This window comes from Myotis yumanensis, unplaced genomic scaffold (assembly GCF_028538775.1).
Source record: "Myotis yumanensis isolate MYYU_CA2020_CCGP unplaced genomic scaffold, mMyoYum1.0.hap1 SCAF_10, whole genome shotgun sequence".
Taxonomy (NCBI): Eukaryota; Metazoa; Chordata; class Mammalia; order Chiroptera; family Vespertilionidae; genus Myotis; species Myotis yumanensis.
In genome coordinates, this window is record NW_027223761.1 from 13,903,206 (window position 1) to 13,975,294 (window position 72,089).

General features: G+C 39.9%; 1 pseudogene; it reads right to left on the reverse strand.

Moving 5' to 3' along the window:
• Positions 1–49,585: 49,585 nt before the first annotated feature.
• On the reverse strand, positions 49,586–50,158 carry LOC139017682 (ADP-ribosylation factor-like protein 1 pseudogene; annotated as a pseudogene).
• Between the last annotated feature and the right edge of the window lie 21,931 nt (positions 50,159–72,089).

A 72,089-nucleotide genomic window follows, 5' to 3' on the forward strand; every position in this document is an offset into this window, starting at 1 on the left:
AACTCTGGTGCTGTGTCACATATAGAAATTTTTTGATATTTGCAACCATAGTAAAACAAAGATTTATATTTTTGATATTTTTTTATATATTTAAATGCCATTTAACAAAAATCAACCAAAAACATGAGTTCACGTGTCACCTCTGACACGCGTGTCATAGGTTCGCCATCACTGATCTAGATGGATGCTGAAATGCCAGAGAAACCAAGCTAGATTTTTAGCCGTATATTTAGTGAGTCCCATGGGCAGATGAGAACTGAAAACAAACCAACAAAACCAAGATGCTATATTGGGCTGTGGCAGCATAGAAACCTATATAGTCTGTGTATCTGGCTACGTTACAGAATCCAACCAAAGCAATAATAGCAAAAATAAAACATGCATTTTGCTTTATATTGCACAAACCATTTTCACTTATATGATCTTATTCAAGGTCTTATTAAACACTGCCAAATATACTGCTAGGTAGGGATTATTGTGCCCATTTTAGAGATTATACAGTTGAGGCCAGAGAAATGAAATGGCGAATGCAACAAAATTAGATAGTAATAGATTCACAATGAGAGCCCGAGGTCTGCCTGACTGTAAGTAGCATGCTTGTTCAGAGCACCCCCTGGACCTCTGCTTTGACGTCTCCCTTTGAACAGTCTGAATGATAGTAATGGTAACTTCTCCACCCCTCCTCATTGGCTGAACCATAGAACTGTGCAGGAATAAGAGAAGGAGCCCAGCTGCCTGGGTGTAGATCCTCACTTTTGAAAGCTGTATGAATTTGGTTAAGTGGCTTGGTCATTTTATACCTACACTTCATATTATCTCAAGTAATAATTGCACCAACCTCACAAGATTTTTTGTATTAAACAGGATAATTCATATAAAGATTGTGGCACATGATACTGCTTTCCACACTGTTTTTATATTCCCACCAGCAATGCACAGGGATTCCATTTATTTTATCCCCATCCTTGTCAACACTTGTTATTTTTTAGGTTTGTTTGTTTGCTTTCTGAATTTGAAAAAAGAAATATTTTGTGCATGACCACATCAATGTTTTGAGGTGGTACATCAATGTGGTTTTTATTTTAATTTGTTTGATGCCTAATGATATGGAGCATCTTTTCATTTGCTTATTGTCCATTTGTATATCTTTGGAGAAATGTCTATTCAAGTCTTTCACAAATTATTTGCACCTATTTCTAAATAAGATTAGTTATTGAGTTTGGGAAGTTTTCTATATATTCTGGATATCAATCTCTTATCATATTTATAAATATTTCTCCTATTCTGTGAATCACCTTTTCACTATTTATAATGTCCTCTGATGTATAAGTTTTTAATTTTCATAAAGTCCAGTTTGTCTATTTTTTGTTGTTGTTGCCATGCCTTTGGTGTCCATTTGTGCCTATACTTTTTCAAGCGTCATTTTAATTGCTCAATATACTTCTCTTTCCTCAGAAAGGTTGAATGGTTAATTCTGATCTTAAGGGACTCATATAATGAGCTTCAACCATGTGAAGTTGGGTGGTTTTTTTTTTCGTGGACACAAAGAGGGTAGTTAGCATTGTGCTTAGAATACTGGCTCTGGCAGAGTTTCACTGTCTGCATTTGGACACCATCTCCCCCACCCAATAGCTATGTGATCTTGAATAGCTGGTTAACCCTCTGAATTTCCAATCCCTCATCTGTAAGTAGAATCATGATAGTTTCTAATCTACACAGATTTGGATATTGACTATGTGAATTGCTTGAGCCTAGAGAATGAGGTGGGGTTGACCCTGTGCCAGTTCCAGAGTGGGGCGGGGCTTCAAGAAGGCATGCCTGCTTCTGTTTGCTTTCCTACATTTCTGCCATCACCATGAGAATATCCCAGGGCTGGCATGTGGGAGGATGATAGGCACATGGAACAGAACTGAATCACCCTAGTCATTCCAGCAGAGACCAGCCAAGATCAGCAGAGCCATCTATTCAATCCAGGCTGGACACATATACATGTGCAATAAATACATTATGATATAAATCACCGAGCTCATGAGATTACCCATTGTATATCAAAAGCTAATTGATAGCCCAGCCAGCATGGTTCAGTGCTTGAACATTGACCTATGAACCAGGAAGTCACGGTTTGATTCCCTGTCAGGGCATATACCCAGGTTGTGGCCTCAATACCCAGTGTGGTGCATGCAGAAGGTAGCTAATCAATGACTCTCATCATTGATGTTTCTATCTCTCCCTCTCCCTTCCTCTCTGAAACCAATAAAAAGATATTTTCTTTAGAAAAAAAGATAACTGATAAACACATCCCTTTAAATCCCTCTAAAATGTCCTTCAAGCTCTTTTTTGTGACAAAGCAGAAAAAATAAAATTTCATAACATGAAAACCTCCCAGTTTACAGGAAATTCTATGATGAGCTGTTTTCACCCTATAGATACAGCTTCCCTACTATATTCCCTTGCCATTTGAAAAAATATCTGATTTTTTCTTCAACTGGCTCATGTATTATCAGGTACTACTATATGTTTTAAGGGAACTAAACAGTGCATATCATATCATGAAAATATATTTGTATAGAACACAACAGGTATAACAATTAGAAAATAGCCGAAACCGGTTTGGCTCAGTGGATAGAGCGTCGGCCTGCGGACTGAAAGGTCCCAGGTTCGATTCCGGTCAAGGGCATGTACCTGGGTTGCGGGCACATCCCCAGTGGGAGATGTGCAGGAGGCAGCTGATCGATGTTTCTCTCCCATCGATGTTTCTAACTATCTATCTCTCTCCCTTCCTCTCTGTAAAAAATCAATAAAATATATTTAAAAAAAAAAAAAGAAAATAAAGTGATTTTTCTACACAGCCTGAGATTTGCTATAATCAGACTTCTTAAAACACATACAATACCCATTTCATCAAAAACTTTTGTATTTGCAGATGTTTCCCACTAGTTAATAGGTATTCAGGGGAGCTCTGTTGTACACTAATAAAACATGATAATGATGCTTTTATACTCTTAACAATTTATCATCTTCTAAATTATGTCAAGAGGGTATCAGCCAGGGTTCTCTCATACAAACAACCAAAACTTCTTTTTACAAAACCAAAAGTGAAGGTTTAGGTAGGAATACTAGGGTGCTAGACAGCATAAATAATATAGATGAATGTGCTATAGGACAAGATTGGTCTGAACACTGCTAGTTGAACCCCACCCCACTGCTGCTGCTACCACAGCACACGGACCCTCAGTCCCTGCTGTGGATGGAATAAGTTCTCCTCTGACCTCATTAGGTCACTCACCACATCATTTAAGTCTAAGGTAATAACATAGAATTGGCCAAATATTGGAAACATGCAATAAACGTCCCACAACAGAAACCCTTTAGCCTCAATCAAAGCAGAACAGTGACTTCCCCATCTACGGGAGCTGGGAAAATGAATAGCTGATTCTTTTGCTTTCAAGAGCAGTAGGTAGATGCTCATACACCCCTGAGACATGTAAAGCAAAGATTTTCCCAAATATAGTAAGAGCATTTTTTAAAATGACAAATGTGTGCAACATAGATAACACATCATTTAACTCAGGAAAAATAAACATGAGATTTCCAGGGCAGGTATTATCATAAATAGCTGATGCCTATGGAGCTAGGAATCATTTAATAACTCATTAAACAAATATATTTTGAATGTGCCAGGCATTCTGTTAGTCACTTGGGATGTTTATGCAAAAGACAAAATTTAGAAGTGTGTATTATAGTCATGGTGCTTTAGGTAAATGAATTTATTATATCAGAGAGTAACATTAACTATGAGAAATGCCTAAATGGGGTAAGAAAACTGCAACCAGGTGGGGAAATGAAAAGCTACCTGTTTTTAAAATGGCAGTCAGGAAAGTACTCTTTAAAGAGGTGACAACTAACAAATCTTGAAGTGAGGATTCAGTATTACATGTTAAACAAGGACATTCCAGGCAGAGTGGAAGCAAAAATAAAGACCCAAATCTGAAGCAAACTTGCATGTTTTAAGAACAGCAAAAAGACAAATGCAACAGATGGAGCAAAATAATATGTATATGGGATATGAAGAAAAAGACACAGTCATAAACCAGATCATGAATGTTCTTAAAGGATATGATAGACCTACTTTATATAAATTCAGAGTGCTCAAAAAAGAGCATTTGAAAGTATGAAGCTGAACTGCAATTAAATTAAGCTGCTTGTCAAAACAAACTCCCACAATGTATAAGGGGAGCCAACAACATCCCAACTGTCAATGTCAAGTAGCTGTGCAGTATGTGCACAATGTCAAGTAGTCAATAAGAAATAATATGAAAAGAATCCGGAAAATGTGACCAATAAATAAAGAGAAATCAGTCATTAGAAACAAGCTCCAAAATGATAGAAATGATGGAAGTAGCAGACCAGGACTACAAAGCAGCTATTATAAATATGTTCAAGGCTGTAAAAAGTAAAAACATGAAACCTAACAGACTGCAAAAATACAAACTCTGAGAAAGAACCAAAAGGAACATGCAAAGCTAAAAGATGCAGTATATAAGATTGAAACTTCATCAGATGGGCTTAATGACAGATTAGGCTCTGCAGAAAAAAGAGCAGTAACCTTGAACACAAGGCAACATAAAGTATGTTTGAAATGAAGGACAAGAGATAAAATGCTGAAAAAATTTAACAATCTCAGTGACTCCTGGGACAATGCAAAGTGGTCTGAAATATGAGAGCCCAAGAACTAAAGGAGAAAAAGGACAAGAAAGGGCAAATAACATTTTATACTAATGTATCAAAATTTTCAATTTTTAATAAAATTTATAAAGATACCATATCAAGAAACTCAGTAAATTCTAATATGAACAAAAACTAAAAATATAAACCCACAGCATGATGAAATTTCTATAAAATGGTGATAAAACAACAGACTCAAGATACATTGTGAACCAAAAACAGTAGATATACACAACAAAAGAAATCTAGACACATCAGACTAAAATTACTAAAAAACAAAGAGAAAAATCTTACAAGCAATTAAGGCAGTGGGGAGGGTGAATATGTGAATAAAACTTCAACAATTTCAGAAAATTCCAAGCATTTTAAATAGCAGGCACATGCACACACACACCTACTTACATCATTGTCACACTACAAGATATTTTTAAATGTTAAAGGCACCCAGAAAAACACACACACATTAACTATAGAAGTAAAGTAATAAGAATTACAATAGACTTCTCATTAAAAACTATACAAGACAAAGGAATGATATGTTTAAAGTGTAGAAAGGAAAACACTGTCAGCTCAGAATTCTATACCCAGAGACAATATCTTTAAAAAAATATGGATAAAGTAGGACTTATTTAGGTAAACAAAAACTAAAGAAATTCATTGTTAGGAGACCTACTATGAAGTAAAGGGTTACGTGAGCAAGCTTGGGTGCTCATTGTGTAGTGAACAGTTAATTCAGTGGGCTTGGCTGGGTTCAAACTCAGCACATCCCAAAGAAAGATCTGGCTCCTGGGAGATCTGTCTTTGAAATAGTCTACCTTATTAGAATGTCTTTGTATACCCAGAGTCTTGAGCCAGTTTCTACATATTGATGTGAATGTTAGTTACATGTATGGTTGACTTTATAAAATTTTACTGAGCTGTAGATATAATGTGTTAGTGAACATTACAGTAGAAGATAGATAATTATTCCTATACAAATGTACAAAATATGTTATAGACACACAACTGGGAAGGTGCCTGTGAAGAAAGATATTCCTAAGAGAGCAAGATCATTATGCTGATGTCAAGAGGTTTTAGTCCCCAGATAATGTAGCATCATATAAGGATCATAAATTTATAAATCAAAAGGATCTCAGTTGGCTTTTTCATTGACAAGCTAGCTATGTATTGTTAGGTAAATTCATTTATCTCTCTCAAAGTCAGTTTATTAATCTGTAAAAAGGGGAAAATCGTATCTACCTATCAGTGTTATGATGAAGAATTAATGAAATACTATCTCTAGAAGGGCTCAAGAAAGACTTGTACAAATTAATGGTTTATGCAAACAATCCTTTTCACATTGCTATTAAGCTGATGTGGAGGAAGATGAAGAGAAGGAGAAGGAGGATTGTGAGGATATTTCAGTTCATCTCAGGTGAACTCTGTTACTAAAACAAAACAAAACATAAAAAACAATATTATCTGTACCCACATCCTCAGAAACTCTTTTTTAGTTTGTCATTAGTTTTGACTCAAGTTGGAAACATAGAATAATTACATAGATAATAAATGCAGTACAATATGAATATACCTATGCAGAGTTGAACAAAAATAATGTTCAAGAAACTGGAACTGTATCTAGAGGTTTTGACATTTTAAAAAAATCAATATATGTCTATACTCTATGGAATTTGGAGTTTCATCACGCTGATGGAATTCTACAGGAAATAATAATAAGGGGCAGAGTCTAAATATTAAGCAAAATTAAAATTTAATTGAAAAAGTATTGTGGTGCAGCAAGTACTGATATTTATGCCAGGATGAACTTGGGAAATTACTGTGTCCTGCTGTGAGTTAATGAACTTCCATTTCTGGCATTTCAATCACTTAATTTCTCGGTTGCAAGAAACATCAGAAAACCTGTTCTCTTCATCCATTCCCCTTAACAAATGAGAAAACAGGTTCAGAGATGGAAAATGACATGCCTGAACTCACACAGCTTGTCAGTACCTGGGACTAAAGCTAGTTTCCTTATTCCAGGCCAAAGGCATTTTCAAGAACTCAAACAAAACATGGACATGTGAAAGCACAGTCTTCATCATCAGATAACTGGATTTAAATCTTTTTTTGCCATTTTCCAGCAGGTACACCCTTGAACTAGTTATTGAACTGGTTAACGTAACTCTCAGTTATTTTGTTAGTAAATGGCAACCTATATTAAGGAATATCCTGTATAATAAAGAGATAATATGCTAATTAGACCAAACAGCAGAACAACCATCCAGACAACCTTCTGGAAGAAGCTGGGGCTGTGAGGGAAGCCCGGGTCCTGGGTGCCTGCTGACAGCCAGAGGGAATCCCGAGTCCTGGGTGCCAGAGGGAAGCTGGTACCAGCAGCCGGAGGAAGGAAGGCCTACTCTTGCACGAATTTTGTGCATTGGGCCTCTAGTGCTGACAATAAATATAAATAAAGACAAATGTACTACCTGGAACACTCAATGTTACCAATCAATATTAAATTTCAGAATATTCATTAGCAACCTCATATTCAAAAATGAAATCTTGATAAAGATGATGCCACTGAGCATCAGTCAGAAGTAAAAATAGCCATGTGTTTTCTTATCCTATATAATAAAAGGCTAATATGCAAATCAACCAAACAGCGGAAAAACGGGTCACTATGATGTGCACTGACCACCAGGGGCAGACGCTCAATGCAGGAGCTGCCCCTTGGTGGTCAGTGCACTCCCACAGGGGGAGCGCCACTCAGCCAAAAGCCAGCTCATGGCTGGCGAGTGCAGAGGTAGTGCCAGGAGCCTCTCCCGCCTCCACAGCAGTGCTAATGATGTCTGACTAATGGCTTAAGCCCTCTCCCCACAGGGAGCGGGCCTTAGCCGTCAATCAGACATCCCCCGAGTGGGCCTTAGCCATCAGTCGGGCTGTGAGAGGGTGGAGGCTGGGCTGAGGGACCGCCCCCTCCCCGCCCCACCCAGTGCACGAATCTCACACACCGGGCCTCTAGTTATAAATAATAAATCAAAAGGTTATTTCAAAATAAGTCATTAATTTCATTCTTCCAGTTTACCACATACTTCTCAGTCTGCTTTCTGTTATAAATATGAGTTCCTACTTGGATATGAACTTAAGGAATTAAGATTGTCTGAGGAGTTCTCAGAGCCTTTGTCTATACTCTAATACCAGAGATCTGTTTTCCAGACTTCCCCAATAAGCTATTTCCGCCATTTAGGAATTGTAGTTCATTTTTGTGTATACATGCGTGTATTCATTTTTGTGTGGTACTGTGTATCAGAACATATACAACCTTTGCTTAGATCATTCTTTAATGAGGGGACATGGTGGAGTACAAAGAGAATTGCTTTTGTATCTATCCATCTTGGATTCAATTCTACTTCTTCCATCTGCTAGCTAGCCAGACAAATCACTTAACTTTTACAAATCTTACTTTTGTCAGCTGGAAAAAAAATGGAGATAATGCTACTTGCCCCACTAGTTTGAAAAGCAGTAGAAAAGACCTAGAGTCTGTCTCTCAGTTGCTCCTTTCTCACATCTTGGAAAAGGATAAAAGGCTCAATGTTCAAAGGAGAGGGAAAATGAATCTAAAAAGATTACCAGTAAATGATGAGGTTTTTCTTAATCTAACTTCATCTAAGGCTGTTTACCTCAGTGGGAAAAGTAATCCTGCCACATTTCATAAGACCTGGACTACATATGAAAATGCTAAAACAAAAAGTCCATTGTTCTTAGAAGAAAATGGGGTTGGAATGACTAAAAGAACTTCTAATGAAATCATAATGACCACCATGGGATATCCATCAGTACCCTTTAAATTAAAAATAATTCTTTTTCAATATGTCCTTAGCAAAGGCCACTCTTTGTCATTCTCTCCTTTTATCTTGAGATATACAACCTTTGCTTAGATCATTCTTTAATGAGGGGATATGGTGGAGTAAAAAGAGAATTGCTTTTGTGTCTATCCATCTTGGATTCAATTCCACTTCCTCCATCTGCTAGCTGGCCAGACAGTTTTTGCAATGATCCCTTGGATTGATGTATAAACATGAAGTTAGATATGGAAGGCAGAAGGGAGGGAAGAAAAACAAGTGGGGCAAAGTAATTAACTGGTTTAAAGAGACTAAAATTAAATAATCCATAAATTATGAACCACATTCATTATTTTTAGAAGCATCTATTGAACCTGCTGCCAGGCATTAAACTGGATGTCAGAAATGCAGAGACTAATAACACTGTCCAGACCCTCAGGGAACTCACACCCTGGTGGGGCAAAGAGGTCATGAAGAAGACAATTCCAGCACAGCATGCTAAGTGCTATAGAAACAGACTGTGAGGTTAAGAGAAAATTATGGGCAGAGATGTACCCTAACTGGTTCCTAAAACACAGGAAGGAAGTTAGACAGAAGGTAGGAGACATAGATGAAGATATGGGAGAGCATGGCATTCTGGAACTAGCAAGTATTTTGATGTGGTTGTAGAATTAAGGGAAGGATGAAAGTTTGAAACTAGCAGAGGCTAAAGAAGTCAGGGACAAGTCACAAAAGTCCTCTATGCTAAGTAGATTGAATTTACTTTTTTCTCGAGTTCGTAGGAGAACATCTAAAATATGCATATGTATTTAAAGTGGAATTATGTGATCAGCTTTACTTGTTGATAAGAGAAAGGCTCAAAACAGTCTTTGCAATTGTCCACCTAAGTTCAAGACTGGATATGAGAATGAAAATGAGGTGTAAATACAAGTTAAGGTAAAATATCCAGAACGTGATGACCAATGAGACAAAAGAAAGAAAGCAATACTCAATCATAAAAATTATTCAGCTCACCTCCTCTTCTGATTAATTCAACGTACCTTTACGTCATGTCACAGAATATAGTATATATTATTTTATTTTGTTCTATAGAAATTTTTCTGTTTAAAAAAGGTATTATTTTTGCTGTTCCATAAACATACCAAACACTTTCCAACCTCAGGCTCATCACATTTGCTAGAGAGATGATTTTTCCCCAAATAATTGCAAAACTAAACCCATCATTTTTTATAAATATATGTTTTCATTGATTTGAGAGAGACAGAAAGTGAGAGGAATGGAGAGATGGAAACATTGATGAGGAGAAACATTGGTGGCCTCCTGTACACCCCCTACTGGGGATCAAGCCAGCAACCCTGTCCTGGCCAGAATTGATCCTGTGACCTCCTGGTTCATGGAATGACACTCAACCACTGAGCTACACTGGCCTGGCTAAACCCATAACTAATTCAAGTCCCCAGTGCTGTCTCCTCAAATAGAACTACCCTAATTACTTCAAATAAATTCTCCTTCCCAGTAACTCTCCCTTTAACCTGTTTTAATTTTTTTCACAGCATGTATTAATACTTAAATTTAATATATATACTGTTTACTTGTTATTGACTCTCTCCCACCAGATGGAAGCTGTCCATGGCCAGGGGCTTCTTCTCATCCTGATTCCATTCCCACCCCTGAGAGCAAAACTTACTGCAAGGTAGTAGACACTCACCGTATAATTACTGAATACATGAACTGTTCACCTGTTTTGTGTCTTTAAGTAGGAAACTCCTCAACATTCTGCAATGTTTGAGTCACAGTTGTCACTGAAGTCAATCGAGGTAAACTGTCTTATTTTCAAAGTAAAGAAATAACAACCTAGAAAGGCTGTATTATTCCTTCAAAGTCCAAAAGCTAATTAATAGTAAAATCCAGGATTTTTGATTCCAAGCACAAGTCTCTTCCCTTTTGTGCATAATCTCTCCATTGTGTTGAGAAATCAGACCTTGAGGTTCTTTTATTTTTCCCCTCCACAGTCCCTATAACCATATGAGGTACACCGCAATGTTTACTGTTATTGAGCAGACAAATGAATGTTTTCAACACTTTCATCCATAATAATAAAACCAACTCTTCACTTTCCATTCCACCTGACATTTGGAAGCTTTTTGTCTTAATAATCACATCTGCAGTTTCAATTATGTGAACAATATTGCAAAAATAATGTCAGAATCACCCCCACTGGCTTTCCGTGAGCTCAGGAGAGCATGGGAAAGTGTTGCTGGTAGGAAAATCAGGTTGCAGCTCTTCATGAGTAGCGATAACTTTTGAATGGAACGAATTTTAACTAATAGTCATGAGTAAAACCAGTAGGACATAATGTATCTATGAAGCTCCAATGCCTTGAACTGATGTACAATAAAAAGACTTTGATAGCTATTATTTCACACCTCGTCAAACCGCTGCATTTAGCTCCCCAAGCTGTCAGTGGTCACAGCCATATTTCACTCCAGAGTTGCATGTCTCTTTCAATGTTAGATTAAGATGTTTCACCGAGGCTTCATATATTGTTCCCCCAGATACACAAAGAGTATTGTGATGATAACATCCATGCCAGACAGTAATATGTAAAGATATTTCAACCAGGTTTCAAACGGTGGTAGAAGTAATACTATTTCATGGGTTTACCATTATACGGTGTCCATTACACTAACAAAACCTCCTAAATTTGACTTGTGACCCCTATGTTTTAATGACTGACAATGCTTTTCTAAGAATTTTGGAAAACAACAACAACAACAACAACAAAAACAATAAATAGTACAAGTCTGAATTTAGGACCCTTACTGTAGTTTCTTCAAAGTACCTCATGATAGTTTCCATTATTCAGAGACCATTCACTCCCTTCCTCCCACTGTGGGTCACATGTACTTCTCTAGTCCATTGATGCAGATCTGGACCACATATCTCACTTCAACCAATGGGATATGAGCAGACAGGATGCAAGCAGAGGGTTGAAATGTGCTTGCATGCGTGTACTTGCCTTCCGAAATTTCAGTGACCCGCAATGAAAAGAGCTCCCCTGGATAACTTATACTATTCTAGCCTGGGCTCAAGAATGCAACAGATGGAGTCAACTTAACTACATCCTCAACCCGAAGCAGAGATGCCCAGCTGACCAACAGACCATGAGGGCTGAAAATATTTATGTTGTAAACCTCAGACCTATAGTGGTTGTTTGTTAAATAGCAAAATGGATTAATATGGGCCATATCCCCCAGTCCCTTGCTAACACTCAAAATGATGATGATGACATTCAGATGACACTTGTCATGATGTCTGTGAGTGGATAAAACCAATCTTAAAGCAAAGCCCAATAGTCTTAAGTTTAGTTCCGGACTTGGTCAGTTGGAAAGATTCAGGCAAGCTGCTTTACCTTGCTTCACTCTGGCTCTTTACCTATAACATGGGGCTCATAATATTTGCACCCAACAGTTATGGTGGGTATTAAATGAGATAAATTCTGTAAATCCCTAGCACAAAGCCTACTCAAATAGTGCTGGATCCAGGAGCAGATTATCAGTATCCAAACCCTGCATCTCACACCATCTGACTGGGAGTAGGAGACTTTAAAATGTATCAATTTGAACTGCCCCATGCTTTCCCTCCCTCTCTTCCTTCCTCTGTGAACAGTCCTTGATTTCATGGGAAACATACTCCATGTAGTTTACATGAAGGTGATTCCTCCCTGGTTTTGTCCTACAGAGTGGGTAAGTAACTATGATCTGCGGAATCAAAATACTACACTACTTGAGTCTCAGTGATTGGATGGTGGATGGGCACATGACAAGAGTCTTCCCAGGACTTTTGCTGAAGCTACAGAGCTGAAGGTGCTGTCTTTTCCCATGATTGCATGCTGAAAGTGCAATATAAGCGTAGAGTCAAACTGGCCATTACTGACAATATATTGGGAAATCCTGCATTAAAATGGAGCCAACACAAACGACATTAGACCAAACATGGAGTGAAAGTAATTTCAGATTATATTATTTAAACCTCTGGATCCATCTCGGGCTCCAGACAAGAACAGACATTTCAGTAATGTGAGCCACCAAATTCCTTATTTGCTTAGGCCAATTTGAGATGGGCATCATTCCTTCAAAATAAGAAAGTGTGATCTTGGAAAATGTGGCTAACTTCTTTGAATCAAATTAGTTTGCTAATCTGTAAAATGGAAAAAAGAATAGTAGCACCGCATAGCATTTAAGTGTGTTGCTATTGTGGGTATTAAATGAGGATGTGTCTCACACATAATATGTAGCCAATAAGAATTATCTGTCATCATCATGATGATCATTGCCACCATTACCATAGCCTTCTTTTTTATACCTGCTTTGAAAACTGTCATAGAGTAATTAGCCAATAAGGAAGCATTTCTCCACTCTTCTCTCTATTGGTCACAGACAGATGGGGATTCTATAGCAATAGTCAGAAGTATGGAAAGAAAATGGGAACAAAGAGGTTTGATATTCCCAAAATCCTTTGTAGGTCAGGATAATTGAAAGAAGCAATAATTCTTAAGATGATGGGCTCAACCCACTGAAACTTAACATCAAGAGTCTACTTGTAGGAAAAAGGCAACAAGTATTAAAAGAGAAACCTGTTCAGGCAGGGTTCCTTTCTGGATCCTCTCAGCCTGTGAATGTTACAAAATGGTGCCTAATGAGAGAAATTGGCTTGGAAACCTGCCAAGTCCCAAATCCTGAAGATGCCTGCCAGCCCTGACTGACAGATGTCCAGGTTCCCTCAGCCCCGTGGAGGCAGCAGTAATCAGCAGTTGTCAGCCCCTGCACTAGAGGAAATTGGTAGATCTTTCTAGTAGGCTTTCCTACAGACCACTTAGTAAGAAAAAGGCAAAACCCAAATTATTTCTCTCTAAAAGACCCATGTATCACCCTAGATGGTTTGACTCAGTAGATAGAGTGTCAGCCCAGCAGACTGAAGGGTCCCATGTTCAATTTCCATCAAGGGCATATGTGGAAGGCAGCCAATCCTTGTGTCTCCCTCACATGGATGTTTCTTTCTGTCTCTCCCCCCTCACTTCCCTTCTCTCTAAAAATCAATGGGAAAATATCCTCTGGTGAAGATGAGCAATGACAAAATAAAAGACCCATGCGCCTATTGGCAGTTGAGTCTCCATCTGCACACACAGCCCAGTTAGAAAGTTTTATTTTCTGGTAATCAGAACCACTCACCCCTTGGCCTTTGAATACAATAATCCAGCCAGCATATCCCTGTAAAGTGCTTCTTCAAATAAGCTGAGGACTTCTGTCTAACCCAGCCACGGGCAAACTATGGCCCGCGGGCCGGATCCGGCCCGTTTGAAATGAATAAAACTAAAAAAAAAAAAAAAGACCGTACCCTTTTATGTAATGATGTTTACTTTGAATTTATATTAGTTCACACAAACACTCCATCCATGCTTTTGTTCCGGCCCTCCGGTCCAGTTTAAGAACCCATTGTGGCCCTAACAGGCTTGGCTCAGTGGATAGAGCATCAGCCTGTGGACTGGAAGGTCCCAGGTTCGATTCTGGTCAAGGGCATGTACCTTGGTTGTGGGCACATCCCCAGTAGGGGGTGTGCAGGAGGCAGCTGGTCTATGTTTCTCTCTCATCGATGTTTCTAACTCTCTATCCCTCTCCCTTCCTCTCTGTAATAAAAATCAATAAAATATATTTAAAACAAAAAAAAGAACCCATTGTGGCCCTCGAGTCAAAAAGTTTGCCCACCCCTGGTCACCACACCCATCCCTCCTCAGCCTCACCCCCTCAGGCACAGTATACCTAAGTAACAAGGCCAACCGTATTAAATACTTTCAACTCTTCTACATCTTTTCTTTTTAAAAAAATATATTTCTTTACTAATTTCAGAGAGGAAGGGAGAAGGAGAGGGAGATGGAGATGGAGAGGGAGAGGGAGAGGGAGAGGGAGAGGGAGAGGGAGAGGGAGAGGGAGAGGGAGAGGGAGATAGAAACATCAATGATAAGAGAGAATCATTGATTGGCTGCCTCCTGCACTGCACGCCCCACACTGGAGATCTAGCCCACAACCAGGGCATGTCCCCCCCGGAATCGAACCCAGGACCCTTCAGTCTACAGGCCGGCACTCTATCCACTGAGCCAAACCGGCTAGGGCCATCTTTTCATTTTTAGCCTAAGTCTACTCTTTCCCTCTAATCTCAGAGAAAGTGCTCTAAATATTTCTGTTTAGTTTCAAGGGAAATTCTTTTCCTATAAATCCAATATCAACTCCTCTCATCTTTCCAACATTTTCTCCTCATTTTCTTGTTTTCTCTTCCTTCTTTCTCCAGGCCCCATTCCGTGCTATTTCTCTTCAGATTTCAAACAGATTTACAAATGCCCTAACCTATAACCAGAATTTTAAAAAGGGGCAAAAGTAAAAAAAAAACAAAAAAACAAAAAACAAAAAACAAACCACTACTGATAACAGAAAATCTTTTTTGGCCTTTTATTATATTTGGCTACACTTCCTCTTTGTTCTCCTAATTACTACCAATGACCTTAAAAACAGTCTACTCTCTGTTATAGCTCTTACTACCCCCTCTCACTGCTCACTTTCTTGATATCTGAATTATATTACCTATTTAAAACAGTATAATGCAAGATATTAGTAATAAGAAATATTGGGAGTAGAGTTGAAGGGGTATATTGAAACTATTGGCTCAAAAAATACAGTCTATTAGTTTAAAGAAAAGGTAATGCCTTCATGCATAACCTTGAATTAAAGTTAACTAAGATTCTAAGGCATAAAACAACCAACGCAAATGAATACTTAAAAGTCACCAGTGACCTTTCTCAGCTCCCACACTAACGATCTTTCCCTTTGCACCTTCTTCTGCTACTTCTGCACTATTAGACATTACTAGCCTATTTTCAAACTGCCTGGGATGTAACCCCTGAACATCTTATTTCAATCCCATCTCTATAACAAAACTAATAGCAAAATTTTCATGTTGAGAAAATAGTGGTTCAAATACATTAATCACAATGCTAATAAGTGATAAATGACTGAATAAGTATGAAAACTCAAGTACTCTTTCTCAACCAAGTAGTACTCTTTTCTCTACCACTATTAACCCTGAAACTCATTCCTCCTCTGAACTGCTTCATATCTATTAAAGGCACTGTCATTCTTCTACTTACCCAATGGCAAAACCTCAAGGGTCTCTTCCTATAACCAAATGGGTCCCAGGAGACTAGAGCTTACTATTACTCTAGACTAACATTTCTTTTTATAGATGTGGAAACAAAGTTGGGTGAAGGAGAGTGATGGGAAGGAATGACTGCCCATGATGTTACTCTTTGTAACTACAAGTTTGGGACTGAAACTCAAGTCTCTTGATTTCTAGTCTACTCTGTCCCAACCTCATTAGGCTGTGACTCAAAGGGAGATGTAAATATTGAGTATATTGTGGGTGACACCCTCCTGGTACAGGTGAATTAGTCTATCAATAATCTTAGAAACTCTACTGACTTCTAAAAACTTGGCTCTCATCACTTTCGTATAATTAGCCTCTTGGTACTTCCTACTTCCTACATTTATAATGAATGATAGAATTTCTCCAGGTTTTAGCTAAATTTTCTACAATTGGGGTAGATCACCCTAAGGCTAATTTGTGGATATTGACTTTGATGCTCATTATTTTTCCCAAATAATGTCCGAGAATGCCCTCCATCCCATAGGAATCCTGAAGCCAAAATACATGTGAGCTTTAGGCTGAAGTCATGCATGTGGATTGAGCCTGAACAAAGCTAATTTCTGATAAAAAGTGGGATGATATAGAGAAGTCATAAGGGACACTCACTTGAAGAGTAAGAGTATCAGCAGAGAAAATTCAATTAATTTTTGAGTTATTCTCAAATGACTATGTGTTCCAAACCTTCCTTGCCATAAAACCACAACTCAAATGTTTATTAATGTACTTTTAAAAGTGAGAGGACTCATAAATTATATGTAATCCCCTCATTTTATAAATAAGAAAGCAGAAATTCTTATTTGATACAGGCCAATCCCAAGGCCAAACCACTGGAGGGAGGAAGGAGTAGATCCCCTAGCTTATTATGGCCAGTCCTGGTTTGCTTTTCCTCCACAAAATTCTGTGTGTTTAAACTTAAAAAGTGTAATAGAACAGGTATACACAGAAGCTCATACACATACACATGCACATAAGCACAGGGTAGTTTTAAATTACTTGGGACTTTATCTGGGGTGATTTTGTTCTCCTGGTTCTACCCACCCACATAGCTAAACTTCTTTAGTCCCTGTAGTGTCATTTCTCTCTCTTTACTGTAGTTTGCAACATTCCCAATTTAGTATCATCTGAGAGCATAATTAAAGTGTCATTTATTCCCTTTTATATAACATGAACTGATAAAAATGGAAAGGTGGAAAACTCCTAAATACAGTTGGCTTTGATTTCAGGTTCATTCCTCAGGCACCATGGAGACTACAAGTATAATGTCCCACCAAATTCCTGATACTCTTTTGAAAAAGATGATAATATAAACCCAAAGTAGGGGAATGTCTCATAAAATAGAAATCTTTTTTGGCAGAGGCAAGAGAGGAAATGTTGAAGATTCGGCACCTGAGGCACACAGAGGAAGGCACAGTCAAGTTTACACGTGGAGTCCAGGGCATGTGCGCAAATGAAGGAACATGAGCATATCCCCTTTTAAATTCAAATTGTTGAAACCTATGAGAGGGGACAGTGGGGAGCTGGGGGAACAGATCTTGTCCAAATCTTAATGCTGGGGGAGAAATAATGTCCCTAAGATAAAAATCATACCAAGATTAAAAAGAGAGAAGAGCTATGGGCTACTTTTTACATGGCCTGTGTGTTTTCACTTCCCCCCTTCAATTTGACTTTCACACCTAAAAGTTCATCCTTTGTCCTGTAGAATGCTAATGAAGCATTTAGCTGTGACCATTCTATTTGACAAACCTCTTTCAAGACTTTACAAATTAGTAAATCAGGTGAAAAAAATATAATTACATCTTCTCACAACTCATCTCTCAATGAGATTAAAATAGAATGACCTTTAGAAGTTACTGTGTTGACGGCCACTCCTATAATGAGCATGGATCTCACAGGGGATAAACGTAATCAGGAAGCCATCCTGAGAGTAAAATATTAGCCATTTATCTAATGAAATTTAAATAGGAGGAGGTACAGTTGTCACAGGGGCACTCCCTGAATGCTTAAGAATATCAGTAGAGGCAAAGGTAAACCAATGCAGTCACTCTGGGTTGTATGGTAACCTCTGTCCTGAACTTATATTTCAAGAAAGATGGTTCTAATAAAGGAAGGCTTCCTAGGAGTAGAAATTACCCGTTATCCATTTTACAAAATTAAAATTGTAGTTAACGTAAGATTATTAGATAACAATTGCCTAACATTTTAGAGTCCTAAAGATTTGCATGCATTTTTCTGAGAGATCAGCATTTCAAAAGAGAATGGCTTAAAGCAATATTCCTATCATGGAGCTTTAATTTGGGAAATGCAGTGATGTTGGGATAATGCTGGTAATCCTATGTTAGAAGAGGGTCTCAGTGGAATGTAACCAAAATTGAATGTAACCAGGCAGTCAATGGCTTCTTCAAAGATCATTATTCTTTTTGTTTCAAGTGGATAGATTTGTGCATGTCAACAGGCTTCTGGGTATTATGTAATATTTATATATTTAATATTTACATATTTAATGTTTAATTAAAATAAAAATTATGTAATATTTACATTTCTATCAGAGGTGAATTTTGATTGGAGATTCAATGAGAAATAAATCAAAGTGGTTAATTTTTCCATAACTGTAAAGAGGATCCAGGCTAATAGTTAAACATATATATGTTTACATATATATGTATATGTATGCTTGTTTAGTTATTTGTATTTAATTTTGTTTGATATTAGCATTGTACTTATTCCTTAAGTGTCCTTGGCCAGCCACATCCTGGAAAGAGCAAAAGGATTGAGAACCACGAAATAGTCACTATTTACTTCTTTCCATGATTGATGCTAAGTTTTAAACAGCATAACTATATTTACTCATAAATTATGATTATTGCTTTCCTTATTTGTTTTCTGTTGATGTTTAGTTTCTTGTTTTGAATAGCTGCCTCTTCTAGATTTAATGTTTTTTGCCCTTGGTCTAATGCCTTCCCAATCTTATGGTAACTGTGTGCCTTGTTTCACCTTGCTGCTGCAACTTATATCTCAATCTGAATACTTGGATTTCTTGAATTAGCATCTAAAGAACTTACCTAACCCACATGGTGGAATATTTTTACTCAATACACTCATTAAATTTTGCATACAACTATTAAATTCCATACCATCATGAACTAAACTAATCTTCCTACAAATATTTAGAGTATAGAATGAGTGATTCTTCATTTATGGTACCAAATATTCTCAGAGGTACAAGGAATTATCTGTACAATTCAGACTGATACCATTGTAATTAGTAGTTATTAATAATAGAAAGGGAACAAAGGGAAGCCAGACATTATAGGCTTGTCATTTGGGCAGCTTCATTAGGAAGCTGCAATTTCATATTCCCTAGGGAATCAGCAGCCCATTTTCTGCAGCTCACTGGGGAAAAGGACTGGACAAAGGGGAAGATGGGCACATGTGCAGTGAGTCACGGTGACATAGGGAAGGTTCTTCCTTGTCAGCCAAATCTGGGAACAAAGATCATTGGCCGGTGGGGCAGGGCCACTGCAAACCCATGAAAATGTTGGAATACATAATCTCTAAAGAAATATCACTCACCCTGACTGGTTTGGCTCAGTGGATAGAGCGTCGGCCTGCGGACTGAGGGGTCCCGGGTTCGATTCCAGTCAAGGGAATGTACCTGGGTTGCGGACACATCCCCAGTGAGGAGTGCGCAGGACGCAGCTGAATCGATGTTTCTCTCTCATCAATGTTTCTAAGTCTCTATCCCTCTCCCTTCCTCTCTGTAAAAAATCAATAAAATATATTTTTTAAAAAAAGAAATATCACTCTCTTGGCTCTCTGGTTCCTTTGGTTTTGCCTCTGCCCACGTTCCCTCCAGATGCAATGGACAGATGATCTGCAGCAGGAAACACAAGCTAAGTTAGCCTGGTGCTGGACTGGACCATGCCCTAGTAGGGAGTAAAAACTCTGGACACTGGCTTTGATCTTAACCCTGCAGAAGGCATAAATGGGACTTCTTCCTTGACAGAACAAAGGGAAATGGGACCTTGGAAACTCAGGGGTGTACTTCCAAGGAAATAAAGCTTTCTACAATATCTCATCCTCCTGTGGAGGCTTCTGGAAATTCTTATTCCAGTGGCACCCCAAGAACCCCTACTTCCACCAATAACAATATTATGATTAACATAGGTTTAAGAAACTTTTCACTGATAAATACCCTCTCCCCACCCCTCCACCCGCGAATTAGAACACAGCAAACTCAAAACCACTGTATAACGTTATATTATAGCCACAGCTACAAACAGAGCTGCAGCTAAAGGAATTTTCATTTGGGAAACACATGAGGACACCTGTTAAAAGTGAGAGCCTCCTGATGAAGAAAGTGCTGAAAAACAAAGGAAATAAAATGCATTTGTAAGAAGAAAAGAGGTATAAATTCGGTTTTAAGTCTCATAGAAAAAAGAAAGAATTAAAGATGGCTAATTACAAAATCCGTAAGTTACAAACAAATACATCCCTCGAGAAAAAGTAATGCTCCACTTACTTGTTTCTTCTTTTAGCTCTCCTAAGATTTCCATTCCTTGGAGTCTCAGATGGATATGTTGAATCATCCTATATTTTCAATAACATTCTTAGAGCAAAGAAAAAAATTATTGTGCTATTTTTTTTTTCAGTTTTATCTGTTAATGTGAAGGGGAACAGAATGTGTCACCCTAAAATAATGCCTTTGACACAAAGATCATTTTGAGCTAAAGGCAATCAAGACCCACTGGATTCAGGAAAAGCTCTTTGACTCCCTCTCAATTGCCTAAATTTACATAGAAAGGGGTCAAGTACCAGCAAGACAGCTATTCCTAGAGATAACTTTTAATCTAAGGAACTTATCTGCATAACAGGGCAACCCTTGTTTACCAAGCATCTCCTCTACCTTCCTATGAATGGCCTTCCTCCCCCTTGTATTCCCAGGCCCCTAAGCCTTTCTTAAACTCAGGATGTTATATAAGCCTCAATAGCCTAGCTATCTTTTGGGTCTCATGTTTTTATGGGGCCACCATATGTACAAACTTAAATTTGTGGGGGTTTTTTCCTGTTAATCTGTCTTATGTCAATTTGACTATGACACCAGCCAAAGTACCTAGAAGGGTAGAAGAAACGTTTTCTGTCCCTTCAGATGCAAGCTGAAGCATATTGCTGAAACATTATAAATTTCTTTTAAAAAGGGGGAACAAATTATTCTTAAGTTCTCAGCTCTCTGATGTCTAAGATAAAATGTCTACAACTGTGACCCTGTATAAACTTAATTTCTTTAATATGATCCTTTCTCCTTTTCTTCTTTTTGATTCCAACTGGCTTCCTCTGGCACTCTGGCTCACCCATCTCCCTGTCCCTCACACCATCACTCCCTTAATTATTGAGCTTTCAGGACAATGAGATTCTGATCAGCTTCAAATAATCTTAGGAACAAAGCCTGGGGTCAATTGACCACAGAGACAAGTTTCCATAAAATTAGAGATAACATCTAGGCTACAGTTATGTTTCAGCTCTAGATCCAGAAAAGCAGCAAAACCAGATGAAGTAATTGCCTGGCTGACCCAATGCAATGACTAATGACCCTCTACCTTAGCGCTGACCAATCAGTACAAACCAGGACCCTGACCATGACCCTAACTCCCTTAGACACCATAATTCATGATTTTCCCCCTATGTAACCCATTCTCTAGAAGCCACCCGGGAACCAGGTCTCAGACCAATAGCTCACCTGTGACTCTGGGTTTACTTTTGCCATTTCCTTAAATAAACATTTACTTTTTTTGCTCCAAACTCCTGTTCAGGTTTTATGGGCTTTGATGTGTGCAAGCAAATGAACCAACCCCCTTTAATTCAGTAACATACTCATAAAAATTCCTTGAGGTAGGTGTTTTTCAGAGAAGCTAAGCAATTTGCCCACAGTTACAAAGCTAGAAAGCATGGGTTAAAAAGAAAATTCAGGAACACAAAGTCCAGAGCCTGAACTCCAAAATAGTATACTATATTACTAGTAGCAGCAAGGCCCAAATAGCCACAGTCAAGGAAATGTATCAAACAGACATTCCTATGAGACATAAAAAATTACCGTAAAGCTTTAACATATATATTCATATAATAATATAAATCTTTCCTACATTGCATAGACTGACTTAAGCAATTTTAGTCAATGTGTAGTTTAAAGACATCTCATAATTAGCTCACCTGAATGCTTAATTCCTGGTGTCCCACCTTCCCCCTCCCCTTTGTCCCCCAGATCTATGAAATATTTTTGTACTGGTCCTTAGGAGTCTGCATAGTAGCAAGCTCTATATATCACTTATATGCACAATAAAATTTGAGAACCTCTGGCATAAAGAGCATTATACTAATGAAAAAGGCAAGGAAAGGCATATACGAAACGTGGATAGTTCAAGTTCTCCAAGAAGTAGACAGCAAGAAAGAATGAAGTGTGCAAAAATTTTTATTTTGGGGGAAAAGCCTGTGAGACAAAATACGGAAGAAGCCAAATGACAATGTTGGACTTTACCCGAGGTCCATGCTGGTAAAAAAACAGTGATGGTTAAGAACCTCCTCCACCCCATTTTGTGTCCTAAAAAATGACTTACTGCAAAGAACCACCTTTCCCCCTTGACTTAGGAAAGACTGGCAGATAAAACACTTGTCTATTTATGAGAATGCCAGGCACAGACTAGAAATTCCCATTTTATGTCTCATGAATTATTGGCAGAACTGTTTATCACCACTGTCCAACTGGATAGTATGTCCATGAACTCAACTTAACCAAACTTAAGTCACGCCTCACTATTTCCTCCAGGTCCTTGAACACTGGCCCCTGCCCTTGAGAACTGGAACATAGAATAACCACTTTTTAGAAAGCCCCTCCAAGAATCAACAGACCTCAGGGGAAAATATTCCCTGATTAATTGTCTAATCATACCACTCACTCATCCCACTGGCCCACAACTGGTTCTTTCTAGCCTTATTTAATCCTCCCTATAAAATAAAAACTATTTTCTGCCTGAGTTTGAAACTCTCATCGTTAGAGAGATCTCTTTCTTTCAACGGCCTCTTCCCCTTATTATAATAGTCTTTTTGAATAAGGCTCTCTCTGGCCTAACTCTGGATTTATTTCTTCTTTGACACAAGACTGGGAAGAAATCGGCCTCAAAGTGAAGAAGAGAGAAAAGGAAGAATGGGTGGAAGCATTCTAGTCTTGTCTACAGTCCAAGGAAACTTTACCATCAGAGGAGCCATGTGTCCCAGGAAGTCTGCTTCAGGACCCTGCTGTGCTCGGCCATTGGCTGGAAGCAGCCCACAGGAACCATGTTCAAACACAAATGGATTTCGGAGGGCACAGCTGGGGTCGTTAGGCGTCCACTATGCTTCCTGAAGTTGAAGTCTACAATACATGTTCATTGTCACTACAATGTGCTTCCAATTATAATTCCCCGTCTCTTTAGGACTCCTTCATCCACTGCCTCTGATTCAATAGCAGAAATGAGCCAGTACTAGAGATAGTTGTACCCTCAAATGTATAGTCAGTAAAAAGTGAAGGGTCCCTAGGTGTGGATACTTGCTTACAAGAGTCTGTGAATACACTGTGACTGGACTGCAGAATGAGCAATAAATTGTAAATTTCTAGTGGGGAAATATCAAACAGATGCTTCTAGTAATTTTAACTTATCTTCTGAGGCTGGGAATACCCATGGGAAAGACATTTGAATCTTTGTTGTCTCTCTTCAATGCGCTCACTCTGAGACTAGCATAAATGAGGAAACCAGCTAATACCGGTGAGTAGTGACATTGTTGGAACCCAGCCTTTGTAAACCTCGATAGCTCATTTTGCCTTGCTAATTTTCTTCATCTAAAAAAGAGTACATAGTCAGCTCTCACCGCACAGGGATATTGGAAAAAAACATGACATGCCAATAAAATACTTCAATATTCTTAAGAAAAAGAATCAGCCTAGATGTAGACTTAAAGTCAGTTTGAGCTTTTGCAGAGATAAGGAGAGAAACCATTTTGCATGGTTTTTGAGTTGTTGTTTTGCAATTCATAGAAATTGTAGGAACTTTTTGAGTTATGTTATGAAGTTGAAGCTTTTAATGTAGTATTTAGAGATGGAAGGAATAGACAAAGGAAAGAGGAAGGGAATGAGAGCTGAAAAAAGAATTAGATTTGTTCATTTCCTACTCTGCTGCCTAGAACTATGCAAAGTACAGACTTAACCACACATAATGACTTCTCAGCTAAACAATAAGCACCATCTTGAAAAGTGATAGTGCTTTTGGACACTAACTGCTTATTGACATTATGATAATTTTTTCTTCCCAAACACATTAAATAAATACAATACAGAAGGTAATATTTAAACATTATGACTTCAGGAAAAGACATATTTACATGATACCAAATTTTCCAGTAAGAGAATATCAAAAAGAATAAATCTGGCCCAGTTGGCATGGCTCAGTAGTTGAGCATCGACCTATGAATCAGGATGTCATGGTCCTATTCTCAGTCAGGGCACATGTCCAGGTTGTGGGCTCCATCCCCAGTGTGGGGCATGCAGGAGGCAGCCAATCAATGATTCTCTCTCATCATTGATGTTTCTACCTCTATCTCTCTTCCTCTCTGAAATCAATAAAAACATAGTTTAATAAAAAAGAAAGAACAAAATAAATCTGAATGGGTTACATTTTAGAATGAACTTAAATGGCTTTGCTTTGCATAGAGTAGTAGATGCCAAGCAAGTGTGATGATGAGGCAGCACTGTCCAAGATTCTTCAGTTTGCTTTGCATGTGCTTGTTCCCAAATGTTTCAAAGTACCATTGTTGTAGCTTTTGTTTATGTATGGAAGAGTCCTTTCCTTTGCTATACATTTATTAAATGTAGTTTAAGGACAAGATAATCATAAGCCAAAAGCAGCTGAAAGTTTTTGAAGAAAATAGTTTTAAAATAATGAACTTGGATATCCAGGGTGGGGTAAAAGTTGGTTTGCAGTTGCTCGAATGAAAAATAATACGATAATTTATAAATAATAATACAAGAATAAACTCTTTGTTTCATATATTCATAACTGTAAACCTACTTTTGTCCCACTCTGTGTGTATGTACCTGTACCTATACCTATACCTGTATGTGTGTGTGTGTGTGTGTGTGTGTGTGTGTGTATCCTTTGATAGCCTGTTTCTATGTCCTTTGAATACAAAGAGATATTTATACCCACATGTTCACTGCAGCATTACTCACAATAGCCAAAATATGGAAACAACAAGTGTCTATCAATGGATGAATGCATAAAGAAGATGTGGCAAATATGTACAATGGAATATTACTCTGCCATAAAAAAGAAAGAAATCTTGCCATTTCTGACACTGTAGATGGGAATGAAGGCATTATACCAAGTGCAATAAGCCAGACAGAGAAACGCAAATATTGCATGAATCACTTACATGTGGAATATAAATGTTTTTAATAATAGTCAAACTCACAGAAACAGAGAGTAGAAAAGTGGTTGCCAGGGGTTTGGGGAATAGAGGAAGAGGTTGGTAAAAACAGTACACAAACTTTCATCTAAGATAAATAAGGTTTGAGGATATAATGTAAGACATGGTGAGTATAGTTAATTCTGCATTGTATAATTGAAATTTGCTAAAGTAGTAGAACTTAAGTGTTCCCCCCCCCAAAAAAAATGTTATGTGAGGTGATGGATGTGTTAATTAACTACATAGGGGAATCCTTTCACAATGTATATGTATATATCAAATCATCACAATGGACACTTTAATATCTTACAATATTATATGTTAATTTTACCTCAATAAACCTGAGCTATAACTAAATAAAATAAAGATAATGCACGTCAACAAAACAACTATTTGCATCTTTGTTTACAACCATCCATTTATTCACCTTTTCCTTATTCCTTCAAGTAAGTAATCCTTTGTTACACTAAATATTACATATAAATCACATTATTTTAATTTCAAATACTTGTTTCTTATGTAAACTTCTTTTCACTATGCAATTCACATAGGTTTTTCAATCTTTGAAAACTGTCTGCCTTAGATTGGGATCAAAACTATCATAATTTTCCATTAAAATTAAAGAACTATATTTATATTTAATGTCTTTTCAGTCAGAGGCAAGGTTATCAGGAATGAATTTAGGTCATTCAGGAAATGACCTAACTGAGCACTCTCATTTAAATCTCAAAGCAATGCTGCAGGTTTGTATTTACATTGTTATTATTATTGGAATTATCATTATCCATGTAATTACTTTGATTTTTATCCATTCATTCCCAGATAAGGAAACAGAAGCATTAAGCAGTTCTGAAAATTGCCTAAGATTACACAGCTAATAAGTGGTAGAGCTATGATGCCATCCAAAATCTGAATCAATACTGAAAGCATTCAGATCAATGTGAGAAAACTTAATATGGAGTCAACCAAGACTTTATTTTCTTACTCTTTCATAAAAAAACTATATGACATAGTTCATCCTTCGAAAAGTCACTAACAGAACATTAAAATAATCACAATAGGAAATACAAAAATAATGGATTGTAAAGGAAATACAACTTTGGGTGTCTCTACCTGTGCCATGAGGAAAGTGCTGAGGAGGCTGACATCAACAATCAAGATCACAGACAACTTTGATCAGAGCAATTTATTTTGTGTGTATGTGCATGTTATGTATTGGGATTTCTGCATAATACTTTATTTGACAAACAGGTTGCATTGTAAATTATTTTTCAGAAAATGTATTTGGAAATCATTGCTTCTAAATGAACTCTAAGAAACAACTCTGAAAGTCTGTGCTTCTCTGGATCTGGGTAGCTTACTAGATCAGCAATTCTCAAATTTGGTGGTTACACGTGGGAGCTAACAATCAATTTTGAGGTCTTTTATTAGAAATAGTTCAAGCATCATAGCAATAAAAGATTTATAATTTATTCAAGTTTATCCCATTCATTATGTCAACTACCCTTTACTTGAATATTCAGATAGAGTATTAAGTGGGAGAAGAAAAAGGAAGAGTAATCACTCTTGACTTTATATGGGTGACAGCTCTTTGAGAATCTAATAGAAGCTATGACTCTTCTCACATGCACACACAAAAGCATATATTCCCATACATAATTTGTGTGTATGTATGTACTCTCATGCCCCTGCAGGTAACATCCACAGGAGTAGGTTGTATTCATGAATGCCATTACTGACTACCACTGGAATATAAATTTATTTTTGTGCATGAATCTGATGGGGAAGATGAAAGTGACTTTTCCTAAACAGGTGTACATTGCTAATGTCACCATGGTATATGGCACAACTCTGCCACCTTCAAAGATTTCATTCAACATCTCTCATCTAGCTTACATGTGGGGATTGCAAAGTGGAATCTTCTTGGAAGCTTTTAATATCCCCAAACTTTTCAACAGTTATCATTTCAGACTCCACCATCCACACAAAACTGAATGTCATTCTTCCCAGGAAGGGTAGCTACACTGTGCCTAGAGAGACGCAGAGCAGATTTTTTTTTGGTCAGATATTAAAAAATATCTCATTAGTGTCATTCCTAATTCCAGGGAAGAAAACCAGGTGGGAATCCTTTTGCTGTTGTTTCGTTCTAATTTGGCACAAATGTAGTATTTCACTGGTAAACAGATTTACTGATGAAAGAGAACAGAACTTTGCAATAATCAGTATGCAAAAATACATCCAGTGAGGAATTCCCAGTAGAAACAAAGGCTTGGATAGATAGGCGAAGGCATTGGAAAGAGGATATGTAGTTCCTTCATCGAGGCAGAAGAAGAAATATTAAAATTAAACAAGCTAACCATATGGAATTAATTGGTGTCATCAAAATCCAAAAGCTACCTTTTCTTTTAGTTGTATCTGCTGTTTGGGGAACTATATTATTACTAGAGGCCTGGTGCATGAATTTGTGCACAGGTGGGGTCCTTCTGGGTGGCCTGCAGGATCGGGCTGAAACCCGCAGTCCAATGTCGCCTGCAGCTCCTACCTGCCACTCCCGCTCATCCCGGTCCCACTGTGCCTGCCTTGGGTTCACGCCCAATCAGTCCCAATCCGGAGAGGCTCACACTGCCGCAGCAGCACTTGCCAGCCATGAGCCCTGCATCTGGCATCCTCCCAAGGGGAGTGGGATCGAGCTGAAACCGGCTTTCCAACATCCCCCAAGGGATCCTAGATTGAGAGGGGGCGCAGGCCAATTGTGTATCGGTGAGAGGCCACACCGATACACAATTGGGTCAGGGAGGGACCGAGGGAGGGCTTCAGGGTGTGTCTGGCCCATCTCGCTCAGTCCTGATGGGCCGGACCCCAGCAACAAGCTAACCTACTGGTCGGAGCATTTGCCCCCTGGCATCAACCACATCATAGCAAGTGGTTGAGCACCTTAGCATATCATTAGCATATTACGCTTTGATTGGTTGTTCGGCTGTTTTGCCATTTGGTCTATTTGCATATTATCCTTTTATTATGTAGGATACTTTTACTCCTCTACACATACATATTTCTTATATACCAGGTCAAAAAGCAACTACTTCTTTCCATTATTTTAGGTAAGCTCCTTATTTTTAGGTTTTCCATGTTCAATAAGTCTCCTTAAACTGTATAAGGCAAACTATTACTCCTCTCAACTCTTAGATCTTCATTTTCGTACCAATAGAGTGAGCATTAGGTCACATTCTATTAGGCCTATACAGAACATTCATCCTGTTTTCTTATTTTAATTTTACAACATCAATATGACATGTATTATTATTTCCTTTTCAAAGAGAAATAGAAGTTAAGTGACTTGCCAAGGCATCAGTGGCACTGCTTCCTATACAAGTCCTTTGTACCAATCATAAACTAGACTTTTTAATCCAAGCTGTTGGAAGACACTTAACTTTCAAGCTATTGGAAGACACTTAAATTCCATAGGAAGTCTCTATGATGTTGTGTGTGTGTGTGTGTGTGTGTGTGTGTGTGTGTGTGTGTGTTTCACTAAAATAAGATACTCTACTGCTGTCATGCCACAGAAATTATCTCTTTAGATATAAAGCAAATGTAATCATCTAACCCAGACATGAAAATAGAGAATTATTTTTCTCTTTATGCAATGCTTTTGTTGTTGTTGTTCTAGAATATTCTGAGATATGACAAGAGTTAAGCAAGTACACAAGGAAAATGACTCCATAACCTGAATCCATTCAAAACTAAAGGGAAGGCAAAAGGTCTAGGAAAACAACAAAAAGAGACCACATGCCTGGTAGGGCTAAAGAAGGAATCAAAACAAAAAGGTAAAGGATTCCCTTGCCATCCCCAAAAAGGAAGGGTTACTAACACACAAAAGCTGTTTCTAAGCTGTCTATTTTCTTTAAAGGCAAATTCTCAACAGGAAAAGAATACTGGTTCAGACATTTTGGAATCATAAACCTTCAAACAAAAGTGCTGGTGCTGATAAAAAGTAGTTAGGCTTGGATATATCAAGGTTAAACTGTATAGAATTTAGAAGCTACATGTCTGGAGGAGAAGATGCAATTAATTTCTAAATGGTATCTTGATACTTAGCAAAAGGGAAAAATGGGACATACTGACACCTACATAATTAGGGAATACAGTTCATGGGCTATTGATAAGAATATGATAAGCCATCAGCAGTGAAACAGTAGGATATAGAAAACATTGGACTGGGGAACACCATCGCATTTCATAATCATACGTACCTACAGATTTTTCCTGAGAGGAATGATACATTCTCTAAATATAAAATATTATGGATTCTTATGTCATAGCCATGACTTTTGTGTATCTTAAATTAGACTTAGATATTGCTGCTCTATAGACATGCAAAGATGAATAGATGGGATTTCATGTCAAATGTATGTCCCAAATGGCTTCATGAAAAATCCTGAGTTTACAATTTACCCATACCAATATTTTATATACTTTTAAGTAGAATCATGACTCTCTGTTCTTTATCACATTATCACCAAACCAATAAGACAAACCCTAAAACAATAAATGCTATAGAACTTATGGATATTAGAGCTGGGGAGAGTGCAGAGTACACTATTATATTGTTATTTTTCTTTAATGTATGAGAAGATTAAGTCCCAGAGATTCACTTACAAAAAAGAGCAAGGTAAAGAGAAGATATGAATCAGAAATCCCATTTTTATGAAAATTTCTCACTACTACACCATTTTTCCTATGGGGCTCTTAGAGTATGAACCACACCTTGAAATAATAGGACATCAATCAGGGCTTAAAAAGTAATTTTTGGAAATGAAAAACAAAAGCCTGCAAGATTAATGTGTTAGATAATGGGACTTGACCTGTACTCAGGTGAATTTAATATTGTCTCTTGGGATGACTTGCTTTCCTCCCTCCAGTTAGCTCGCCTTTTAAGCTAATTTTGTAACATCTGAGATTACTATTTTCATTTTCCAGTTTGTGAGCCCCTTTCCATTTTCCAGACCATTACCACCTAAGATGTTCTGATCATTCTTCTTGAGAGTTCCTGAAGGAATGAAAAGAAATCCTCTGGATGGGCCCCTGACCCTTGGCAGTATCCTTCAAATGCTAGGACTGTTGCTAGGCTCAGAGACATTATTTATACCCCTTCAATGTAGTGTCTCAGCAGGCACGGTCTCACGTATTCATTCGACAGAGATTTATTAAATGCTGACACTGTCAAGCTCTGTGTTTATGACTGGGTTAACTTCCTGCTTAAGGAAAGAAACAACAATTTACAATATGTTCTGATAAGAGCTATGATAAAAGTATTCACAGAATTCTGCATGATCCCAACATGATAGGGCCAAGGCAAGATAAGGTTCTCAGCAGAGGTGTGTGACATTTATAGGGCAACATCAAGGATAAATCATAGAGTGTTCATGAACTTTATAATGTTCCATATGCCCAAAGAGTGGGTGCTTGCCACACCAAAAAAAATAAAAATAAACAGTAAACCCTCTTTATTCTACTCCCTAAGTATACCCAAATCCAGCCACTTCAAGATCTTCCCCAATGATACCACTGTGGCCCAAGCCTCCATCATCTCTTAGCTGAATTATTCTCCATAGCACACTGATTGTTCCCTGTGTCCACTCCTGCTCAGTGCAATTCATTCCTCTTGGCAGCCAAGGTTATTTGTTAAGAAGCAAATCAGAGCCCTAATTGGTTTGGCTCAGTGGATTGAGTGTCGGCCTGTGGACTGAAGGGTATCAGGTTTGATTCCAGTCAAGGGCATATGCCAGGTTGCGGGCTCGATCCCCAGTGGGAAGCATGCAGGAGGCAGCCGATCAATGATTCTCTCTCATCATTGATGTTTCTATCTCTCTCTCTCTCCCTCTTCCCTTCCTCTCTGAAATCAACAAAAAATATATTTAAAAAATGAAGCAAATCAGATCATGCTTACCCCTTCATTGGCTTTCCACTGAACTTAGAATAAAATTCATCTTCCTTGACATGACCTACCAGATTCTGTGATCTAGCCCTTGCCTACTCCTCCAGTCCTTGCCTCTTGCTTTTCTCTCCCTTTCTCACACAATACTCAGCACCAATAACCTTTATTCTATTTCCAAAACACAAGTTCTTTTTTTCCTAACATAAGGACTTTACACTTGTTATTCTCCTTGCCTGGAATGACTTTACCCCAAATATTTGCTAATATGTAAAATATGACATTGTTTTGTGAAAAGAACTAACTCCCATGTATCTCTGAATATTTAGATATTCTTGTATGATCAGGGGAAGCAATGAAAATGACATATACATTTAATTTATTTACAGTTTTGTGCTATATCAATAGTCTTAGTAAATACAGGTTGGTTGTTGATGTTGCTGTTATTTTATATTGTGAAAGAGAAATTGAGTAGAATAAAATTATGTGAAAGAAAGAACGAAAATAGGTCACAATAAATCCTCTCTGCATTTCTGGGATTCTGAAGGGCACAGACACCCTAGCATGGGAATCACTGGAGTAAACAATCCTGTGTCTACTTCTCTTTCTAAAATCCAACTTTACATGATACTGGTTTAATAGTAACCTCTCAAAACTCTTCAAATTGATGCCATTAGCCTATAATTGCTCCATTTTTGTGTGTGTAGCAACCCTTCTATGCAGTATGATTGATTATAAACATTCCTCTAAATTTATATTTCTCTCAATTATCTTTTGGTCTTTCTCTGCAAATACAAACACTGCAATTATAGGTTTCAGGTAAAGGCTATATTAATTAATCTAAACAGCACCTGCTTTTATGGGAAAATGCAAGGTCCCATCCAGTTGGCCAAAGCAGTAGGATGATGTATTCAAGGTGCTGAAAGATACAAATTCCAACCAAAAATCCATATGGATTTTGCTTTGGCCTTCATGGTTTCTGATGAGAAGCCAACTTTCGTCTTATTCAAGAACCTTTGCATGTGATGAGTTTTGCTCTTGCTGCTTCAGGTGCTTGTCTTGTCTTTGGCTTTTAGCAATTTGAATATGTTGTCTAGGTATGGAGCTCTTTGAGTACAGCCTACTTGAAGATCATGAACTTTTTGAATGCATGAATTGATTTTTCCCATCAAATTTAGGAAATTTCTGTGAATTATTCAAATCTCCTTTCTGCCCACCCCTTTGTCTTCTCCCCTTCTTGGATTACTGTTATGCACATGTTTGTATGCTTGATGGTGTGTTCCACAGTCTTCAAGGTTCTGGGATTTTTTTTTTCATTATTTTTTTCTATTTGATCTTCAGAATATATAATCTCAGTTGACTGAATCTTTCTTCTACTGGGTCAAATTGATACTGTTGTAATTGACTTAGTTATTTAATAGAAAAGGAGGAAAGGGCGAAGGCCAAATATTATAGGCATGTCATTTGGGCAACTTTCCCAGGAAGCTAAAGCTTTACACTACCCAGGGAGCCATGGGTCTATTCCCCGCAGACCACTGAGAAGGTACAGGAGAGGGAGGAGAATAGATGCATGCCCAATAAAGTCGGGGGGACGTAGGAAGGATGCTTGCTGTCAGTCACACAAGGGAACAGGTTATTGGCCTGAGTGGGGAGTAGCCACTGCAAGCATGCAGAAATTCAGGATACTTAATTTCCTGAACAAAGAAGTTCGCTCTCTTGGCATGCTGAGCTTGACTCCTGGCTTGCAGGGCTCTCTCGCTCCTGCTTCCTGGCATTCACCCACGTGGCCCACGAAGACCCCTCCACACAACGGGCTAATGGCATGTACCTAGCCGCATGCTGGACTGGACCCAGCTGCAACATGGAACAGAAACTCCGGACACTGGCTTTGCTTTTAGCCTTACTGAACCCCCTGCTACACTTCTACGACTGAAATGGGACTTTGGAAATGCAGGGATATAATTCTATGCAAATAAAAATCACTCATCCTCCTGGGCACATCTGAGAAATTTCTTTTTCTTGAGATATCATAAGGACCCCAGCACCCACTGGGAAAGAGGATACCCTAATTTCTCTGATAGCAAAATCTGCTATTGAAATCATTTAGTGGTGGTGGTGTTTTTTCACTTCAATTATTATACTTTCAACTCCAGAACATCTATTTCGTTATTTTAAATATTTTCCCTCATTTCATTGACAGTCTCTACTTGGAGATACATTGTTCTTACATGTTCCTTAATTCTTTAAACATGGCTTCCTTTGGTTCTTTGTACATATACTAATAATAGTTATGTAAAGTCTTTGAGTAAGTCTAACTTCTGGACTTCCTCAGGGACAGTTTCTACCGACTGCTCCTTATCCCATGTATAGGCCACACTTTCCTGTTTCCTTGCATGTCTTCTAAAATGTTTGGCTTAAAAGTGGACATTATAAATTATATACTGTGGCAACTGTGGGAACCCCACACCCTGCAGGGTTTTATGCTGTTGCATTATGTTGTTGCTGCTGCCACCATTTGTTTAATAAATTCCTTGTTATGTCTAACCACTGACTGAAGTATCTGCTTGGTTATCTCAATGGTCAGCTAATGATTAGACAAAGATTTTCTTAAATTCCTTGAAATAAAAGTCTCCTACCTCTGCTATAGGGCTCTGTGTGTGCACCAGGGCACCTCTTCAGCACTCCAAAAGTCTGCACATGCCTCAGCCTTTACTTCCTGCTTCAACAGATCCTCAAAGTCAGCCAGAGGTGAAAAATTAGGGCCTTCTTAGGTCTTTTTTGAATACGTAAACAGCCCTGTGCATGGGCATGGCCTTATAAATCCCCAGGAATACATCAGAGCTTTCTGAAGGCCCTTGTAGATATCTCAATCCCAAGATTCTCCTTTATTTGTCCTGTCTCTTGTTTGCCTCAACCGGCAGCACTGCCTTAGACATTGGTGATGTTAAACAGTTGCCAATGATTGTCATCCAATGCCCACAGAGCAATCTCTGGGTCAGATGGAGTTTTTGCAGGAAGCTGCCAGGTATGTCAAATAGTGACAATGCCTTGGAGAGGAGGGCTTTTTGAGAGGCTCCAAACCCTGTGTGCCCCTGCAGTGGCTGCCAGGCATCTGATTTCTTAGCTACCAGGCCCTCAAGGCTGCTAGTTTTCACAACTATTGGTGAGCTGGGGAGTGGGAGACTGGAATAGGGCACATTCAAATACTGCAAACTCATTGTTCTAACTTTGCGTCAATGATTTTTCTTAAATAAACAGTCTCACAATTTTGTAAGCCTTTGGTTAAATTCTGAAAAAGTTGATTTTATCCATTCTTGCCACTGTTGCTTTTATGTTTTTGAGGTTATTTCTTTGCCATTTTGGTAATTTTCATAAAGTAACAGTTTTAGAAGCACTAGTTTAAGCATTTAACTCTTCTTAAAATTATGCGATAGCTCCTGTTAACTTTCAAATGAAGTCCCAAAAATGACCTGCAAAGCCCCATGTAATCTGGTCTCTCTCCCTTTGAGCCTCAGACCCCACTTCCAATACCTATAATAAACCCCCTTTCTGCTGGCCTTTTGCACAGATTATTCCTTCCTCCTTAACCCATTCCCTCTCCCCATCCCACCTCCCACTGTTAGGGGCAGAAATGGAATATTGGGGAACAGCTATAATTATGAAAAATATTAATCATGCTCTGTTAACTGATTGTTTTGTTCTGATTAAAGAAAGTACATGCTAACCTGGCTGGGACCCGGGAGCTCACCTGGAAATGCTCCCATCCTCCACATCAGGGGAGCTGCCTGTTATCAAGGAAAGATTAACAATTTTGTTGCAGAAACCGGAAGTGCCAGCCCTTTGAAAACCCCAGCCTTTTGCATACCTGTAGGCCAGTGGTTCTCAACCTTCCTAATGCCGCGACCCTTTAATACAGTTCATGTTGTGGTGACCCCCAACCATAAAATTATTTTCGTTGCTACTTCATAACTGTAATTTTGCTACTGTTATGAATCGTAATGTAAATATCTGATATGCAGGATGTATTTTCATTGTTACAAATTGAACATAATTAAAGCATAGTGATTCATCACAAAAACAGTATGTAATTATACATGTGTTTTCCGATGGTCTTAGGCGACCCCTGTGACAGGGTCGTTCGACCCCAAAGGGTCTCGACCCACAGGTTGAGAACCGCTGCTGTAGGCCTTTGCAACCAGTCTGCATTACCTGTAAACTGCCTACTTTGCATACCCATTCTTATCCCTTTTGCCTACTTCCCCATGTAATCTTCATCCTTCTACCTAATATAAGCAGCTGGTTTATGGTGGGACAGCAGAGCAGATGTTGTGGATGACATGCTACTCCCCCATACTGCCAGCATTATTGGAATAAATGTTCATATATGATTCGACCCCATCTCTGCTGAATTGGCTCAAGTAGTGACAGGCAGCCTGGACCTGTCTGGTTACACCACCAGGCTAACTCCTATCAACTCTCAGGTCTCCTTGTATATGTCACTTCCTGGGGGAGCCATCTGTGACTAGCAGGCTAGATTCGGTCTCTCCATGAAATGCTCTTAGGGCACCCTGAATTTTTCTTGACAGTGCTTATCGTAATAGAATATAATTTGTATATTTGTTGAATGCTAAGATCCATGATGGCAGAGATTTAATCTGGCTCAGAGGAAAATGTTCCATAGATGTTTGTTGAAATGATAGAATGAATGCAAAGAAGACCAGAGGAAGTGAATTATGCAAATATCTGGCCACCAAAGCTGTTCGTCTTGGGGAAAGAGTCCACAGCAGCACTACAGCAGCTCAGAAGCCCCACAGGCATGTTCTTGCTTCAGCCACTGCAGCTCCTCAAAATCCTTCTTTTGGAACTTCAAGAGGATTATGCTATTACCATAAAAATCAGTGACAGAAGTCTCTCATTGTATAAATGAACTCCAGGTGAGCAAGGAACTCTTTTTTTTTTTTAAAAAATATATTTTTATTGATTTTTTTACAGAGAGGAAGGGAGAGGAACAGAGAGTCAGAAACATCGATGAGAGAGAAACATCGACCAGCTGCCTCCTGCACATCCCCCACTGGGGATGTGCCCGCAACCAAGGTACATGTCCCCGACCAGAACCAAACCTGGGACCCTTCAGTCCGCAGGCCGACGCTCTATCCACTGAGCCAAACTGGCCAGGGCGCAAGGAACTCTTAAAGCAGATGTCAATCCAGGCTACAAAATGACATGAGGAAAATTTAAAATATCCATGCCCACACTACAGCTCCAGAAATTCTGTCATAACTTGCCTTTGGTATGGCTTGAGAGCAGGGGTGCTTTTTAAAATAAACTGAGGAACAAAATAGGTCCAGAGGCATGAATACTGGGAACAGACTAACAGATCTCAGAGGGGCTGGGAGGAGAGTGGGAGGGATGGGACGAGAATAATCAAAGAACATATATACATATATGCATAGCCCATGGATACAGATAATAGGGCAGTGAAGGCCTGGGGGAGAAGCTGGGGTGCTGGGTAGAGAGGGGCAAAAAGAGGGGGAAAGGGGACATCTGTAACACTGTCAACCGTAAAAATAAAAAATAAAATCCTCTCTGAATAATTCCTATATGCAGACAAGTTTCAGAACCGTTGTAGGTGAAGGGGTGTCTTAACCCAGGTTTGTTTCCATTCACCTTCCATTCAAGGGACTCCAGTCCTTACAGTGAGGAAAGGCAATACGATTTGAGAAAAGTCTGATAAATGATCTTAGAAAGAGAGGACGATAAGAAGCGACTTAGGTGTGTCCCCAAACCAAAACACTAAAGCAAAGGGACGCTTCACATTTGAAATAACCGAGAAAGCTCGTCCCCCGGGGGGAACAAGAAAACCTGTTTCCTGCTAATAAACTCCAGGGTGGCTTTTGCGGCTGCCTTGACTAATTGGCGAGGATGAAATAACCAGTGCGTAGGGATACATGACAGCAAAGGATTGTAAGAGACAATTTGCTGTTAAAATTCATCAGCCCCTGCAAAGCGCCTTGATTAATGAAGTCGCTGAGCCTGCCTGCGCTCTGAGGAGGGGGCTGCTAGGGAAGAAAAGGGAAAACAAATGTGCAAGGGTGCTCTCTTGCTAAAGAGGTTCGGCACCCGCTTGCATTTAATCTGGCTGCTGTTCCATTACACAAGTACCTTCTCCCTCTCACTTGTTCACTGGTGCTGCCATTAATCACAGACTACTGTAAAGAGAAGGGGAGGAGGGAGGAGGGAGGAGGGAGGAGGGAGGAGGGAGGAGGGAGGAGGGAGGAGGGAGGAGGGAGGAGGGAGGAGGGAGGAGGGAGGAGGGAGGAGGGAGGAGGGAGGAGGGAGGAGGGAGGAGGGAGGAGGGAGGAGGGAGGAGGGACGGAGACAGCCTCCTTCCCGGCTTGTAGAGGTGGGGAATGATGGGTAGGCAGGGGGACCAGGAGCAGAACTGCTGGGTTATGACCAACCAGAGGTACTTAAAACAGGATTCACAGAGTTGAGCCTCAGCAGATGCTCCTCCGCCTGCCACTGCCTCTGCGGAGGAGGTTCTCGGTGCAACATCGCCACCTACAGCTGACTGTGAGAACTGCACAGAGAGAGTCGCTAAACTCCAGGAAGTGCCGGGAAATCAGATTACTTACATAAATCCAGTAGCCTGAGCAAGTCAGTGCACTGACCAGGGAGGCAGATCAACACTGGTTTTCGTAGCTCAGGGCTGCCTTCCTTGGTGCTTGGACCTGTAGCATGTCATCTTGCACAAGGTGAAGCTAGTGCCCGTGTGAATATGCCACAAAGAACAGATTCCCATGAAATCAGATGAATGACCCTTTGTCTCTAGGGGAAAATCAACCACACCCTGTCCAGATATTCACAGTTCACCCAGTCAGAGGGGGCGGCTGTTGAACCTTTCTGTGAAAACAGTCTTAAAGAGTTTCTAAAGTCGGTGTTAAATACTATGTTGCTAAACTCAGTGTAAGAAAAGCTCAGTCTTAACGTGACATGGCCATATTCTCCAAGTTTTCATGGTGAATGTAACATCTGCATGCTTCCTAATATGTAATGAACGTGTACATCTCACAATTTAAACATGTCAGAATGGGAAGGATCTGTTTGTAAGTCTCTATAGCTCCACAACATTCCTGCAGTTTACCAAGACTTCACAAACATGATCTTAAATGCACACAAAAACCTGTAATAGATAATGACTGGTGTCTTCATTTTATTGATGAGAATAACTCATATTAAAGGTCTTCAAAAATACCTAGGCTCTCCCGATGTTCCACAGCTACAAATTGGCCTCAGACTTTGGTTCTGTCAATGAAAATAACAGTGCCCTCCCAGCCTCCATGAATTCTGCTATTTCTCTACGAGGACAATGGGGCTCATTCACCAGGAGAGGATGTCACCCCAGCTTTGATAACACTGTCTGTGTGACTTTAAATGGGTCACCCAACCTCTCTGAGCCTTCTTTTTTTTCCTCCTCTGTACTTTGATGAAGTTGAGTGAAAGTTTCCAGTTTTGGGATGTTGGAACAAAAGTTGAAAATTAAAAAAGACATGGGGGGGGGGGGAGTGGGTGGAGGTGGGAAAAAGAGGGGGGAGGGGACATCTGTAATAGTGTGAATAATAAGTAAATAAGACATTGAAGCTTAAAACCTCTTAGCTCACAAATTGAAGTGACTCGGTTGCTGGAAGGGGATCAAGCCAATTGGACTATTCCACTGTTTCTGACAACACAAGGCTTTGGTCACACACAGACCCCCTGATCCACGTCTCTCCTTTGCTTTGAGTAGCGGGACCATTAGGGGCAGGTGGAATGTCTTTCCATCCTTGCCTTTGATACACTGTAGAGCAGTGGTTCTCAACTTGTGGGTCGTGACCCCTTTGGGGGTTGAACGACCCTTTCACAGGGGTCGCCTAAATACATCCTGCATATCAGATATTTACATTGCGATTCATAACAGTAGCAACATTACAGTTATGAAGTAGCAAAGAAAATAATTTTATGGTTGGGGTCACTACAATATGAGGAACTGTATTAAAGGGTTGCGGCATTAGGAAGGTTGAGAACCACTGCTGTAGAGGCTAGAGCCTGGCTTTGGGATTTGATTTAGGAAAAACCCTGTCTGCCTTCTTCTTTCACAGCATTCAAAGAAAGCTGACCTGCACGAGCACATGGCCCACTTCTGAGAGGGCTGCCCATCAGGGTCAGGGTGTGGGGAGCAACTGCACCCTGGAAATGTTTAAGAAAAAAAAGTACATTCTAGAAATCTTAAATAATACAGACTTTTACCATCTCTTTTATAAGGCCACCTTGGAATAGAACATGCCTGAGAGCATTTCCCCCGACAGTGGTAAATATAGCATTCAAACCAGAAAATTACTCATTGATTTGCCCTGTAAGAAAATAAATGTCTATTCAAGTATGTTGTCCCAGTGCGGCCCTTATTGCTTTTTAGCAAAACAGTCTGAGCCAGTCTCCCTAATGAAGCAACACAACATGTAAACGCAGCAAGCACATGGCACAGACCGGCGTCCTTGCCAACCAAATGCAGCGTGCCCAGAGGGCCACCCACAGCTCCTGGAAGCAGGGTGTGCACAGCAGCATAACAAGGTGGCCGAGCTCCCCCAGCGCAACCGGAGACCCAGCCCAGGTGGCAAATGAAAAGTCTGGCGCAGGATGGAGCAGAGGCAACAGCTAATAATTCTCCACCTCAAGAGCCTCTGAAGTCACTACCGTTTGGGCTTTGGCTAAAGACAGTTTTCCTAACAACAGGCGACTGCCATCTGTGAGACCCTGCCAGACTACATATGCCTAATAATACTCTCTCATTTTTATCCAGTGTTTTACAGCTCACATAGGGCCACCGCATGCCCAGTCTCATTTGGTTCTCTTAACAACCCTATTAAACAGGTGCTGCAGGTACCCACTGCACTGGCTGCGTTTTGCTTTTCAGAGAGATGCTGTCGAGTAGTATTACATATGTTTGCTCCGTCGATGAGCACGTATGGAGGGCCGGCTCTGTTCTAGGCACTGGGAGGAGGTGAAGGAGCAGAGAAGGAAGGCGAGAAAGCAGAGGTGAGTCAAATATGGTGTCCACATCATTGTTGTCAAGGAATTAATAGATCACAAGAGGAGGCAGGTGGGTAAACCGATCACTCTAATTCAATCTGGATACAACTGAGAAGGAGGGATTTACAATCCCCAAGGGAAAGGCAGGGGAATGGTGACGTGATTTTGAAGTGCTTTCTGAATTGTAAAAAGAATTTTTAAGGGCTGCTTTTCATTCTGATACTTAGTGTTACACAATAATTATGAAACCATATATAGATCAGTTAACAAGCTTATGAAATACTTTATGATTGATTATTTCCTAGAAACGAACAACAAAACTTCCAGGTAAGACCAGCGAGCACTTTTATCCTTATTTTACTGGGGCCCACAGAAGTTCAATGGCTTGTGCAAGGCAACAGATCAGGAATTTGCGTTTACCAGGGACCTGTTCCATGCTCAGTTCTGATGTAGATTCTAATGGAGAGCTGCTCAAACTGAACGCCTATGCAGACCACTTGGGGATCTTGTTAAGTTACAGATTCAGGTTTAGTCTGGAGTGGGGTCTAACATGCAGCGTGTCACCAGCTGCCAGGCAGTGCTGATGCTGCTGGTCCCCAGACCCCACTTTGAGGAACAAGGCTCCAGAGTGACATCCTTGCCCTAAAAGTGCATGTCATTAAGAAGGAGGGAAAAATCATGGTACACGATGGTGAATCAGTTAAGCAGAAATTAGAAAGAAAGAAAGTTAAAAAAAAATAGGGGAAAACAACCTTAATATTTAAGGACAGACCAGGGTTTTGAAGACCTAATATGGCTGCAGGGACTTTAGACAAGGCCATTAATGCCAAACCTGAAGTTCTCAAATCTCCTGGGATCCAAGAATGAATCCATGGGGATTCTTTAGGTATTGTAGATATATTTTTTTTAAAGTCATTGGAAATTGAATATTTATACTAGACAAAGCCTAATGTGTTAATGAAAACATGGAGTCATTAATAAGATTTACTACTGCCCTAGCTGGTTTGGCTCAGTGGATAAAGCATTGGACTGCTGACTGGAAGGTCCTGGGTTCAATTCCAGTCAAGGGCACATGCCCCGGTTGTGGGCTCGATCCCCAGTGGGGGGCGTGCAGGAGGCAGCCAATCAATGATTCTCTCTCATGATTGATGTTTCTATCTCTCTCTACTCTCTTCCTCTCTGAAATCAACAAAAATATATTTAAAAATAAAATAAAATAAGATTTACTACTGCTTTGTTTCTGTTTAGTCTTCCTATTGTGGGCTTAATACCTATTGTTTGTGCTGCATGCTCAGATAATTTAAAATAGAAAAACAAATTAAACTTTAATAAATGTAGTTCAAGTAGTAGATGAAGACTGAAAGAAGGAATACTTTGGTAGTGAAGATATTTAGAAACTAACTGAAACTCCCTTATTTTATGACATTGTTTTTATTTATTGTTTTGTCCTGTCTTTTCAGGTATTTTTTTACATTGGTTTTGCATTAGATTAGGACTATAAAGATTAGTAACTAAGCAAATAAAAGAACCAGAATCAGAGCTCAAATGTTCTGATTTCAAGCTAATAATAATAATTACTATTACAAGCACCTACATCAGTTATCACATTAAAATCATCAGAATAGCTGCGTGAAAAGTAATCTTATCAGCATTCCGAGGAATTGGAGACTGGGAGATATGCAGTAACTTTCCCAGGAAAACACAGCAAGAAAATGCTGATATAGAGATGGAGCCTAAATCTGTTTGTGCCCCAAAGCCCATTCTGGTAATCAAAATCTAAATTTCAACACTCTCAAGTTGCTAACAGATTCAAAATCTTCATCCAGTGTATTTGAGCACCGAAGAGAAATCACTGGCTTATTTATTAAAACTGGACTCATTCCAGAAATGTTTGTGAGAACTAGAAAAATGTAAATAGAGATGAGCCTTGGTTTATATCCATGGTGGCGTTCCCCTCAGCAGCCCACCAGTGTGTTGACATTTCTCTTGCAGATTCTGAATTTTCCCTCCTACAGATACATGGAGAAGGCTATCAGTCCCAGAAAGGCACTGGTGAGAATACAAACCAAATTATCTACCTTTTTGCCCAAATGTTGGTGGCGAAGTGCCACCAGATGTTAGACCTCAGTTCAGCAACCTCAGTACTTGGGTTCTGGCTAAGAAAGTATTCAGAGTCAAGACTCAAACTATAAGGAAACGTTTATTTAGAAAGTCACAGAAGTAGAGGAAGTGAGCTATATAAGAAATGGCCCCAGAAAACAAGTTACAGAGGCAAAAAAACAAACAAAAAAGGGCCCTTGGGTGGGGGGGAGAGGGAGAGAGAGAGAGAGAGAGAGAGAGAATGTACTTTGAGGATGAAAGAGGGAGGAAAGGTGCTGGTGTGTTCCGGAAAAAGAGGAACCAATAAATCTAGATTTAAATCCATCTCTCCATGCACTGGCTTGTGATTATTTACAGATCACTGGCCTCTCTGAGCCATGTTTATCATCCCATAAAAGAAGAATAATAGCACATGCTTTATTGGATGGTAGTGAGAATTAAGTAACCTTGTGTAGGTAAAGCTCCTGGCAGAGGTCAAGTTCCAAACAAATATATCCATGGCCCTTGTCAGATTGACTAGTTACCACCTGGGAAGACACACTTTACTTTTTGGCGTGTCTCAGCCAGATCGTGGGCTCCCAGCAGAGGTTGTACTCATGGCTCTAGGTAATCCAGAAGGAGAAAGCCGAGCATTGGTGTACCCAACCTTATTTCAGGCATATTTTAAAATCCTGAAACTGGGTGGGCAGAGACAAATGGCAAGACTCATTCCGGAAATAAATGTCAGTTGACATTTATGTCAAAGGCAACTACTGTGGCCAGAGCAGAATCAGCGTGACCCACCAGAGGACGATGCCCACTTCTCAGGGAAAGCATCAGACTGGATGTCTCCTAATCTGGACTTTGTTTTTCATCTCTTCCCAGCAGGTTCAGAGCGTGAGTCTGATGAAGTAATTTCTTTTCCTTTCCCCCCTCCCTCTGGCCCAGTCATGTTTGGCTTACTTTACAAACTCTAGAGCAGTGGTTCTCAACCTTCCTAATGCCGCAACCCTTTAATACAGTTCCTCATGTTGTGGTGACCCCCAATTTCATTGTTACAAATTGAACATAATTAAAGCATAGTTATTCATCACAAAAACAATATGTAATTATATATGTGTTTTCTGATGGTCTTAGGCGACCCCTGTGAAAGGGTCATTCGACCCCCAAAGAGGTCGCGTGACCCACAGGTTGAGAACCACTGCTCTAGAGAGGAAAAAAAAAAAAGGTTTCCCAGCTAGCACTCCAAAGAACGAAAGCATGAATGGAAGAGCCCTGTGCCAAACCGGTTACACTGTGACATCGAGGAGGGTAAGATGGACCATGAAACACAGTAATGCTGTCTTTCCTGTCCTTAATGACAGACAATGACGGTATTGTTCAGGGAACTAAAACAAAACTCTGGGGGAAAAACAAAAACAGAACTTTAATTTTCAAAGACTCTCAGTGCTCTGTGAAACCTGTCGGTGCCTCTGATTCTTTTGTTCCATTCAGATTCTCCTTGCACAGCCAGCACCAGACCTCCCGTATCCAAACAGATTGAAAAATATTGATTTTTAACACCACCAGCGAAGGCCTTCTTAGTCAGCTCTCAGGGAACACGTGTGCAGAATGAGTTTGGCAAGCTGACTCAAGTCAACCCTGGCTGGATCCTTGCTCCCGCTGGAAAGATAAGCCTAGAGAGGCAGCCGGGATTCCAGCAAAGGGCAGCCTGCTGTGCCGCCTTTGCTTTCTGAGAATCCCAGGACTTCCTAAGACATGGGCAACTTGGCAGAGTCAGAAAGGAAACTAAAGAGCTAGCCTTAAGCAGAGATATTTGGGGTTGGAGTGGATGAACAGTAGGGAGTTTAGGAATCCCTTCTCAAAGTCGGGAAAAACTGACAAGTCTATCATGACTTGACTTAGCTCACTTCTGCAGCCTCATGAGGACTTCCTTGCCCTTGAAGCTCTAGCCAAATGAATTACTCACAGTTCCTTGAACTCGCCCTACCTGCTTTCCTCCTGCAGGTGTGCTGACAGTGCATCTTCCAAATGCATTTCCCTTAGGAGCACAAATCCCATTGTGATGTAAATGCATGGTCACTTCCCAGTTTTCTGCATTATATGGGGAGTTCTTGCAGTGTGATGTAGTGGATCTTTTTCACTCTGTGCCTTCCGTGCCCAATAATGGGCATTTACAAATATTTCTAACCAAACATGAACTGCATGACTGACTAAATAAAAGGATGGGAAAAGGCAAGAGTCCATTTTCAGCCCTGTCTATCACCAGTAGGCTATTGAAAACATACTAACCTTACCGTTTAATGGTTCTCTCTTTGTCCTAGTAACAAGCTAAGTGCTTTATACACGGTGTTTCTTCTCCTCTTCACACCACCACTGTGAGATAGTAAGAATTACTAGCCCCATTTCAGCAGGAAAAAAAAAACAACTAGAGGCTCAGGAAATAGAGTAACGTGTACAGTTCAAACATTTAGAAAGTAACAGCCAAGGTTTGCACGGTGATGCATGGTCTCCCTAGGATGCTCAAGATGTGAACAAATGCAAGGACACTCATCGATGTGAAATCTAAATTCCTCTCTTGGAACCATTCATTCTTTCACTCATTCATTCCTCTATCAAATTTTGCATCTGTGCAATATTTATTTAGAACCCATTTTAAACAGGGCTTTGTGTTAGGCTTTAGGGAATGCAAAAAGGAACAACACTCCTATTTTCAAAGACCTTGCAGTTGCATTGGAAACACGAGAACATGGAGAGCTGCAATATAAGTTCAGTCCCTCAAGAGCTATGAAAATATAACAGAAATTAAAGGAGAAGATAATCTCCATTACAGGAGTTTTTAAGCAGATCCTTGCCTCTTTCCATCCCCCAAATAATACCAACCCACTCCACCAGCAGGAACACCAAGAAGTAGCCCACCTGTAAGGTAACCACTTAAAAAGGTATTGCCTGCTCAGAAACATTCAGTTACTTCTTGTTGTTAAACAAAAAAATCTTAACTTATTAACATGCCATTATCTAGTCCTACCTACATTTATGGGTTTATCTTCTACATCTATATTAAAATTCCTGACTGGCTGTCCCCATGTTCTAAATCTATCCTGTACCTTCCTGCTTTCATCTTTGTTCCAGCTACATCCACCAGGACTAGATTTCTTCTTTATATTTAGACTTTTTTTCTGCCAACTATACTCTCTCTCTTTCCTGGATTCTTCTAAAACAGTTTGCTTCATGTAGGTTTCTCCACTTTTCTAGAGTTTTGTCAGAAAATATTGAATTATCCTGGGTTGAAATGAACTGTTTAGATGTCAGGCTCCCGTTCCAGTCTGTGAACATCTTAATAACCACAACAGTTTCTCATTCATCTCTATACCTTCAGAGTCCAGTCTAACACAATGGCATGTGCAATATACTCAGTGAATGTCTGAAAAAATGACTAGACTGGCCAATTCTATGTAACACTTGCTTGTTCAAACACCCTATCTTTTGCTTTCACCTCATCATAGTTCCAAGCACAGTCTTTGTACATAGTAGGTGTCCACTAATTATTTTTGATGAATGGAAAAAATGTTGATTTCACCATAGGAGTGATCTAATCTAGTTTATTCATTACTGCATTTTTTTAGTATCTGGATATGGTAGATATTAATAAGCAGCTGTCAATTAAATATATTCCTATTCCCAAATGTCTAGCCAAGGAATAGACTGGCCACACTGCTTTTCTGCCCTTCCTCCACTTCCCACATGTCAACCACAGAAGCAGTGCTTTGTAAAAAGTGTAACTTCCTCTCAGCTGGAGTGGATGGTTCTAAGGAAAAGAAACCATCATCAAACTGCTCAGGGCTCTCTCCTGGGAATGTTAGGCTTGGGACATAGGGCATTAAGTTGATTAGTTTGAGCTGTTAGATGAAAATATTAAGGTAAAGAGAGAGTCATGAAGACTTCAAAGCTTTTTAGTGAGATTGTCCCTTAGGTTCAGTTGAAAACCTGTCCTTTCTATGACATAGTTGTCCTGTATGACATCTGGGTGGACATCTAATATTTTTTAATTTTTATTTTTTGGTTTAAGCTTATCCAAAATGTATTTTTTGCTACTGGCTTCCAAAATAGCCTTAATGATTACAGATACCATTCTGATAAAAGATGGGTGATATGATGGAGAACAAGAAGGGATACATAACACTAAATTACACAACTGAACTATAGACTTGTACCTAGGACCTTTCCAAATGCAAGATAGGGAGACTCAAGCAATAAGAAAAGCCACTGAGAAGTTTCCTGACCAAATAAAATACTACATAATAGTTTCATAAGAAATTACTAGACAATCGAGGTAGGAAAGCAGGCAGGTCATATCAATGGTATTCCATGAGCAATGAGCAGTAGCCCAGCTGGACTTAGAGTGGAAAGGAAGAAAGTACAGGGTAACACTATAACTTGGATATCAGTTTACTCTGTCACAAAGGAATTTCTTCCTTCTTTCTCTTTTCCTTTCATGTGTGAATGTGTGTGCGCGCGCGCGCGCGCGTGTGTGTGTGTGTGTGTGTGTGTGTGTGTATAAAACCCTAAGTGACCATCTGACCGTTTGACCGCCCAACTGGTAGCTATGGCATGCCCTGAGCACCAGGGCAGATGCTCAATGCAGGAGCTGCCGAGCTGCGGTGACTTGGCAGCTGCGGTTCTCGGGTGACGCACCTGAAACCAGAGAGGAGGGAGCCCAATTGTGGGGTGCATCACCCGAGAACTGCCCTCTCGCAATCCAGGACCCCTCAGGGGATGTCGGAGAGCCAGTTTTGGCCTGATCCCCACAGGCCAGGCCGAGGGACCCCACCAGTACATGAATCTGTGCACCAGTCCTCTAGTATGTGTTGTGTGTGTGTGTATGTGTGTGTGTGTGTATTCAATTATATACCAGGCATACTACTTAATGCTAAATTTATGGTGAATAAAGACTTTCAATTACATCAAGAGCCTCCTGACATTCTTGTGTGAGAGGTAGAGTATACTGTGATAGGTACTATGTCTAGAATTGCATTATGGGAGTGTAGGTTAGGGGAATCAAGCCTGTATGAAGGTTCCATAGAAAGTTTCACTAAAAAAGCAATGCTTGAGAAGCTCTAAGAGATGCATAGCGTTTAGTTGTGCCAAGAAGAGTGCTGTAAATAAGAAAGGGTATTCTAGGAAGAGGAAACAGCATATGCAAAGGCATGACAACTGGATAGAGTATGACATATACAGAGGGGTGATAATTTTTCCAAGTTTATATTTCAGTGGAATAAACAAGTAAATCAATAATTGCAATGATAACTTCTTTGGCAGAAATGAACAGAGAGTGCTATATGCAAAGAGTTAAAGAAAAAACAGCCCTGTCTGTTGAGGTGGTCGAGACTATGGAAGACTTCCTGGAAGAGTTTAAAGATGAGTTTAAATAAAAGGATATTCAAAAAGTGAAGGAGTGGTAAGGGAGGATTTTAATGCTAAACAAGTAGTATCTGAACAGACATTGGAAAGGTTGACTTAATGGCAGAATGAGTGGTTCACTCTCTATGCTTCAGAACAACAGGAAGGAGAAAGGTCTAATTTTATTCATAGTAGCAAATATTGTTTCCCAACAAAAGCTACATTAAAAAACAGAGGTAGTGGATTCAGTACAGGGAGCAGAATATTGGTGTAAAGGAGGCAAATAGTCAAGATGGAAGGGTTAAATGGCAACTGACACTTGGCTACCATGCTGAGAGGCAATACAGAGTGATAGAGACTGTGGCAAAGTAGAGAGTGCAGGGCCTATCTAGGGTGCAACAGTCTGTAATTCTAAGCAATTGTCATGCAGGAACACAACCTCAAAGTTTCTAGATCTTTCTTAATGCCAAGCAGAACCACATTGTGTATGTGTAAGAAATCCCCTTGCCCTGGCTGGTTTGGTTCAGTGGATAGAGCGTCAGCCTGCGGACTGAAGCTTCCCAGGTTCGATTCCGGTCAAGGGCATGTACCTTGGTTGCGGGCACATCCCTAGTGGGGGCTGTGCAGGAGGCAGCTGATCAATGTTTCTCTCTCATCGATGTTTCTAACTCTCTACCCCTCTCCCTCTCTGAAAAAAAAATCAATAAAATATACTTGAAAGAAAGAAAGAAAGAAAGAAAGAAAGAAAGAAAGAAAGGAATTCCCTGATGCCAATGTCACACTCTATGGGATGTCACTCTCTGAGGTAAATAAAACTTTTTTTTACAATGCTTCTTAAAATATATCTTCATTACCTTCAATGTGATATTTTAAAAATATGTTGTGAATTCATCAAATATAATCATTTAGGACTGTTTTTACTACCTCTACTAGTATGGACAGATAAATTTACAGGCATTATTTTGAATGTACAGTCTACTTCACTTAGCATAATTTTATGTAGGGACTTATATCATTTGAACTTACATATGGTGTAGTTCATGGGACAAGCTTCTGACCCTGAAGTCTCACTCTAAGCCCAGCTCCCAGCTTACTAACAGTTGGGCAAGCCAAGCTATCAACTCAAGATTCAACATATCCATAAAATGAAAACATTACATTACAACCTGTCCTATCTACATCACAGGGTTCTTATAAAAATTGACTAGGTATCAATATACATTGAATTTTTTCAACTATAAAGTACTACAAAATAACAATTACAGATACATCAGTGAAGTTAACTATCAAAATAATTATTTCAACTTCATGCCTATAACCAAAAGCTTTTAAATGAAACAGTTTAAATAAAGTGGTTACTGAGCAAATGAAAACTATATTTCTCACACTATGTTCCTAGACTACCCTACTGAGTCTAATTTTTGGAAAAATTTAATTCATTTTAGAGGGGAAAAAATCTGAGCTAAGGTATTTATTAGTGTTTATACAAATAATCTGCAACCACTCATTCAAAAATAGGGTGTTTTTTCCCCCTCAATAAGAGTGCATTCTTTAATAGGACTGTATTCGAATAAGAATTCCACACAAATAGAATATATACTTTAATAATACAAGAAAGCAAGGAAGGAATGTTTTACATCATACAGACCCAGTCAGTTGGTTCAATCATGATGAGCTATCCTTCCAACCAAATACTTATTTTTTATATTTATTACAAATGTGTAGTCAGTTCAGTATATGCCAACAATCACACACAGCTCTAACATTTAGTAGTGTGAAGCATACTTAACTATTTCTGAAGGGACATGGGATGTGGTCTTCATTTCAGAAAAGCAAAAGTGGTTGGATTACTGTCTGCTCTTAAAGCTTCACCTAACCATTCCACTGTCTCATCAAGGCCAGTGCCTTTTGTTGCTGAAGTTTTGAATATTTGCCATCTTCGGTCCTTCAAGGCAGGTAGCCCAAGTGAATTTGCCATCTCTGAGGGAGTCATAGCCTGTTTCATGTCCTGCTTATTTGCAAATACTACCAAAATGGCTTTTTTCAGCTCTTCTTCCTCCAACATGGCAACTAACTCTGATTTGGAAATGCCAATTCGGCCTCAGTCACAACTGTCTACTACATAAATGATGGCATCTGTGTTCAAATAATAACATCTCCAGTGTGGCCTGATACTGGTCTGTCCTCCTAAGTCCCAGACTTGAAATTTAAGGTTCTTGTATGTTACCGTCTCAAGATTAAATCCAATGGTAGGAATAGTAGTAACAACCTCTCTAACCTGTAATCTGTACAAAATTCTAGTTTTTCCTGCTCCATCTAATCCCAAAATTAAAATCCTCATTTCCAGGGTTCCGAATAGACTCGAAAATATACTTGAGAAAAAGCCACCCATGATGAAGTGCCTGTCTGTCCTTGTCAATCATCAGAGACAAGCCCCAGCCTCGGCAGCAATTCTACTGGATCCCCGGTGCCTCCACCTCCACTTGACTTGGCCTCGGGTGGCTCGGAGGCAGTATCCTTGGAAGCCTAGTCAGCCAGAAACTTCCACATCAGCCACCCGGCCAAATAAAACATTATTTTTGCAAGTCAGAAACACATCAGAACTCCATAGTGTGTGATGTTCAAGTTAAAACTAGATGGCAGACATGCTAAAAAATGTAATCCAAAAATCTGTCATAAATGTTTCCCTGCTGAGTTTGAGTTAAACTTCAGAACCAACTGATATATGGTATAATAACTTATGTTTTCTTTTTCCAAAGGTAAAGTCATCAACCTGATTTTTTCAATCTCTTTATGTCTTAAGATATAGCGTGAACTGAGAATCATATCAGAATCGAACAACAGTATCAATTAACATGTTCTAGAATACTTTTATATCTTTCCTTTAAAGAAAAACCCATAAAAGCTGATTTTTCCCATTTTCTTAGGTCCTGAGACCTGGCCTACCCTGAGCATTATATCAGCCACTTGAGAAATGACGGGGTCACTTAGGATGCCACCTAGCAATTAGTGCTAGCATGCCTAATTACAGACCAGAGGAGATGGTTTTTTGGAGGGAGGAGAGGAGAAGAGAATGAGATAAGAGAAAAATCCTTAAGTGCCTTCTTGTTGCTACATCTTTCACGCTCCCCACTCTCTCTTCCACGTATTGCCACTAAATACCACTCACATAGCAAGGAATGTTAGATTGTCACCATCACTTGCCTCTGTGGAACACATAAATGTTTCATGTTACTGTGTTAAAAATAGTGATTAACTGGAACAAATGTTATAGCTATAAAAACCAAGGCTCAGAAAGATCAATAATAACAGCATCTATCATTTATATGATGCTTTTAGTCCTCCAGCCTCTCTACATCCTAACTCTTGTGACACACGCGGTAACATTTTGGGTAGATGGGACGGATCATTACCATCTTTACTATGCAGAGGAAACTGGGGTTCCAAGCCAGTCACAGTTCCGCCACATTCACTGTGCGACATTAGAAAAGGTGTCCCACTCTGTATGTCTCAGCTTCGACTCTGAAATGGGAACATTAATGGAACTTATAATGTTACTGTTTGCAGACCATAAGAGATAGTTCATGAGGGTCCAATGCTATCTTAATGTAAGGCTGTTGCTATCACCATTGTTGTTATTAAGATGTTAACACTAACTATATAGTCTAACTATGTAGATCACTCCTTCAATCTCAATGCTTTAAACCACTTATATAAAGTCCAGTTGGCAAACTGAGGGTGGTGGAAGGACTAGGGAGATCGAAACAGGGTTTGCTATACTCAGGAAACCTGGCTCCTTCATCAGCCTTGAGGTCTTGCAGTTCCTGGAAAGATCCCATATGCTTCTAAATAAGGCAGAAGGAATGAGGGGAGGGTCTTTTTAATCCAGGCCTAGAAGTGACCTTCATTCCTCCCACCCACATTCACTTAACCAGAACTCAGCCACATGGCCTGACCAATTGCCAGGAGCTGGGAAATACAACCCAATGGTGTACTCAGGAAGAGCAGAGAATGGCTTTGGGAACACACAGAGCCTTCTCTGCCACAGGAAGTGACTTTGGACAGGACCACCCTGCCGATCACTGTGAGAACTAGAACTTTGAAGCAAGTCATCTGACGCTGGGTCCAGAACTCCTCCCTGTACCGTGGCCCAAGTCCTACACAAAAACAGAAACCAGGTGTCCTGATTTTGAACTCCAGGACTTTTACTCACCCTTTTGAGCTGGCAAAATCACGCTCATGGGCTAAAAGCTGGGTGTCTTTCCATCACTAGGTTGTGCCTTATTACAGGTTGAGAGCCAGCACATTCACTAAACTAGAACCCAATCTGCCTCTCCACAAATGGCTGAGGCAGCAGAGAACGGTCTCCTTCTGTAAGTGCTTCTATCTCCCTAGCTGACAGATAGAACTGACTATCCGCTTCCCTTAGATGAGACCAATTTGGAGCAACAACTGATTGCATAGGGAGTGTTTACGGGTGTGGGATTTATGGTACGAGGTCACGTTGCGGCATCATTTTTCTGCACGCTGAAATGGAGGGTAATTGGGCTATCTTTCAAAGCTAATAGAGTGTGGCTTTACTGACGGGCATTGGCCACATCCAGATTCTTCTTTCCTCGCTCTGGGTCCTGCTTTAGGTGATTTCTTCACCTTCGGGTAGTGCCAGGCTTCTTGCCTGCTTGGAGGTAAATAGTGATTTAGAGAGAAGCTCTTCTGGAACCCTCAGCGTAAATCCAAAGTATTGACATGGTTCATGGTCCAGGCTAGTGAGGATCAAGGAGCAATCGGAGGACATCCGGCATACCGATGTCATGCTTGTCCTCATTCACAAGGGCCAAGCATGCAAGGCCTGTCTGAGGCACAGCGCTTTGCTGTTTTTCCAGACACAAAGCCTCTAATTCAAGAATCTGCCCCTGAGTAAGCTGTTGTGCAAGGTGATAAGCTATGGACTCTACTTGAAGCTTGGAAACTGAAAACCACCATCTAGCAGGGTATTATTGTTTTGTTTTCTAAGCTCAAAACCTATTAGGGAGAGAGTAGAGATTAATGCAAAGTATATAGGCTCTGAAGGTAGACAAAGGTCATTTCATACATTGGTTGTATCTCATAATCACTGTAGGGCAAAGGGTGACACTGTTCAACCCATGGACCAAATCCATCCTACCATCTGTTTTTGAAAGGAAAGCTATATTGACACATAGCCACACCCACTTCTTTATAAAGAAAGAAACTAATGTTTAGAAAAATGAAGCCACTTGCCTAAATGCACACACCAAAGCACTAGGGTGATGTGACTCCAGGTGTTCTGCCGGTCAACCAGTAACTTGGCTACTGTTTTATGACGAAACTATAGACTCTTAGTAATAGACTTTTTCTGTTGAGAGAAATATGTTACACATTCAGAGAATGGGTCTTAGAGTTGCTTGAGTCTGTGTTTAAATCTCAGCTGCAACATTTATTAGCTATTTGGAAAAATTGGCTAATATGTTCTTCTGTTGCCCATGGCTCATGATTTACTGCAAAGGGTTCTTATGAGAATCAAATAATTTAATGTGACTGAACTGCACTAAATGCTCAATTAAAAGGTTGTGGTTGCCTTAGGTGGGGTTCTTCAGAAGCCAACACAAAACAAAGACAAGAGCGCATTAGAAAGAAATGGAGAGGCAGGGCAGGGTAGGAGAAGGAGCCAAGAAAAGGTGCATTTTCAGGAAAAGTCCCAGCTTCAGCCTAGTCCTTCAGGAGAAGACCACAGTATATACTGGATCTCAAAGTTTGCATTTCTCCACGTTCCTTTGCAAAAAAAGGGCGATAAGCTTTCATACTCCTACACCACTCAGTCACTGAATAAAAGTCATGGTGGGAGTGGATGAAGGAGGTGGTGCAAAATCATAGGACCATCTGCAGGCAAAGCACCTGGAGTACCCTAAGGGCAGAGTAACAGGACAAGGGGGGGGCGGGAAGTGGGGGAGTTGGAAAGATGACTGTGTGAACAAATAGAAGATCCTAGAAGATCTGAGTGGATCAGGCAGTGTCTGCTGCAATGGCATTATTATTAATTATTGTTATTATTATTATTATTATTATCTTCTATTAGGATGGGAATGGCATAATTCTTTTATGTGACTCATTTCCAGGAATATTGGGAAAAACCCATGTATTCTTCTTGAGTCCAAGGTAGAAGTCAGGCCAAGGACAGTAAAAGGATGTCCTTCCAGGAAGACATACATTCCAGATAATGGTCAAAAAGGAAAGCCCTAAGCTGGAAGCTGTATTAGGCAACCTACAGCATCCATTTCAGGCACTGCTCTCAGTCAAGAGACCAGGTTCCAGCCTGTGTGATTTATTGGAGATGAGAAGCACTGAAACAAGGCAGCAAATGGGGACTGGGAGAGATGGCTCTTTCATCACAGTAATAAATGCATGTTCCCAGAATCATTGAAACCCTTTTATTTTAAATTCTCCACCCTTTGCTTAATACAATTAAGGCCTGAATTAACTCTACACTAGGTACACAACGAGATGTATTGCTTCCCAGAGACACAAAAGGATATGTAGATCACCTTCCTGCACTAATGCTACTGAACAAATAAACCCCCAACCCACGCATAAATTAACATTAGACAGTGCTTTAAAAAAATTAATCTTCCCCCAAATTTTCTGGTTCAGATGGTCTCCTTTAATAGTTCTTCTAAATTTTTTTTTTTTTGCTTGAGATCAGTGCAGAATAAAATATGTCCCAAAACAAGAGACAGGAGATTCAGGGTCTTGACAAAGCTGTGCTCCTGTGAGAACCTGATTCTGAGGATGAGGATGTCCCTGAGATTGGCTGACAACAGGAGGATAGCACACCAAGGCTAGTGTGGTGAAGCAAGTCAAGGCCCCATTCTCATCTTTCACCAAAGACTCCAAATCCCCAGCAGTGAAACCCTTCTGTCTTCGAAATCAATCAAATGAGCATGCACAGGGGAAGACAGAATCTTTGGAACCTTGAACTCATCCAAAGAGAGAAGCCAACAAAACAACCTGTTTACTACTTCTAAGGGTTCTTTGTTTATTTTCTTTTTTAAAAAATGTTTTTCTTGATTTCAGAGAGGAAGGGAGAGGGAGAGATAGAAACGTCAATGATGAGAGAGAATCATTGATCTGCTGCCTCCTGCACGCCCCACTCTGGGGATCGAGCCCACAACCTGGGCATGTACCCCGACCAGGAATTAAACCGCAACCTCCTGGTTCATAGGTGGATGCTCAACCACTGAGCCACGCTGGCTGGGCAGGTTCTTTGCTCCTTGATCAGCTTGAGGAAGAGGGACCTTGTGGGTGAGGAAAGTCTCTTCTGGTTTCTGAGGACTGCAGTTATAAATACTGTACTTACATTTCAATACGTAAGCTTCCAGTTTAAGGGGAAAATGAACAATCACTCCTTTGTTATTTTCCCCTTTATTCCAGATGTTGCTCCTTGTTGTTCAATATGGTCATTAGACATCCCACACACATTTGCAAAATTGCTCTGCGCACCAGTGATGAATCTGTCCCGAAGACTGACACTAACAACCTCCAGAAATGAGGCCGTTCTGCCATTTTTTAAAAGAGCAAAACAGTCATTCCTGAGTGATGACCCAACAGGCCCTGGAAATCAGTTAAAATTCTTTCAGCAAGTACGGGCTGTCAACAGGGCTCGTTCATAATAATGGAGTTGTAAAATCAACCTAATTGTCTCAACGCAGGGGATCAATTAAGTAAAGTGTGCTATAACCTTAAAATGAATTTCCGTACAGTCATTACAATAGAAAAATAAAAGCATTGGAAGGCACCAGGAACTGCTCCTGCAGAGTTGAGTTACAGATGCAATTTGTAACAATGTGATTCTATTCCTGCAATAGTTTCATGTGTATATGCCTAGAATCTCTCTCTCTTTCTCTCTCATCTCTCTCTCTCTCTCTCTCTCTCTGTCTCTTTATGTCTCTCTGTCTCTTTATGTCTCTCTGTCTCTCTCTCTGTCTCTCTCTCTGTCTCTCTCTCTCTGTATGCACAATGTACTCACTCTCATCTTTCAGATTTCACACAAAACTTACTTTCTCATGGAAGTCTTTCCTGCACAGTCCATTTAAAAGCCCAAGCTCTTTTCAAATACTTCAATCCCTGCCCTTGTTTATTGTTCCTCTTTAACATTTATGACTCTGTAGTATACTAAATTAATGTATCTATCAAAGTCCTGAAAAGAAGCAGATGGCCCTCAAAGTCTAGTAATTAAAAAGAGTCCAGTGCAGGGAGGATTTTCCATGGTGTAAGCAGATTTAAAGAAAATCAGCAGGACCCCGCAAAGCATCTCTGGGAAGGAGGAGCAACAGTGAGAACCCAATGCCACCCCTGGGAGTGCAGGGCAGGAGGAGAGAGCAGTAACCAGAACCTGGAGAGAACATGGGCAGAACTGCAGAAGAAGCTGCTGGACAGGAGCCCTGGCCTGTGCGAAGGAAGAAAGTCACTGCAGCTCATGGCCCAGCAGCAATAGAGAAGCTGCCCTCTCTTGCCTCCCACTTTCTGATCTCCTGCCAGTGGCTCCCACTTTCTGAAGCCAACCAGAATCTGAAGACAAAGGCGCCGGGTTGATGTGGTCCTTAAAGTTCATTCTCCCACAGAGCAGTGTGGGAATATCCAAGTGGAGACTATTTAATAACTGGGTTTTCTTATTTATTTGTATATTGATTCATCCCACTAAAATGTGGAATTTCTTCATTTTATTTATTAAATTTATTGGGAAGACATTGCTCAATGTGAACATGTAGGTTTCAGGTATGGGTTTCTATGTTACAAGATCTGTATTTTGCACCATGTGCCTAGCACCCAAAGTCAAGTCTTCTCCTGTCACCATATATTAGGGCCCCCTTCTCTCCATAAAAGGAAATTTCTAAAAGGATGGGGATTGTTGTCTGTTTTGGCCACTAATGTGTTCCGCACCTGGAAGACTGCCCTGTGTACTAGATGACTTAGTAAATGAACATTAAGTTATAAGTATAAAATGTTCATATTTGGATAGTAAGTTTACAGGTGATTTTAATGTCTCCATGTGACTTCACATATTTTACAAGTTTCTTCATAAGCACATGTTTTTACAATGAGGATATACTGGAAGAGAGAGAGAGAGAGAGAGAGAGAGAGAGAGAAGAGTCTGCCAAGAAAGCAGGGAGAAGGAAGGCAATTCCTATTCTGGAATTCATCTATATATATAAAAGCCTAAGCCACCATTCGACCGGTAGCTATGACACGCACTGACCACCAGGGGGCAGAGGCTCAACATACAGGCATGGAAACATGGAACAGACTGATGAATCTCAGAGGGAAGGGGGGAGGAGGGAGGGTGGGGAGAGATTAACCAAGGTTCTTATATGCATACTAGAGGCCCAGTGCACAGATTTGTGCATCAGTGGGGTCCCTTGGCCTGGCCTGCGAGGATCGAGCCGAAACCAACAGTCCGACATCCCCCAGGGAGTCCCAGATTGCAAGAAGGTGCAGACCAGGCCTCTAGTCAAGTAACAAAACTGGTGCTTTGTTCTCCAGCTCTGGACCAGTCACCTCTAGGAAGCACTGATTTATATTACCTTTCCAGACATTACAAATACCCCAGCCCAACTCCCTGTACATTATTTATGTTGTCAAGATAATATTTAGCTAATACACAATTAAACAACAGTCAACTCTGGAGAGCCAGGTAGTGCATTGATCATGAAAGAATCCAGCTTCATTTTGACAAAAGGAAGGTAAGACATCTTTCAGGGTTTAACAACTACTGTTTAATAAAGCCAGACAAGCACCTTGGCAGTTATGTCTCCTAACAGAAGATCAAACTGCCCCAACCTTTAGCAATCCATGTCCCAGGTGAATATCATTACTTACACCTTTATCTAGTTACCTGTACATTATAGTCGCCTGTATTACAAGCTCAATTCAATCATTGGTTCCTAAACCCAAGGCCAGCAGTTGTTTCTAGCACCATGTTCCCCAAGACAGGAGTTATTCTGTCAGCAGCAGAAATAATGCTCGGGTGACATAAAGTTGCATTTTATTTGTTGACTCAAAATAGTAAAGTCCTGTTAAAAGTGCCTCCTTGTACCCAAGTTTTACCTGCTCCAGACACTAGGTGCTCCATCAAACAGCTGTCAGGATAACACCAACAGCCCATCTATATAGTAGAGCTGTTATCTTACACATTCACACCAGCCCTGCAATAGGGAGTGCCAGAATTCTGAAAGGGATGTAACAGATGTCGATTTGCACACCCAGGTGTGAATGTTGTACTTTCCCTGACTACCTTCCAGCTCAGAAATGAATGAGCCTCTATTTCTGTTCACTGTTGCCCCTTTGCTCACTTCTTGCTTTTTAGTGTTGTGATTGCACATTTAAAACCTAAATGCTCCTTGAATGGCACAAAAACAAACAAACAACAACAAAAAAACACCAGAATGCATGAAAGTGCCTTGTCAATCAATAGGGGAAAAATCTTAGATGCAGTTCATAAATATCATTAAATCAAGGAAGGTTTCAAGTTAACTTATTTCATATATATATATATATATATATATATATATATATATTCATCCATTTGTATATTTCTAAAACTAGATATTTTTTTCTCATAGTTACCATGAAATGTCATGAAGAGCACCATATACTCCAAGAACAATTCCCAATCAGGTCGATGAAATACAAATGTGAAACAAGGCATTTTGTTAAGGCGGGGGGGGGGGGGGGTGTGGATTTAACAGCTACTGCTATCTGATGTCTCCTGGTGCAGCTAATCCACTGAGTTTCTGAATAAAGACCTTCATTAACAAATGTTCCAAGGTTCCCAAGCACCCTGGCCAGGACCTTGCTGGCTTGCCAAGAGTGGCAGCAAGAGTGGCGGCATTGGCACCTTAGATTGGAGTGAGGGACTGATTAATAAATGATAACCAGGTTTATACGGTGCAACAACAACTGATTGGACACACAAATTTATCAGGGTTGCATCTGCACACTGGATTACCAATGGCAGCCTCAAGAAAGGGGAAAGGTCAGGGGTAAGAAGGACTTCTAACAGCCAAGGTGAGAGCACAAAAGCCTTTCCTCGAAATTGCAATGGAAAAGTGAATTCTTTGGAATATTCTTTGCTCTGTGGTTCAGCATCATTAAAAAACTAATGTTTATGTTCCTGTAATTCCCTTTTAAGCACTTCGCAAAAGTCCCTAAAGAGACAAAAACAAACAGAATAAAACATTGAGGAGATATACCTATATGTAGATATAGGTATATAATACACAAAGTATTATATATATTATATATGAATATACAAAATTCCCAAGGTAGAAAAGAAAACCCATATCAGATGAAGGATTTGGTCATGATTTTGGTAATTCATGTCATTTAACAAACATTCCTGAGTATCTACTAGGTGCTAGGAACTCCACCAAGTCCTGGAAATTTAACACAAAACCTGAGTTCCTGTGCCTTTGAGAGGCTCAGAGTCTCATGGAGAACACCAGTAAGAAATCGGTCTTACACTAGAGAAAAGCCTGGGATACTGACGGTGCCCACAGTGGGAGCCTGACCTAACCTGTGGGAAAAGAGGTGTCTAAGAGCTGGTGCTTAACTGACCCTTGGAGAGCCATTGGGATGTGGCCATGTCAACAAGGCAGGAGGCAGCACAGATGGCAGAATACACAAGACAGAATGAGGTCACTGAGGAGACTCAACTAATTCTCACAGAGGAATAAAGAGAGCTTTCAAGCTGGTGGGGTAGTTTGGAGAAGTCACTTTCACTTTGCTTCATAAAATAGTGTAGAGAACAGGGCCAGAGTCAGAGCCAAGTTCAAATCTTCAATGCATCATCTAATAATAGCTCATAACTTCCGACAAATTTCTTAACTTTCATGAGCAGTAGCGCCCTTCTCATAGGGGGCTAGCACATACGAGATTTTTAAAAAAAATCAATACATTTGAGAGCACATATTCAACATTATTACTATTATTGGAACCCATTGATCCATGGTTCTTGGTTCACCCCTTAAAGAAAAATCGCTTCCCTTTAGTCTGCTGTCTCTTTTCCTTTCTGGGGAAAAGTTGGCCACATTTTAGGAAAAGTAAAATTTGCTACAGACTATCATGGAGACAGAGGTTGGCAAATAGTGGCCACATCATCTTGAAACCAAGGATGGTCAAGCATTATATGTGTCTACTGCCCCCTTGAGGAGACCCTGGTTCCCAAGCAGCTATTTTGATCTGCAAATGCGGAGGGTCCAATATGTCACAGCTCAGGATCCTCAGCCAGGTCCACACTGATTCCACAGGACACGGTGGTTTTGAAGTGCCCCAAACTCCATAGGAAAGGAAGCAAAGGAAAAAGGGACTCCTCTTTGTTTTTCTAGACACAGACTCTACTTTCCTTCCCCCCAGCTGCTGGAGGGGGAATCCATGATTGAAAGCCAATGAGGCTTCTATAGAGTCAGAGTATAAAGGGACTTGATTTATCCTGGAGCATGGCAAGGGGAAAAAAATAATACAGGTGTGACACTGGCTGTAAATAATGCAGATTTACTCTCTGCAAATTTCATAACATCAGGGATGCTGGAATCGTCCTGACTCAAGTGTTTAGGGTAAAGCTCTATCCAGGCCGTCAATTGCTTACAGGGTTGACATTTTTATAACACCTGTTTGAAGATTTCAAAGTTTAAAACTGCTGTTTTTCATTGGCCATACTGACATTTTCGCCAAGCTCTGCTTAGCTAACCAGGTCCCTCTGCTTGTTTAATCCAGCAAAGCACAGCTAGGTCTTCAATGTTTCTGAGGACAGTGCAAAGAGCAACATACAGCACCCTATCTCTCATCCTCCTTTAAGAAGCAGCAGGTCCCGGCCCCTGCTGTGGGAAGACTGACTCTTGGAACTTGGGTCAAGGATTTGGTTTGTAATTTCTTCTTATGAGTATGGCCAAGTCAGCCTATTGTTTACTAAAAAAGGAACAACAAAATCCTGAGTCCTTCTATGTGAAAAGAGTATGAGATCTGGTTGGTTAAAAATTAGAAAATAATTGCAACTATTGCTTTGTTTATTATTATACTTCTAGGTTAAGGGGCAAAGCAAGTCTATAGTAAAAATGCACTGGACTATCTGTAAGGCATTTAGCAAAGACTGTTTTATTACCTTATTGTGAGTGAAATAGAAAACCATGAAAGCCCAACTAATGAAGCTGGCCAGTGCTGGAAGACAAGAATAACTAAAAGCAGGCCTTCAAACAAGAGAGGGGATTTCATGCAAAATAATGGTAACATTCTAACATTATTCATGAGGCTTGAGAAAAACATCTAAGGAGGCATCAAAAGTCTTCCCAGTGATGAGTTCAAGGTAATTTCAGAGAGATTTTCTGAAGTCTTAAAATAAGTCCTATAGATATGGGAAGGATGTGGGAAGCTGTGTTTAAGTATTATGTTAGGTCAAACCACATTTAGTTGCCTCTTCTAACTTGGCTAAACTATCTCCCCACCCTTCAGCTCCTACCTGCCCCTCCCGCTCATCCCAGCCCCACTGTGCCTGCTGCAGGCTCACCCCAAAACAGTCCTGATCGGGAGAGGCTCCCGCTGCCACAGCAGCACTCACCAGCTATGAGCCCTGTGTCTGGTGCTCTCCCAAGGGGAGTAGCCTGCAGGATTGGGCTGAAACTGGCTCTCCAACATCTCCTGAGGGGTTCCGGATTGCGAGAGGGAGCAGGCCATGCTGAAGGACCCCACCAGTGCACTATTGGGCCAGGGAGGGACCCGGGAGGGCTACAGGGTGTGACTGGCCCATCAGCTCAGTCCTGATTGGATGGACCCCAGCAGCAAACTAACCTACCAGCGGAGCATCTGCCCCTTGGTGGTCAGTGCACATCATAGCAACTGGTCAACTGGTTGACTGTCTGCCCCCGGTGGTCAGTGCACGTCATAGTGAGCTGTTGAGCAGACTTAGCATATGATTAGCATTTTGAGCTTTGATTGGTTGCTTGGTTGTTCTGTCGTTTGGTCTATTTGCATATTACCCTTTAATTATATAGGATTATTCAGTGAGGCTTACTCTAGGTCACTATTTTCTAGTCAATTAATAAAAAGTGGGACAAATGTGACAAATTTTGATAAGAAGGTTAAGAAAAAATTTTCAACTTTCAGAATTATTCAGGAAATGGAGACCTTGTTCAAGCATTTTGATGAGATGGATTATGCAAATGTGCCACCTTGCTTGCTGATGGAGGCGATGTGTACCTTTACCGAATGCATGGTTTTGACAAGATGCTCTATTCCCAGCCCAGTGTCTCTACTTCTTCATATCAGTGCTTTATCATCATAATGCGCATGATAACCAGACAATGTTAAATATCTGAAGATCCATTATTTTTGTCACCTTGCACAAAATTACAACTATAGCCATCACCTGAAAGCATTTTGGAGTCAAATACAGCTCTAGGGTTGAAGCCAAAAGGTTGACCCTGGCCGTAATGAAAGAAGTAAACTAGAGTCATAAACGATTTCGATGAAAATGATAAGCGGTGAGTAGCACAGGTAAGTGAGGTTTTTAAATGGATGTCAGAATCTGAAAGGCTCCCTTTAAATGAAAATGTATGGTTTTACAAACTCAGGACATTTTGAAATGGACTCACACCCAGAAAAGAATAACGAAGAGAAATACCAAAGGTAAGCTGTAAAGACAGCAACGGCTTCTGCACGATTTTTCTAAAATCCATCACAACTGAATCACCAGCAGGTTTGATATTTAATGGGAGGTTGCTCTCTGACACTATAAATCCAGAACTGTGTTTTAGTTACTTACCAAGTGATTAAACTGGAGTAATTTATTCCACTTTCATACCCATATTTTCCCCCCAGGATCCTAAAAGATTTTACTGCTTCCCATAAAGCATTTTTACTCTAAATAATCAATATTGATTTAACTATATCCTATTATTTTTTAGATTTATTTTCTTATTTTGCATGAGATTCTAACCTCCATACAATTTATAAAAATATAAAGGAGCTCACTTCTAAACACCCTGACCGAGGTCCTTCTTCTATGCCTTTTCCTGCCTGCCAACTCAGGGGTAATTACATTTGACAACACTCCTGATGGTGACTTACTTTGTTGCTTTTAATAGATAATTTTTAAAGAGGGAAGGGATGAAATGGATGTGCTACATTAAAAGTAAAAACTGCATAAAAATGTACAACCCCGGGCTTCTGGAAAAACATTTAAGGCAATACTGAGCTAATTAGCCAGCATACCTGATAAAATGATGTTTCCCATTACACATTCCTTATACCTCTGGACAATGGAGGATTTGAGGATGGGGAAGAATCTGCAGAAAAAGTAGAAGAAACCACTGAATGAAATTAATAAAATATCCTGGACAATCATTTTTGCTCAAATATTTAGGGGAAATATATATTTTTTATTGATTTTTTTACAGAGAGGAAGGGAGAGGGATAGAGAGTTAGAAACATTGATGAGAGAGAAACATCGATCAGCTGCCTCCTGCACACTCCCCACTGGGGACGTGCCCGCAACCAAGGTACATGCCCTTGATCGGAATTGAACCTGGGACCCTTGAGTCCGCAGGCCCACTGAGCCAAACCGGTCAGGGCTAGGGGAAATATTTTATATCTAATTAAGAATCATATAATTTATGATGTTAGTGTATTCTATATTAATATATTATTAAATAGTATCAAATATAAAGTGGCATACTTTATTATACAGTTTGGCATTATGTATTGCAGAATAGAATGTTAATTTGTGGTGGAAATTTATAAAATAAATTGCAACAATTATCCAAAAATCAGGGTTTGGAAAATATCTTCAGATACCGTTAGCGTCCCCTTTTATGTTGCTCATCCAATTCCCTCTGCTTTTCTTCCCCGCTCCTATTTCTCCTCTTTATGTAAAAGTACTTTGGTGAGGAAAATTTGATCAGGTATTATGCTAGAGACACTGATCCTGGGGAAAGATGTTTCAGCATTATGACCAGGAGAGATGATGGTGACTGAGTCAGACAAGTTCTTGAGGGCTAAGAGCTGTAGTTCCTCATGGGAAGGTCTGAACAAGTGCCCAGATTGGGTAGGAAAGCCATGAGGATGGGACTAAAGTAAATATGTTACAAAGATCCTTGAATTCAGGGACCTCTAACACGATCCAAGGAGGTAATTGCTACCAGTGTGTTTCTGTTGACTTCTAACACAGAAAGCCTGGACATAAATGGACAAGCCCTTCAGGAGTTGAAAGGCTTTCGTTAGTCTCTAGCCAGTGTACCTTATGGTCAGTGTCTTCAGACAGAGCCACATCTTTAAGACTACGGGCTCTTCTGCAATAATACAGGGGCATGAAGAACTGAAACCAAATGCCTCAACTTCCCCTTTGTAATGGCTGTACAACTCTGTGGACTAGATACGGACCTTGGTCAGAAATAATCTGACATTTCAGCCGATCTTCAGCTCCTGTTCATGGAAAAGTACTCATGGGCAAGGCGGGCTTTTCTTCCATGAGAATACTATTCAGTCAGCAATGCTGCTTGAAAACACCATATAGGAAAAAGGGACGGTGGCCAGCGTACACGGAAGGCCACCCAGATCTGAGGGGTCCTAGTCACCATCAACTCTGAAATACTTGCCTTCATTCTTCCTCTGTGCCTATCCCCTGCTTTCTAAAATGGAGAAAGAAGAGGAGTCCACAAAACCCACTGTGATAAAACACTTAGTGCTTTTCAAAAGACAACTTCAAAATAACATTTATAGATTTATTTTGTAGATATTTATCTATCTCTCCTTCAAAATCAATGAAATTGTGTATGAAACAAGTGAGGACATTTAGCATGGTCACTAGCTACAGTCAAGTCAATAGCTTTATCATACAAGTTAAAAATCTGCTCATTAAATTAGTACCTTTCAACTATTTATAAAGAATGATTTTTAAAGAATATGGACTGAGACCAAATACCCATGTTGTAAAAGCAAGATGTAAAGTTTCAGGACACCTTTGGATACTAATAGGTTAAATTCACTTTGCTTATTGAATTTCACACATGATTACAATTGATTTTAAACAGGCATATTGTTCTTTACCTCTGATCTCTAACATCTCCCTAAAACTGATGTTCACAATCCAAAATCCAATTCCATAGAAATAGTAACAGCTCATATGCTGTGGGATTTTTCTTCCTTTATACAAAATAAGAGCATGCCTTAAATTGGGACTTTTCAGTGCACTTTCCACAGACAATTTTAACAGAGTATCATAAATCGTGGTATTTATTTAGTTTCTTTTCTGAGCCCCACTCTAATGTCCCCAGTTAAGTAAATCAGATTCTAACTTAATAATTCTCTCCTTAACAAACAAAATAGAACTCTTTGAGCTGAATTCGCCACCAGCAAGATACTAGGCTTTCCTAGCATTTTGCACAATAGGTCATTAAATTTTTCATCATTTGCACTAAAGAGTGCTGTACCCTTGGGGCAACCCATATTTTGAGCTTAAATGATTCTCTCTCTCTCTCTTTCTCTCTCTCTCTCTCTCTCTCTCTCTCACACACACACACACACACACACACACACACACACACGCCGGCTTCATTTACAATATCACCCCTTAAATAGCTGTGTGTCCACAGCCAAGCAAGCATCTTTTCTTCCCCACACTAACACTCTCATTTTTATGAGTTAGAAGCAATAAAAGAAATTTAGTGCTTATGCCCTTATCTAATCTATCGTTACTGCACAGATGTCAGGAGTGATCTGCCAGAAGAAAAAGGAGACATAGCTCTCTGTACTGCGGAAGAAAGTATCTGAATTTGGGCCTGGATTTTCTATTTACGTATCTTTGAAATACACATGCAGTCATGCTGGCACCAAAGGACCTGGCTGCCTTTTTCAATAAACAGCAAGACAGTGAGCCCATTCCACAAGCTTATCTTACAAATGGAAAAGGATGCATTAAAAACACAACAACAAACAATTATCTTATAGCTGTGCTGCACCTTTCTTCCCAGGTTCTGCAAACATCCTGGAAATGATGGTTCAAATCTTGTGCTCAGCACATAACCACCCACCTCCGGTTCTCTCGGTGAGAAATATGGGTACATCACAGTGGTTAAAAATGACCCTCAGTAACCGCAGTTCATCATTTTCTCATGAAATGCTATTCTTTTGGACAGATACATACAATTCAGAAAACCAAAGGTGTATAGAACCTGAGCCCCTTCCCAGGAGTTTTAGGCTTGCCTTCCTTGGACTGAGTCCAATTCTTCGATGCTGTCTGCTTGGCCTGCATGTGTTTGAAAGATTGGAAAAATTCGCACACGGTCTGGGTTTCCACGTTCTCTTGAAAAAACTGAGGAGTCTGACAACACTGAGCCCACATCCCTCTTGGCGGTAATTGGCCACAGCTGAGAAGTAGTGGGTCTCTCTTCTTAATCGGCACAGGATGCACAGTTCACCAATAACCCACTTTCTTACGTTTGCTACACTTTCCCTATTTACTTTTGCTGTTCACCCTGAAGGCAATTAAATTTGAAACCCTAGTTTTAATCTGTGCAGACATACTATCATCCTTAAATAGGTTGCCTTTTCTCCAGGTGCTTCATAATCACGCTTTAAAATTCAGTTATTGAAATAACCATGGGATGACAGTTCCTATTGCCACCTGGACTTAATTTATTTCAGCAAATATTTGTTATATATGCAAGGCAAAAGGCTGAGAACTGGAGAATATACAGAAAGGGTTCAGACATAGATCCTATCCCTGGAAAGCTGCTGTGCTAATAAGGAAGATAAAACATGAATAGAAATTTCAAGGCAGAAATGTACCAACATCATACGAAGGGTGTCTGAAAGGGTAGAGAATGTATTTATTTATTTATTTATTTATTTATTATTTTAAAATATATTTTTATTGATTTCAGGAAGAAAGGGAGAGGGAGAAAGAGACAGAAACATCAATGATAAGAGAGAATCATTGATCGGCTGCCTCCTGCACGCCCCACAGCGGGGACCGAGCCCTCAACCCGGGCATGTGCTCTGACCGGGAATTGAACTGTGACCTCCTGATTCATAAGTTGATGTTCAACAACTGAGCCACACCAGCCAGGCAGAGTAGAAGATTTAGAAAGGAAAGCCCAGTCCATCAGGAATGGGGGAGGGAGGGCTTTGTGAAGGAGACTTCCTTCCTAGGTCCCTTCTCTGGGAAGCAGACTATAAAGTGGAGGTTTCCATGAAGGTGGCGGGGTGAATTATAGAAAGATCTAAGAGTAAAAGCAAGAAAACTAGCTAGTTGGGAGTATTTCAATAGAAAAATAATGGTGGTTTGGATAAAAATGCTATCAGTGGGGATGGAGAGAAATGAATTGCTTTAGTGAATGGATGAGTGGCATGTGTGACAGAACTTGCTGATAGGTTGAATGTGATGCAGAAGAGAGAGAAATATAAAAGATTATCTGCCCTCTCTCCTTTAATTTCTGGTCTAGAACAACTGAATGCACATTTAGATAAAAGCCTGAGGATAGAGTGGACAGAGGGGTTCAGAGCTGAGTTCTGTTCGGACTACATTCAATCTGAGATGCCTGTCAGACATTCATGTGAAGATATTATGTATGCACTTGGAGTTCCAGGGAGGTGTCAAAAATCAGAGATAAAGTTTAGGAGAATTTGCTTGGTTATTATTAAATGGTATTTAAGCCACAGGTCTCGCTAATGTATCTATGGAGACTCAACTGAAAGACAAAATAAAGGGACCCAAGATAGGACAGCAGGACTCCCCCACATTTAGAGTTGGAGCCCAAAATATAGAGCAAATAAAGAAAGGTAGCAAGCCCTAGCTGGTTTGGCTCAGCACATGGACTGAAGGGTCCCTGGTTTGATTCTGGTCAAGGGCATGTACGGTTTGCGGCTTCATCTGGGAGGCAACCAATCGATGTGTCTCCTTCACATGAATGTTTCTCTCTGTCTCTCCCTCTCCTTTCCACTCTCTAAAAATCAATGGAAAATATCCTCGGGTGAGGATTAACAAAAAACAACAACAAAAAAAAAAGGTTGTGAGAAAGAACCATCCATGAAGACTGAGAAGGAACAGCAAGTGGCTGAAACAAACACTTCATAGGATGATCAGGGACACCCTGAAATAAACTTCCAAACTTAAACAAGTTACAAAAGGAACTGTTCACGCAGATAGCTCATCATCGAAACAATTCTGCTTGAAGAGAACTATCAAGTCCCTAGTTTGAGAACAGAAATGAGGGTAAATTCTGGAGGGGGCTTGTTGCCTGCAATGTCTGTGTCAATCTGTTCAATATTATGGTTCCTTAACCTTAATACAAGTTAACAGAACACTTAGTGTGCAGAAGCATTATTATGCTAAGTGCTTTTAAACCAACAGTCACTCTTTCAGTCCTCTCAACTAGCGTATAAGAAAGGACAAATATATTAAGAATAAATGTAGATATAGCGCTTACCATGAGTCCTTCCTGTTCTAACACTTTACATAAATTAAATCATGAGTCCTCACACCAATACGATGAGATAGAAATTGTTCATAGTATCCTCATTTTACAGATGAGAAAACCAAGGCAATAAAACTGTACGTAGATTGTCCAAGGTCAGACAGCTAGTAAGAGGTAGGCCCAGGGTTTGAACCCAGCAATCTGACTTCATTCTGTGAAATTTCCATTGAATGATATCACTTCTGCACAGCACTCCACTATAGTCTTTTCCCAAGCACTATTAACACTTAACATTAAGCCAATTTTACAAATGAGGAAACTGAGGGGAGATGGTTAGCTTGTTTCACCAAGATCACTTGGATAATGAGTGGCAGATTTGTGTTTAAAACTCGGTCTCTCAAATACAAGTATTCTCACTCTTAAATATTAAGCAAGTACCATAATCTACAAGGTAGAGGGAGAGAAGCCAAAGGTACAAGAGAAAAGATGATTTTCTCCATCATCTCTCTCTAAATTAATGACAGAAAGAGGCACAGAAGTGAGATGAAGGCTTTAGCTAAAGGAAAGCTTGGTTTGCTCTTTCTTTTTTTTAACCCTCACCCAAGGATATGTTTTTTTATTTATTTGAAATAAAGAGAGAGAGAGAGAGAGAGAGAGAGAGAGAGATGGATGTGAGAGGGGAAATATTAATCAGTTGCCTCCTGTACTGTCCTGACCAGGAAATGAACCTGCAACCTTTTACAGGATGATGCTCCAACCAGCTGAACCATCCAGCCGGGGCAGTATGGTCTCGATCTTAAAGGCAAATGTCAATTCCTCTTTATTTCCCATGTGGACAAGGTCCAGCATGGTACTAAGTTTTCAGTCCCAAGTATGCACCCCCCCTTCTTCATTATAATTCCTGCTACCCCCCGGGAGGAGCTACCTGGAGTTGGGTGTAGGTCTCCACCATCCTTAGCACCTGATACCTTGCTATACTTCCAAGGAACCTGTCTCAATCTCAAAATGGACCACTCTCCATTTCTTAGTGACTTCTCTTTTTGAAAAATTCAGCTTTGTAATAAAATACCTACTTTTCAGGTCACTTTTTAGAAGATAGTATATGCTCAATAAATATCTCTTGAGCTTAAGTAACTAAATGAATGCTACTGTTATTGAATGAGTCAAATTAGATAATGCCCACAAAGCACTTAGTTCTGTACCTGGAGCACTGTGACTGCTCCATAAATGGCAGCTGTTGTGTTATTATTCTTGTTTTTATCACCTTTGTTTTTATTGCTGTGCATTAAAGGTACAGCACATAGGTACATAGTAAACCCAAAATATATGTTTGGTTACTAGAAAGAATTCATAGAAGAAAAAGGGAGAAATATTTTCCTCCCTTCTAATAGAATGGCCAGTAGAGGCTTCAGAGGGATGAAGTCAGCATCACCTAGGTGTGATCTAGATGATCAGATTTAGGTTGGTTTTACATATGAAAATCAATTAAGGAAAAATGATGACTTACTTCAGTGGTCAGCAAACTGCGGCCCCTTGAGTGTGGCTCTTCCACAAAATACCACGAGCGAGCGCACGAGTACAGTGCGATTGAAACTTCGTGGCCACACTCAAGGGGCCAAAGAGCCTCATTTGTCTCATGAGCCGAAGTTTGCCAGCCACTGAGTTACTTAATAGTTTAGCACTGTTATTTGTCTTATTTCAATTACATAATTCCAAAATATGTAGTTATTTTAATTATAATAGATGATTATAGAAAATTTAGAAAATTAAGATCAACTTAATTTACTATTTAGTATTTAATATTACTAAAATAGTATTTGGTTACTATTTAATATTATTAACTATTATTTAAGTCATTTTAGGGGATATATATACATATTCTTTCAGAATTTTCCTATCAAATATATAGGGTGTCCCCCAAAAATGTATACATAGTTTGAATGATTATAAAGTCAGTATTTATTAACCTACTGTTCATTTTCTTTTTTGTTTGTTTTGCTTTTTTAAATTCTTTATTGTTTAAAGTATTACATAGAGTATTACATATGTCTCCTTTTTTCACCATTGACCTCTTCCTGGCCACCCCCATTCCCCAGCATGGGCCCTCACCCTCCTAGTGTCTGTGTCCATTGGTTAAGGAGTGAAACCTGAAAAGAAGTGAAAATGAAGTGAGTTATCAGCTGTTAAAGTATGTACATAATTTTTCGGGGACACTCTGTATAATTATAAAGGCACTGTTTGTACTTCAATTGTGTTTTCAAACTTCCAGTAGCATTTTAGGATGAGTTTCCTTTGTTCAAAGCTTAGTCTGGCTGTAAAGAAAGAAACATCAATTGAGCTATCAGCTGTTCAAGTGTGTGTACATGACTTGGGACACCCTGTATATGCATATGTTTCTCTTCACCCTTTGTACACATACACATGCACACACAAACATATCCACATGTTCTATTTTTAGGGTAGCATATTTTTGTGATTCTTAATAACTCTGTTTCTGTGTGTAAATAGGTCTTCAGACTTCCTTGCTATTGCAAGCATCTGATCCAGAATAGAAAGTAGCAAGGCCTACTGAACACGGCAGTAGACGCTGACTTTTCTGACCACCCACTAACCTTTCCTCATTTTTAGTTTGTGAACTTCAAGTGGGGCATCAGTCTTATATCCAGACAGGGAGCACATCACCCAGTACCAGCCACTCCCCAAAAGGAATTCTCTTGCCACTGTAAGTGATTTAGGATCAGTGGACCAATCAGAATGCCTTTCACGGCTAGTATAAATGTTCCCACTTTTCTGTTAGACCCGAGGCCATAATGTGGAGCATGACTATCACAAGAACCAGTCTTGATGAGAGACAATAAAAATCCCAAGAATTGATGGTAATTTTTGAGCCCCTAGATTAATGTCTGATTAAGTTTGAACTCTGGCTTTCTCAATTACATGAGTCAATAAATTCCAGTTCTTAATTTAGCTGATTTGAGCAAAGTTTTGCTTATATGCAATAGAAATTATCTTAACCATTACAGGCACAAACTATGAAAGCTGAACTTGAGTTTTAGTCCCAATGATGCCTCTCTGTCCCTTTTGCTTGAAAAGAAATGCATTTTCAGTATAAACTAATGTTCTAATTCTGCAAGCTCAACAAGCAAGTAAAACTATAGAATTTTGATTAATATCAACCAGAAAAAAAATCTTAAACTAGATTATTCAAGTTCCCTCATTGTTTCAGAAGACCAAAGAAATACCAAGCATGCTTCCTAGAGAAAGGGAGGGACCCCATTTATTAACATTAGTGTACTCCGGGAATAATTTCCAAATCAGAGTGAAGTAACATGCAGAGGGCTTCACTTTTTATAACCTTCTGGGGTCTTTGTCTTGCAGATATGGTTCCGCCCCCGTTCGAGGCTTACAGGAAGGCCCCCAGGTGTTGGGGGTCCCCAGGCCATATCCGATGATCTGTCCTGGGGCCAGCGATAACAACCCCCCACCCCCACCCAGGGCAGTGCACTGTTCACAGTTTTTATGACCTGACACGCCTTGCAAGACCAATTTCCTCCTCATCACCAGATAGAAAGAGATTTGTGGTGAAAAATAACAAAAAGTTATTTCCCCATTTGTCTTCATCAAGCTTAATGAATACCTTACACAGAAAATAACCCCTGTTGTTACTGAATCCTATGTCCTGGTAGCCATCAGACTCCCCCAAGTCAGCGAAATGAACCCACCACCCCTGGCAGAGTGCAATAACATCTCCAGCCATCCTTGCCATTGGGCAATATGGCAGAGCCTCTCCCAAATAAAAACACAAACTTTGTATCAAAGGAAGGCATCAGAAGACCATCTTTGCAA